At 39.1% G+C, this 69,154-nt stretch overlaps 4 protein-coding genes across 13 annotated transcripts in view; 2 read left to right on the forward strand and 2 right to left on the reverse strand.

Annotated features, from left to right (window-relative positions):
* Window positions 1-800, forward strand: part of LOC121337941 (bcl-2-binding component 3, isoforms 3/4-like) — a 1,379-nt gene extending 579 nt beyond the window's left edge. Inside the window, exon 2 of the mRNA XM_041408404.1 lies at window positions 12-800. Coding sequence (XP_041264338.1) covers window positions 12-800 — 789 coding nt within the window. The remainder of the gene's footprint in view (window positions 1-11) is intronic.
* Window positions 1-812, reverse strand: part of CUL2 (cullin 2) — a 40,848-nt gene extending 40,036 nt beyond the window's left edge. Inside the window, exon 1 of one of the 4 annotated variants that reach the window (XM_041408651.1) lies at window positions 605-812. The gene's annotated coding sequence lies outside the window, so the exon portion shown is untranslated. The other 3 variants (XM_041408653.1, XM_041408654.1, XM_041408652.1) reach the window with 3 other exon arrangements.
* A 9,290-nt stretch (window positions 813-10,102) lies between these two features.
* Window positions 10,103-10,912, reverse strand: LOC121337942 (atherin-like; the record flags this gene model as incomplete). The annotated part of the gene is made up of 1 exon (XM_041408405.1): window positions 10,103-10,912. A coding segment is annotated over one exon (810 nt), but the record flags the coding sequence as incomplete, so codon positions are not given.
* On the forward strand, window positions 10,141-46,156 carry CREM (cAMP responsive element modulator). Of its 7 annotated transcripts, none has more exons than XM_041408754.1 (8): window positions 10,149-10,312; window positions 15,844-15,961; window positions 23,327-23,473; window positions 28,429-28,520; window positions 28,663-28,808; window positions 35,058-35,201; window positions 43,069-43,225; window positions 45,307-46,156. In XM_041408754.1, the coding sequence occupies exons 2-8, from the start codon at window positions 15,848-15,850 to the stop codon at window positions 45,449-45,451; spliced, it is 945 nt and encodes a 314-aa protein (XP_041264688.1). In that variant the 5' UTR covers window positions 10,149-10,312; window positions 15,844-15,847; the 3' UTR covers window positions 45,452-46,156. The 7 variants fall into 7 exon arrangements, with proteins under 7 accessions (XP_041264690.1, XP_041264691.1, XP_041264688.1 ...); XM_041408753.1 differs by having other exon boundaries at window positions 10,152-10,312; window positions 44,906-46,156; XM_041408755.1 differs by having other exon boundaries at window positions 10,157-10,312; window positions 28,663-28,751; window positions 44,906-46,156.
* Window positions 46,157-69,154: the final 22,998 nt, after the last annotated feature.

Here is a 69,154-nt window from a genome sequence, read left to right on the forward strand (position 1 = left end):
CCTCCCCTCAGCGCGGCGGCCGGACCGGGCCGGGCGGGCCGGGCCGGACGAGGGCGTTACCTGGCGGCCCGGGGCCCGAGTCAGCGACCCCCGCCCGGCCTCCCTCGCTCCTGCCCTCGGCCGCGGTCGCTGCCCCGTTCCGTCCTCACAGCGCTGCCATTACCCAAAGCCGCTCGCGCCCCGCCCTCCGCAGGCGCTGCCACTGCCGGGGTCGGGGCGCGGCCCCGCGGCTCTGCTCGGTGCTGTTGCCGCCGCGCGGCCGCCTCACCCGCGGCGCGGCCGCCCCCGGGTTCTCCCCGCTGGGCTCTCCCCGCGGGCCGCAGGATGAGCCGGGGCCGACGGGTCCCGGCGCTCCGTCACTTTTCGATCGCACCCTCCCCCGCCGGAGCAGCGAGGTTTGGTACAGCCCGCACTGTACGGCGAGCGCGGGCGGCCGCACTTCCAAGCGGCGGGGCGGTCGCCGCGCACGCGTCACCCCGCCTCCATGGCGGGAGCGGTCTCGTCCCGCGCCTTCCCGACATGGAGTCGTGGGGCACGGGAGCTGGAACGGCCCTCTCCCGCGGGCGCGGCGTTCCCGGGCTTCGTGTGAGGAGGTCGCCGTTACCTCAGAAGGTGGAAGTGTCCCCGTCCCGCCGCCGGCTCCAGCAGGGAATTTCCCCAGCTTCCAGCACCCTGCTCCGGCGCGGGACTCCCCGGGCAGCGCCCCGGCCCCGGCTGCCTCGGGAGAGGGCCCGCCGTGCCCGTGGGGGCCTCGGCGGAAAGGGGCAACACAAAGTTGTTGGGTGGAAGTAACAAAGTAGAGTCGCTGTGGAGACCAAGTAGCCGGGCGGGCTCACGTGCCCCGGGCGCACGTGCGCGCTGTGGGAGCCCCCGGGACACCGGCCCGGGCCCGGCGCTCGCGGCTGAGCAGAGTGCTCGGTTTAAAAAAACAAAAAATTAAAAAAGGGATTCACTTAGAGCACATAGTGCAGCTCTCCGTAAGAGATAATAGTCTTCTGGAAAAACAGGCATTTATTCCTGAAAATTCTCTATTGTTCAAACTACTCAAAACTCGCGTCAAAATAATTGCTTTCCCTGTTTTCAAATCAAGCCCTGGCCCATTTCATTTCCAGTGCTTGCAGCTTTATCATTAAGCCTTAATGCTTTCCTTTGTGTTCTCTTTTAAAATTATTTTTATTAGCTCCTTCTAGACATTTTAAACAGCACATCAACTTCCTCTGTTTTCACCCTAAAGCCCTTTATTTTTCTATTCTGCTAGTTTAAAGCTTTTCTATTTGCAGGGGGAAGGGGGAGGTAGGTGGTAACTTTAAGCTTTTGAGTGCTTGTTATTTTCTGTAAGTGTTGGATTGTATCTGTGGTGCTTTCTCCTTTTTTAAGGACTGAAGGCTCTTTTTTAATGGTAGCGTTAGCCACAGTCTTGTGAGTTAAACTCTTAGAAGTTCAAATATATGCTGGCACAATTTAATAATGCTATTTAACCGTGCTGTGTGAATGTATGAATTGTACAAGATCAGATATCACAAGTTAGACAGCCATTAATGAAAAACATCCTTATCTATACACTACCCAAACATTACACACTACATATTTTCTACATTTCTGTTATATAAGGAAGTTTAGTCCTAAGTTAACTGTTATAAACTGGAAACATAGATACAGGAAAGGAGGTATTTTCAAAACTAATAATTTGGGTTGTTCTGTGTGGAAGAATAATGTAGTAATTTTCTGAAATTATTAATATTCACAATAAGCACAGACTTCAATTAGGCACCAAATCCACAACTATTCTGCACACTCTGTTCTACAAGGCTGCAGTTGAGGAAGCACAATTAGGGAGTCACAATTCAGAGAAAGAACATGAATATTTGTTCTGCTTTTATGTAAGGTATTTAAAAGCTGTTCTTGGATTTATATATATTTAGAAAATAACAATTTAAATGTGTTTAGGAAATAAGAATTCCAGAGAATTGCCACCTGAAAACACAGAACAGGGTACTGCAGGAGTCAGATGAGCAAGCTGGGCGCGTTACTGTGTGTGTTGCTGAGGTCATCTTGCCACTCCCACAGTGCTGCCTGTGCTTCCAATAGAACAAATGTTCTCATACAGTCCATTAAGAAACAATTATAATGTATCTGCCAAGAGCAAAACTTGTGCATGTGCACCAATGCTTTATGTGAGTGGATATGTGATTTACAAATCAGTGAGTTCAGTTCAGTGCTAGCTCTGTGGTGGGGCTGCTCCTACCTGCTGAAGCCCAGATGTTGATCCTCTGAATTAACCTGCTGCTCAGACATGCCCACACCAGCCAGCAATGAAAGCTGCCCTTTGGCAAAGCATGACCAGTTAGGGTGTCCCCAGCTACCTCAGTCACGTCTTGATGCATTTCTTGATGACAGCAGATGTGCAGACCTACATTAAATCCTGTTTGACCAAGGCTTGGTGTTGTCTCTCAGCAGTTTTAGATAGAGAAGGCATCAATGGGGAACAGATGGAAATTCTGGAAGTTTTTGCAGGATAGTCCTATGGAGAAGTCAACTTCTTCCCAGTAAATTCTTACCAGTTCTTTATATATTGTTGATTATATAGTGAGCGACACAGTTTATTTCCTACTACATGCATGTGCCACCTTAAGACTTTGCCACCACATATACAAATTTATATTTCTTTGATTACATCTGCTATCAAGTCTGCTCACTGTCCTAACCAGTATTGTAGTATTTCCTGAGTTATTTATGTGTATTTGTTTTCTCTTATCTGATACTTCTGTTTCTCTGTCTGTTTGCATTAACTTGTTTTCTTTTATCTTATGTAATTAATACTTTTGGAAGGAGCTGTCTATTTGGTTTATGTTGATGCTACATCTGACACTATTATTCTGGTACAGAACTAGGAATCCCACAGCCCTATGGTAATACAAACACTGTATTAAATTTGCAACTATACCACCCACCGTTTTATTTAAAGCTGGTTTAGACTGCAGTCTGAACTGATACTGAGTATCCACATTCCCCACCACCACCATGCCATTTGCAAATGCCTTTCATGTTACTATCTGCTCTTCTTGTCTTTGACTTAAAATCCTATTTTTAGATTAACATATTGATTAGCCTTTTTGATGGAGAAAATGAGAATATTGACTGGATTATTTATATTATATTCAATTTTTACTAGATTTAGTCTAGATTTACTAGAGTTAGTCTGCATTATTGATGCAGATAAAAATACAAATTTTTTTATATAATATTTTTCTTCTGAAAAGAAGATAAATGAAAGCAAGACTTGACCTTTATTTCATTAAAGCTATTTTAATCTAGACTTTTATTTTGGGTATTTGTCTTTCATGTGGTAACGTGCAAAATATATGTATAAACTGAACAAATATTTTGTGATTGCAAAAAATGCGCAGTAATTAGGTATTATTCTTGTAGATTTCTTTAAGTTTATGAAGAATTTTAAATGTGTGATTATTTAATCTGCTTTAACCCCTTTAATTTTCTTTAAGAAGCAGACGCTCGCTGCACTCCTGGCCACAAGATGGCAGCACGGAACTGAGGTGCTGGAGCTGTGGAGAAGGGGAATGAAGCTGTGAAGAATACAGAAAATAAACCATAGGAGAATGCAGCAGGGGCAGCTGGAGTATTTGGCTTTGAGGAGTCTCAGGGCAGAACTTATTTCTCTCTATAACTCCTTTAAAGGAGATTGTAGCCATGTGGGGGTCAACCTCTTTTCCCAGGCAACCAGACAGGATGAGAGGAAGTGACCTCAAGCTGCGACTGGAGATGTTCAGGCTGGACATCTGGAAGAATTTCTTCACTCAGAGGGTTGTCAGCCATTGGAATGGGCTGGCCAGGGAGGTGGTGCACTCACCATCCTGAGAGGTGTTCAAGAAACAACTGGATGTGGCACTTAGTGCTATGGTTTATTTGAAAAGGTGGTGTTCAGCCAGAGGTTAGACCTCCATGACCTTGGAGGTCTTTTCCAACATCAATGATTTTATAATCCTATGATTTTATGAGCAGACAATGTGAGAGGAAGGCAGCTGCTGCTTTTTGTTTGCTAGGCACAATGTTTTGGGGAAAACAGTCATGTAAATCTTGAGTGGTTCCACCACTCTACCAAAAATGGTAGATACAGCTCTATGGCATCTGTGTATGCAGTATGTATAAATATATACACAGATGGAAGAAAAACACCCAAAACTGGTGACTGCAAAACCCCTAGTGATGATGACTCTTAGGCAACATAACTTAATGTTGAGACAAGGTTGAATTTGCAGAGCTGTTATTTCCAGAAAAAAAAAAAAAAAGGAATAAGAGCAAATAGTATCTGTCTCTACTAAAATACGATAAATGGGACATGTCTAGTGTCCATTTCTAACATGTCATTGTCCAAATTAAACTTGGCATCATTCCATTTCCTTGGGTTTTCTTGAAAAATTACTTTATAAAAGTATATATATTTGTCTCTCAAATGATCCAGTAAAACGCATATTTCATACTTAATGGAGATGGAAACCTGCTGTAGTGTGCAAAAGTGCTAGACAAATAGAATGACAAAAACCAGCTCATAAATAAACCAGGTGGCAAAATAGCATCATCAAAGAGATAAATTAGTTGAGCTAGCATTTGATGAAAGATATATCCTTTTCAGAAAAATATGTTTCTTTAGCCATTTATCTGTATCACTGGTAGATTAAGAACTAACAATTCTTGACATGAAAGAAATACAGAAGCTCTCTCACATAAACACATTGCAAATAGCCTGACAATCTTCTGTTACACAGAATACTCTTCCATTTAGTTATTTTTCACTTGTACCTCTTCCCTTTATAGATCCCAGACACCTTTACCTTGGTCCACTTATTCAGCAGCTTTTGCTTTTCATTTTATTTTCTTCATTCTTGCTCTTCACTATAATTTACAACCATTTACCACCAACAAAACAATCTGCTCCCCCATCAAAAACAACCTACAATTGCTAGAAAATCTAGTCTACAGCCATTGTGTAAACCAAATGCAAATTCTTTTTTGTGTATATTTTTCATTGAATATTTTTAATAAATATGAACACTTTGTATGTGTATGGCTTTTACTGCATCATCTGAATGCTTGATGTCATTCACCTTTGTGTGAGGTAGATCCTCAATGTCCTGTTAGTGCTGGCCACATTCCTGCACTGGCTTACTGTGCCTTACAGGATACCTCTTTTTCAAGGCACAGTTGTATGCCAACTGATTGGCATATCCATATTCCTGTGGCATAGTGTATTCACATTCAACTACAAACTGTTTTCTGTGTGCTTCTTTTAACACAGCCTATTCAGAAAACTTTTAATAGTAAAATTTTAAATACATTTAAATACATTTTACGTATTCAAATTTTAAATACAATTCAAGCAGTTATTTGGAAATTTAATGTTCATGCTATAAGTACAAAATAATGCTTTATACAAACCCGGTACTTTTCACCTGAGAAGTTCAATGATCTCTACAAACAGCAATAAATTGTAAATGGCTATGAACAGTGTGAAGTACATGTTACATTCATGTTATGAGGAAGGTATTATATAAGTAAAGTTCATTGTTCAGCACAGGAAATGAAAATTTCATGTAGTAGATCTAAGTTACCTCTTTTTTTTCTGCTGTAACAGAAATATCATTACTTACATGTCTTGAAGTCACCAGTCAATTCTTTTAACATTTCAGATGCCTTACATTTTTCCTTAGTCAGAATATTATTTTCCCATTATAATAATTTCTCTCATTAAATGAATACGCAACAAATGAGTATGCAGAAATTTATACACTACCAAGTTATTTGTCAGACTACAAGTTTCTCCATTGTTTTGTTAGTTCTGGCTCCAGCATGTGGGGAGGCAACAGTGCTGGAGACCTGACCTAGGACCAGTAGATTAGGAGACAAAGAGTCTGAATCCTGTCAATTCTCCTTGTGACTTACAAACACCATTCCAGGTATCTAACTACCCATTCACAAATCATTTTAGCCATTTGGGTTGTTGTTCAAGCAGTGATTAATAAAGTGATCACAGTCTAGCTGCTAGCGTACTCTCGTACTCTGATTTGCTTTGCTATATTTTGGTGCATCAGTAAATACTTCATGCCAGACAGTAGCATATGACTTGGGATACCTGTTTTGTACTTAGAAATTTAAATTTCTTATTACAAATCCTAAAAAAAAAAAAAAAAAAAAAAAAAGCAAACAAGATGAACAAAAACGAACCACATTATAACATTGTATTCATCTTTGGAGTGTAAAATATTGTAACATTACTGCAACTTATTATTCAAAATCAAATCATTACAAACCCAAAAAATCAAAGTAATAATAATTTTAAAAACTGACCTAGAATAGTACTTGATAGCCCCTTCACCAATAATAGCGTCCAACCCTACCAAATAAAGAAAGCCTATTGTTACATGGCACAAGGCAAAGTAGAGCTAGCTGAGGTACTGCAAAGCCTCACAGCTGTTAGGCCAGGCTTCTCACTAAGCCAGACCTGGGACTCCTCAAGGCTATTCCTTCCTGTGCTTCTGGCTTATGCAACCCACAAAAGTCAAGGTGGTGCCTTAACACAGCACTACTTTAGGCAGTATTGATTTTCAGAGGTTCCAGTGATAGACAGAAGCAAATAAGAATAAAAGGATCATCAATTTGTTCTTGTACTACTCATACTCAGTTTTATTTCCAATTTGACACAGTTTGGAGAAGGAGAGATTACAAAATATTTACATTTCTACAGATGTGTAACTATTAAAAAAAACTATATACATTAAAAAATATTTACAAAGCTTTTACCTCTTACAATATTCTTCAATGTTTGCCTTTCTATGGGTGTGCAATATCTGGGTCTATTTGTGAGCTAATTGAAATCCATATTTGTCTTGCATTGCTAGGAATTTATAAAAGAATAGGTAAAATAAATTATTAGTCTTATATTTTATATTAATTAAAGTGTACCTCTTGCCTAATCTGTTCTCTGTACCAGACTGATTAGGATTCTGTTGCAGCATTCAGATATTGTCTACTTCTGACTTTCATCACATTCACAAAATGAATTGTGAAAACAGTGGCTGTGTGTTGACTGCACTTTCCTGTGACCATGCTGCAAGTTCTGCACTTGTCCCTCTGTTTCCTTGCAGGCAATGAAAGAGCAGATGTAGGGTTATTCAATGATTGGCTGAAATTGGAGTGGCCCATGAGGAGATCTGTGGGGAAATTATGAACCACTAAGTGTCACTATTATTTCCAATAGCATACCAGTCTATTTTTCTGACAGTTTTACCTGTATTACCTCCAGATGTTTGGATTCTAATTAAAGAGAAATTGACAACTAAGCTAGGTAGCATAACCATTTTGCTGTCATTGTTTATGCCAAGACAATCCATGAACTTTTTCACAAAAAATCTAAACAGGTGTTTCATAAGACTAGAACTAAAATTCACAAAATTCTTTCAATCCCCTTAACAAATCTATTTAAAAGATAGCTGTGAGATCCATATGTAGAATCAGTTGTCTGAAAATTACACAGATAGCACTCCTACTGATGTAATGTGCACTGGTGAAATATTTATCTTCTCTGCAAAGAGCACCATGTTTCTTTTTGGTGCCAAATGAACTCCCTGTTCATCTATCACCCCCCCTGGTTAAGGTCATACTTCTCTGTGTGTGAGGGTGCAGTGGATCTGACTTAAGAATTGATCCAGGTTGAAAGAAACTTAATGACTCTGACCACCAAAGTTAAAAAACAAAACAAAACAAACAAAAAACAATGGACATTTCAAGATAGAGAGAAAAGAAAACTCAGGCAGTCATTCTGACGGCAGCAAAGAGCCTGGATTTCAAGTTTGTGTTCTTTCATAAATGATGAAAATCACAACAAATCCTGACTTCTGTGACCTTCTTATGGATTGCTTTTGGTCTCAGCATTTGAAATTAAACGGATTCACATCAGGCATTGATCCCAATTCAAAGAGAACTGTTTCTAGTCTAAGTGAGCACTTTTGTGGCACAGGTTGGTCTGGCCTGAGGTAACAAACATGGTACTGCAGCCCTGCTGCAGTAAGAACACAACACAAGGCCCTTTTCATTCCCTTCCTCTTCCAGCCCACCAACTTCAGAGAGCTGCATCAAGAGCCAAATCTGGTTAGTGATCTTTGTATCACCAAGGTCTAAGGCACTCTGGCAGTTCACTTATACCTCTGATACACTTCATTACGAGAGAAGTGGTATAAATAGTAATAAATTCTTAGTTAAACATTTCAAAGTATTTATGGGTTACTTGAAAACTAATAAAAAAATAACTGTTTGTCCAAATCCAGGCCCTAAGAGTTCATGGAAATTCTCAGTTTGTTTAGAGGTAACTCACTCTTACTTGGAAACTAATAAAAATATAACTTTGTCCAAATCCAGGCCCTAAGAGTTCATGGAAATTCTCAGTTTGTTTAGAGGTAACTCACTCCAGTGGTTTCCATTATTTAACACTCTCATTTGAAATTTCTTCCTGTCCGTACTAAGACTTCTAACTTCAAAAATATTTTTGAGGTGCTGCTCAGGTAACTCACTCCAGTGAGTTAACACTCCAGTGTTAAATAATCATTCCATTATTTAACACTCTCATTTGAAATTTCTTCCTGTTTGTACTAAGACTTCTAACTTCAAAAATATTTTTGAGGTGCTGCTAATATCCTAAGAGCCATTTTTGGCTTTTTGAGTATACAAGGCAAAACTAGAATTTTTTTCCAAAGGTTTCAGCAGAGTAATTCTCAGTAGTTTAACACTTGCCTGTTCATTTGATTATCTTACCATTCTAACAAATATTTTTAATTGACAAGAGAAAACATATCTTTTAATGAATGAGCAAAACGATAATGTATGTAATGGGTGAGATCTTAAAGCAGAATTCATTACAGGAAGAGAAAGTCCTATTTAAAAACCCAGAACAGACACATAGTATATATGCAACAAGCAAAGGAAGGGAAACAGAACTCAAAACAGGAAGGGGGTATTCGATATTTCAACAAAGGAAATGTAGGATGAAAACTGAAAACTTGCACAAGCAATAATGATAATTGAAGATTCTGTATTTTTTCCACTAGATTGCAATTTAGATAGCTGCGTTAAGCAAGTCCTGTGAAGCAAATGAAAGAACTAAATGCTTAAAGGCAAAACCTTTGCAAATAAATATGATTCATCCCTTGTGAAGTCAGAGATAAGAGTTATTTGTTTTTTTTTTAAAAAACACAGGAAATCAATACGCAGGTTTTCTCCATGCCATGAATAAGACTGAGTGTTTGACCTGTGTGGACCTATCACCAATCCTGACACACACATCCTCCAATTCTTCAATCACAATGAGTTATGTGAAATTAACTTGGGTTTTTCATGTTTATTTAGCACACTGAGTAGATTCTCACAGTAAAAAAAAAAACAACAAAAAACCTAAACGATAAAAATGGGTAAATACACGACGTAACCTCAGAATACATGTGCAGTGATGTATACACATCCAATTTAAAAGTTACTGCAGTATAATCCCTTCTAACACTACTTTGTAAAATACTGATCAGCAATAAGACATACGATGTGCAAACACCCATAGTAACAGTTTATGGCTTACGCGTTTATTGCATTTTAACGTTATTAACCCTGAGCCGGCGGGCCCTGCGCTCACACCTACAGCACAAACCCGACATGACTCAGGACATTTGGACGTACTGCCGTGGCAGCGAGCGGGGCAACACGCACGTCGCTCCCGCTTGTTGCCTCTCGGCAATTTCTGATTTACTCAGCCAAACAAATGTAAAATACTATGTCATACCATGAATGACTGATGTAAGGAACGTGCTTTTACTAAGCAGAATTACAAAACAACCTGCGGGCAGCACCTCGGCGGGGCGGCCTCTGGGCAGGTTTCCGTGTCCCTCAGGGCTCCGGCACCGCCCAGGGGACAACCGGGGGTTGTGCCGCGTCCCTTCCCTAGGTCAGCGCGGGGACGGCCGGGGCTGGACCGTGCGGGGGCGCCCAGCCAACCGCCCTTATCGGCGGGGCCCGGCCGGCGCGGCGAGCGGCCGGCACCGCCCCGCTATCGCACGCCCAGAGCGCGGCTCGGGGACCGCGCGCGGCTCCGCCTCCCGCCGCGGCCGCTGGCGCTGGGAGGCCCCACAGACGCCATTTCCTCGGCGCCCCCGCGGCGGCGCGGCTGCATCAGCGCTGACGTGAGACCGACGTGCGGCTCCGCCCGGCCCGGTCCCCCCCACCCCCTGTGACGGGGGCAGCACGTACAGGGCGGCGGGTGAGTGCGGGAGGGGGCGGGGACACGTGTGCGCGCAGCCCGACCCCCCGCGGGCCGGGAGCGGGGCAGCGCGGAGGGCAGCGGGCGGCGCGGCGGGCAGGGCCGGCAAGGGCAGGGCAGGGGAGGCGGCGGGGGCGCGTCCCCGTCGGCAGCCGAGAGCGCGCTGCGCTCAGGGCGGGAGCGCGCGGGAGGCGGCGGGGGCGCGTCCCCGTCGGCAGCCGAGAGCGCGCTGCGCTCAGGGACGGCCGCGCAGAGCCCGCACGGCGCTGTGAGGCGGCCCCGAGGCGGCTGCGCGTCCCGGGAATTCCGGAAGGGTTGCTCGGAGCGCCGGCTCCGCTGCCGCCCGGGAGCCACGGCGTTCGCCGGGCTCCAGCAGGCGGTGGCTCCAGCGCTTGCTCGGGGCACCGGCTCGGCTCGCCCGGCGATGCGGCTCGGAGCGGGGGTAGCGCCTGCCCGCTGCGGGCAGAGCGCCCCGGACGGCCCGTCCTGCGGTCTCCGCGGGGATGCCCCGGCCGAGGGGAGCGGGGGTGCCCGGTGGCGTTTGCCCCTCAGTCCGTTACTCCCGGTTATAGCCTTGCCCACAGGGCTTTCGGAGCTGGGTCAGAACAAGTGGGGAGGGATCGCAGTGGGCTTCGTGAGTCCGAAGTCTTGCGTGAAACTTTTGTCTGCATCCCCCGCTGCTGTGATAGCATCATTTTTGGTGCTGAGTGCAACCGCGTGTTGAGTGATGCCGCGGGGACTGATGGTGATTGATCCTCTGGCCTGCCCAGGGGCTGGTCGGGTCCCTCTGAAGGGGCTGTGTGCAGTGTCTGCATTGTTGGGGTGGCAGGTGCCGGGTGGCCAGGTAGCATTGCCTGTGCTCAGAGTAGTGGCACGCTGGGGTTTTAGGAGTTTGGGGTTTAGGGTTTAGCTGAGGTGTTCAGAGAAGAAAATAAGGAAATAAGAGTGTAGGAGACACAAGAATCTTAGTGATGGTGGTACTGAAAACGGAAAGTGTATAAGAATCGGGTCTGTTGTGCATTTTACTTGACTGAATTCTATGATCCCCTTATCAGCTGGTGTCCTTCATGCCACCAGGGTGGTAACACAGTTATTACAGAGCTGATAGAAAACACAATGTCTGAAAGAAGTGTATTCTGAGAGTTTCCACACTCACTGTGGGGTCATCAATAAATGCAAAACAGGTGTTTGTAAATTCACATTCTCACTTTCTAGTAACTCCCGTGTGAATAAAAACCTTCAAAGAGATTTGGAGCAAGGGCTGAAACATATTTTTTAGCCCCTAATGATTGATTTCCTTTATATCAAACTACATTTGTAAGTGGTCCCTGATGTATAAAGGATGGTTGAAATAAAAAAGTTGTTTTTAAAAATGTCTCTGGGTATTTATTTAGGCAGTCACACACTTCCAGTTATGCAAAATACTATAGCAGTCTGGTTTTGCAGTGTAATTTCATCAATAGACATTAAATATTATGTTGATATGCAGTGATGTAAAACAAACAGCAGTACTGGGAGGAGTGTAAGGATTTCTTGTGTTCTTTATTGCAAAAGAACATGTCTTGTTAGGGATGCTATCCTTCGTCTCTTACCTATGGGCAAAAATATAAAGAATTAACACCTTTAGCTGTAAATTGCTTTGAATTTTCTAGGAAAGATTTTCTGTTTTCCTCTAGCTGATTCCATCTGTCAGATTTCTCCTGTCAGGGGTGGTTCATCTGATCGCAGTTGAAGAAGCTTTTGATGTGCGCTCTATGCATAATCTTAATCAGTGATTATCTGCTACTGATCACTGACCTGCTGTCCATTAGTCTCAGTGACTACAGTAAACGTGTGCTTATACTGGAATGTTGCAAGTATGAAACAGTTAAACTTCCTGCCAGATCCTGAACATCTCTTTGCAATGTTGTAGGACGAAGCAGGTATCTTTGCTTCATTACGGATAACCGTTCTTGTCCCCTTTTTGTGTGTGTGCAGAGGTGTAACTTGTTTATTAATTTAAAAATACAGACTAGTATTTAAAATTATTGTTCAGTCTTTGTAAGTAACTAAGATAAAAATATAAGAAAAATATGTATTAATAATGAGTATAAGACTAAAACTTGTATGTAATTAGTAATACAATGAAGAAAAAACATCATGTAATTTTAAACAGGACCCAAGGCCACTTACTTTAAACTATTTGTTTAGTATTCCTTTCAAAATAGAAGGAAGGTTATGTAAACTTTTAAGTGTGATGTGTACTGCTACTGGTAGGCTTTTATAAAGGATTTTAAGGGTTTGGTGGAAAATTCTGTTTTTCTTTCTTGGAAACTTAATAGCAATGAATATGTTACAATTTGCTTGCAATGCAGACTGTTTGAGTGTGATATGTGTGGAAACTGTTTTCTGAATTGGATTAGTAACAGTTTCATTCCACAGTCTGTATTGCTGATGTTTTACAAAAAGCATAGATACAGTATTGCTCAGTATTTTTTCTTTTTATGTATTAAAAACTTTGATGTATTCATGTTGATGTGATGTGTAGTGCAGGAAATAAAACCCCTGTACAATTCAGGTTATAAAAGCGCTCTGAAGACAGTGACAACCTAGCCTGAAATTCAGGAGTTCCTTGGCGTGCCCGGTTTGCGCTGTGCACAAGCCACATGAACTGGCACAGCTCGGTGTGACTGTGCCACCGCTGACCCTGTGGGCTCAAATGACTTCAGCTGACCTGCTCCTGCCAGCTCCGTGATCCCATGGTTGTGTCTATCAGTCCTAATCTTGTAACCTGTCTGCATTGTGATACTAATGTGCTAGTTTGTCTTAAGTCATCGTTCCCACTGAAGTTTTATGCCAAGGTAGCTCATGTATCTTTTAAAATTACTCATATACTTCATATATTTTATTTTTTTTTTAGGCTGTGATTGGATTTTTATATTTGGATGTTGTTTTAAGTCAAGTCACTATTTGATCACAGAGGTTGTCAAAAAGAAGCAGGTTTGAGCTTATCTAGGAAAAGTATTTTGTTATGTTTCAGAGTAGTGACTGCATTTTATGGCAGTCAAATTTTCAGACTTTACTTCACCCTGCTAAATATTTTAATTAAGCAATCATTTGTATTGAGAGTCAGAATATGCACAATTATAGATGGAAAATCTATATAAATTCTGGAGTTTTCCAAGTATATCATAAATCTCAATTATGTTTGTCGCTCCACTGACATGTATCGTTCTTGCTGTTGTTTTTCTAATTAAAGATCAATCATCAAAAATACACCCCTTTCTCTGTGCTGCATTTTGCAAAATATGAGAAATAACTTTGATAGATTTTCTGCTGCACTGATGCTCTTTTTGTAGCTTTTTGCTAATTTAGTGCAGCACTACAAATGAAAGGTCTTGGGGAGAAAAATCCTGATAAAGTAGAAGTAAATGCATTTTCATACTGTTCTGCAATCAGTGAGAAATTAAGCTAAAAATCAGGAACTAAATTTTTTTCCAAGATTAAAAATTACACTTTCTGGGTAAAATTTCTGTGAAATGCATTCAGTGGGAATAAAAGTACTTGGGTTTTTTGTTGTTTGTTTTTGGTTTTTTGTGTTTTTTTTCAACAGTAGGTTTTCTGTGACAGATGGCTCTGGATACAAAAATACTTCAGGGCCTTCATAAAGTGAATTGATTCTGACTGCATTCCCATCTTTAGGAAGAGATTACAATGAATGTGTTGCCAGTACCTAGGCATTATTTCTTCTTCCTTGGTGTGTGAGCTGTTCTGAAGCCTATTCTTACAAGAACCACATAGACCTTTCATATTTGAGACTTTATGGGTGGCTCTAGTTTACAAAGGAATAACTTCTTTTCGCTCCTTCTTTATTATATTGCACATGTATAAAACCAGAATATTTTAATTAGGTAACATCTTCTTATAGAAAATTATGGTGAAAAGCTTGGTGAAAACATTTTCCCCAGAGCTGTTACACTTTGGTGAATTTCAGTGGATATTTAATTAATTTGTATCTAAACAAAAAGGTAATTAGTGGTAACTACAAGAGAAAAACGTAAAAAGATTTTAGGTGTAAAATAGCTCCCTAGGATTGTAATCTGAATTGATACTGGCATAGGGCATGTAACTTCTCTGAGCAGAAATATTCATGTCAACCTATAAAATGTTGAATTGTTTTGCAGCTTTGCTGCAATTAGCTATAGTACTGTTAAGTCTGGTCAGTAGAGTACCAAGGCATATAAGCTAGAAATATGCTTTGACTGGTATCTTTCCATATTTTCATGCCTTTACTTTGGGCAAAATTTTGTTAAAAAAAAAACCCTAATAAAAATTATTCTCTTCAAAGATTGTGGAATGTTCTGTAAAATACTGCCACAAAAGGAGTTTGGTTTACATATAATTTGATTTAATGTAGTTAACTTATAAGAGGGTCTTAATTCCAAAGCCTCAGAGTCAGGTGGGTAGCAGTCCTTGCCTGCCTCTTGCATCTCTCAGTGTAAGTCCTGAGAAGAAGCCAAAGTAACTCTTAGCCAGTTGAAATAATTGAACTTTGGCCTCAGTCAGGCTTGTCATCCCCTAGTGACAGAAACTGAACTTGGGGAACCGAGATTTGCTGCCTCTTACATCTCTCAACTAATATCATGTCTTCTTTTTGAGGCTGTCAGTGGTTGTGTAAGTAGGGTGTAGGTGGGAGCGTGCCTGCAGGGCGCCCTGCCTGCCTCTACCTGACCCTATCCTGTCTCTGTTCTGTTTGTAAACTGACCTGTTGCCATGGCAATGTTTGACATCACCTGTTCAATGTTGCACCTTCAGTGCAGGGTTTGGTAGGAGAGAAAGGGAGCCGAAGAGATCCAAGCTCTTGTTTTAAAACTCACACCTTCCGTTATGACTAAGTGTGCCAAGAAATATCGAAAAGGAGCTGTCAGGTAATTGCATTTTTATATAGCAGATATGTAGCAGATTGGGAGGTTTTCTATATGAAGTTTAAACTCTTAGTTTAAATTGAGGGTCAGCAAGTTCTTAGTTTTCAATGAAATCTATCCTACTTTTAAACCTGTAAAGTGAGAAGAATTGTTGTGGCTCTTGAGCCATGAGTAGTTTACAGACAATTCAAGTGTAATGCCAGCAGGGAACAGGCATCTTGGAAGGTTCAACGGGGCTGTAGCAGCCCATGAGGCTGAAGGGACCTTCTGTGGGCAGCATTGCCAGCATTGCATGGGACCCTGGGACTCTGCTTGTCCCTCCCTGACAACCATCTCCAGAACTGCCCCTCCCTGCAGTTTTCCAAAATACTTGTTTTAGATTCTGCTTGTCCCTCCCTGACAACCTCCCTGCCCCTCCCTGCAGTTTTCCAAAATACTTGTTTTAGAGCTCCTGGCTATATGAGCAAATATTTTAGTACAGGGGAATGAAGAAAGAACTTAATTTTGACAGAAACATATTTATTTTCTGTCTGTTCCAAATAGAAAATAGTTTGGAATTACTCTCCCTAGCTGCCTGATACACCTCCCTGTACAGAGTTATTTAAATATGTATGTACTTACTTTTAGACTGATGACCATGGAAATGGTTGAACAGGATGACAATGCAGTGGATTCTCTGACAGAGAGAAGTGCTGGTCACCTTCAGAATCAGCCAGGCCAGAATCAGATTTCCTCAGGATCTCAGGTAAGTTAGAATGTGGAAAGATGAAAAGAATGAATGAAGTGATATTCAGAGCTGCTATGATTTTTAAACTATCAATTTTTATGGTATTCTCATATTTTATAAGTCTTGGTATTAAATAGGAAAAATATAGCATAGGTATACTGGAAAATATGCCTTCAGTAGTTAACAAAGGACTAATATAACGTCAGGTCTGTTAAAAGGTAACATTTTTAGGAGCCCTTTCAGACAAGAGTGATCAGTAGACAAAGGGGTTTTTTCCTTTCACTCTCACAAGGTGATTGTTATAGAGATGGGATACAGTCTTAAAGAATTCAGGTGGCTACAAGATCAAACATATCTAAACCATTTGTGTATCTTGAAGATGTGTTGTATTAAAAAAAATGGAAACATCAATAAAAGTAGCCATGGTTGTCTCCTAGTTCCAGTTTTTGTATTTTATTTAATTGCAAGTACATTTTTAATGTGTGCTTGTTTTGTTTCATCCCTGTGTATCCAATGACAGTGTCTGGACTTCTAAATGCATACTTCACATGTTTTCTGTGGATTATTGTTTGGTTGTTAATGGATAGAAGATTATATAGCTACCATTCTCAAACATTAAAAATATGTACTGTTATATTCAGCATTTGAGAGAAATAGTGTTCCTGACAGTACTAAGATTTATAGCTTCAGAAAAGTGTATGGACCACTAAAAAGGATCTTCAAAAGCTCTTTGTTAAATAACAAAACTGATTTTAAAAAAGTCTTACCAAATTTTTTCATCATTGGAGATTTGAAGTTATTTGCTAAGATTTGATGCCATGTTTTTGTTATGTTAGAGACTTGATTCACATTATAGATACATTTTAAAAACTGAAAGCAGCTGCTCTTGTCAGATCTTCAGACACAAAGTAGACCACAAGATATTTATCAACCTTTTTTTGGTGGTTTTGATGCATACAGCACTGGGAATATTGCTTGTTCAGTTTTTTCTTTTTTTCTTTAAGAATTTTATTTCGTTTGCTCTGTTGATGTCATGCCCTCATTTCTTCTTTTGTAGTTCTGTTCAAATTTTCATAGGATGATTGATGTGTAAAATATATTGGCTTGTGCAGTAGTCTCTGGAGAAGACATCTGTCTTGAATTGAATTCTGTCACTTGGGATTTTTGATGTTGATTCAGAGACAAAGGTGTCCCTAACACTGTAGGAGAGTTTTAGCACTCCTATATTGTGCCATGTATAACACTTTTTGTGTTTGTCTGCATTTAATGCTTGAGTACTGTGTGTGGATGTTCAGCTGTATGGGGTATGGGTCCCATACCTTCCAGTTAAAATGAGTAACTCTGAAGTATTGATGAATCTCCCGCAATTAACACCGAACCAAAACTTGTACTTCAATTTGAGGGCTGCGTGTAACAGTCTGGAGTGGAGTCCCTGGTTTTGGTCCGATGGCCCAGAGAGCTGTCCTGGAGCTGTTGGAGCTGCTGTCCCTCTCCTGGGCTCCCTGACAAGCAGGGTTGGAGCTGCTGTCCCTCTCCTGGGCTCCCTGACAAGCAGGGTTGGAGCTGCTGTCCCTCTCCTGGGCTCCCTGACAAGCAGGGTTGGAGCTGCTGTCCCTCTCCTGGGCTCCCTGACAAGCAGGGTTGGAGCTGCTGTCCCTCTCCTGGGCTCCCAGACAAGCAGGGTTGGTGCTGCCATCCCTCTCCTGGGCTCCCAGACAAGCGGGGCTGGTGCTGATGTCCCTCTCCTGGGCTCCCAGACAAGCAGGGTTGGTGCTGCTGTCCCTCTCCTGGGCTCCGGGCCTGTGCCCATCTCCTCAGCCGCTGGCTCCTGGGGCCTGCAGCCCTCGCACGCCCTCAGTGCCTTCAGGCTGCTCTGCCACAGCATTTGTTGTGGTGGAACTGCCCAGGCAGAGCACTTCCTGCTGACAGGCCTTTTGAGACGCTCCTTTGGCTTAAGATGAGTAGGATTTTCTTAGCCTGTGTGCCTACGTGGCTGGCTTGGAAGGTGAGGCGCTTTGTCACGGAGAGTTGGGCCTGGGTGTTGAGGGGTTAAAGCTCTCTGGAGGCCCCTGTATGGGACATCTGACTGGTTTGTGGTGGTCCAGATGGGAAGTTCGTGTGTTTCTGAGGAATTCGTGGCTGTGCCTGTGTATTTTGACTATTGCAGAGAATCACAGATCCCTTCTTTCACTTTGGCCTGTGGAGGAGTGCAGTTAAGACAGGTCAACTACTACAAGTGACTGAAGCGTTTTGTGCCAACTTCCACTCCTCCCTCCTAATAATTTTGTTGCAAATATGCAGAAATAGTAGCAAAGAATGACTTGATTCTTACTGGGAGCGAAAATGCCTGGTCACTGAAACTGAGGGCTCCTTTTCAAATATCTCCAAGGGAGTGGGGAGATGGAAGCTTTGTTTGTGTTTTTTCTAACAAAATATTTGTTCAGCCTTGGTTTTGGTCCGTCAGAACGAAAACATTTTAATACACTGTCTTTTAATTTGTGGTTTTCTGTGTATTATCAAATAATTGTAGAAGGGTCAAGCTTGGGAGGAACCTTTTAAGATTGTCTAGTCTGACCTGCCTGTGCAAGCAGTGTCAGGAGAACTGTGTCTGCCTGGGATGTAAATATCTCCAAGGATGGAGTCTCTAGAACCTCTCTGGGCATCTGTACCAACAGGAGACTGCCCTTCCAGTAAAACAGGTGGAGTTTTTATGTCCAGATGGATTGTAATGGTTTTCAATGTGTTTGATATTTAATTGAATTATATGGCCAGGGAGTGACTAGAAAAATGCTGAGGGATACAGCTACATAGGAGGTGTGCACTTTTTTTTTACTTCTTCTTTGGAGGGCAGCTGACTTATTTTCCTCTCCTCTATAGGCTTTTTAAAGAAATACCTGCCATTTAGTTTTAAAAGGATGGACCAGGTGCTTCACAGGGCAGGGATTGTTTTGTGCTGAAGCATTTTTAATGTCTCCCCTGTTGGGAGAGAGAGGAGACATAAAGAATGTATGGGCTGGAGCACTATGGTGTGATGGGACAACCTCCAATGCTAAGAAGGACCTATTATACATTATTTGTAGAGGACAAAATAGTGTTTGCATTTTTTTCTTAGCTTGTATCATAGATAGTGTTGTATTCTCCTGCAATTTTTTGCTGCTGAAAGTAAAATTACTTTTTCTACTAAAGCAAAAATGAGTAAATTTGAAACCAGCAAGGGACAAACCATTTTGTCCATTAAATGGTTATTTTTTTTAAATAAAATGTCCTACTATAGAATCAGTTTATAGTTGCATTTCTTGCATCTGTCACTGTTAGCCAGTTGATTAATTGACATGGTAATGTTTTTGTGATCCAGATGCCAAAATAAATAGGTAAGAAAGTAAAATAATTGGTAGATGTCTTTAGAAGCTGTTGGAGATGTGCCGAACACCTGTACAAAAGCTTGATGTCTTTGAGGGAAGAGCAGAGGTGTGAGATGGAAAATTTCTCAACCTGTTTTGAGATGAGCTCCATGGGGTGTCTGACACGCACAGATCATCTGTTGCTATGTAGAGAGCTGTACTTTTAAAGTAGTTAACTTGTATTGGAATATTCTGATAGTGTTGATGGTAGCCAAACTTACATCTTGGAAGTTTTAAATCTGCAATAGTATTCAAAGAGAAATTAGATGTTCCTTAGCAAGATTTCTAGAAGCCGTACTGCATTCTGTGTTGCTCTGTGCTCAGCTATACTAAATATAACTGTAACAATGTAAGATCAATGTACTTTAGCCCTTCTCAGGTTTGATAAAAACTTTCAGTTGTGTTTTCTTTTTTTCTTTAATCCTACATCTTGATGGGTTCCTCTTGGATTCACTTTTTGTTAACCTTGTCATGCTGTCTATCAGTAGGGCTGGCTGCTGACCTTGTCTGAGATACCATCTGCTGACCTCTTGCTGCTGGCCCTGAATTAGACGTATGTCAGGATTTGCAATGTGAGAACTGCTGTCAGAGAGCACAGGGAGGCTTTCAGGGAGATTTTCAGAGCCTGGAGTGCATAGCTGTTGCAAGCTGGGACTGTTCAAGTTTAGCACTTTGGGGGGGTTGTCCTTGTGGGCTCTTGATATCAAACTGTTAAATCTTACTCCCTAGAGATTGAGAGCTATGGGACTTTGCTAGGCTATTTTAAGTAAAGGCTCCAAAACCAGCCTGCCAAATGCAAATGCTGGCCATTTAGCAAAGTTGATGTTAGAGGATTATAAACGTGCAGCTGTGTCACCATTTTGTGCTTCCTTGAAGGGTATGGTGGCACCAAATGTCTGGAGTCAGCCTAACCTTATTTTCCTTAAAAGTAGATGCTGCTATTTTGGCAGTGGCTTTGAAATTGATCAAAACATCTGTTTCCAGCTTTTTCTCATAGAGGCTACTTGGTGTCCAAGTGGGACAGGTCCTTTGATCCTTTTTTAGGTGAATCCAGTGTGCATTTGCCTTGACTTTTCCTTTTCTAGAATTGCTTTTCACTTTACTTCTAGAATCCTTGTGGTATTTAGAGTCTAAGCAGGGGCAGAAATCAGATGGGCCTGTGTCCTGAATTCTCTATTTGGCAATGTTGAAGGTATGAGGGGATGAATGTGAAGGTAACCTCTCTAGTACTTAGCAGGGAAAGGATATCTGACATTCTCAGGACATCCAGGATAACTGTTCAGATGGACCATGTATCTTGGAGTTAGATAAATAATGGGCAGCCTCTTGCTCTGCGTGTGCCTCAGTAGGAAGATCATTCTTTCTGGCTACCTTTCCCTCCCCACGTAGAAGAGAGAGCACTTGCAGTTCCAAATACCTGAAATATGGGACCATACTGCTATTATGGGTTGCATGGTTGATATTTATTGAAGCTATTGGACGTGACTATTGCATGGCTAGGAGCATAGAACCCATAGAACGTGTTAAGCTTCCCCTCAGCCTCTGTGTTGCTGACTTGCCTCTGTAGATTGTTTTCAGTTGCTGTGCCAGACAGTCCTTGAAGTAAGGATGTTAAAGGTAGCATTGCTCATCACTGATGTCAGAAAGAAATTTCTTTGCCAAGTCTGTTTCAGTCAGGATTTACACAAGATAGCATGAAAATGTTCTATTATTTCAGTTGACACAGGAATATTCAGCTTCAAAACTGTAAAGGGAAAATCTGAATCAAAATTCTAATAATAATTTCCAATATCTATAAAAGAGATGCAGAATATGAACCTTGAAAATTTTATAGTAGTATCATCTCCTTCCCTTAGCACTTAAGCCCTTTCATTTAATTTCATATCTGAATTAATGGGAACAAAACAATTTCTCCTTTAAACTTTAGTCCAGAAAGAGTATTAGCTGAATGAAGTTTTCTTTTTTTTTTTTTTTTTTTTTTTTCCCCGTGGGGTTATACTGAATAAGGAGCTTTAAAATGAATGTAGTTTCTTAATCTCTAGTACTGGGTTATTTCCTGATTACGTGTGACAGACCCATTGTGCACCAAAAAGAAACTTGTAAACTGTTCACCTTTTACTGTTTTATGGCTGTACTCAGAAAGTTCTTCCTGACCCACTGAGTATTGTGTCAAATGACAATTCTCACAAAGATAGCAGTAAATGGAAAGGTTTGGTAAAATTGCCTTTATAATGTTTTGAAAAGTTAGCATGCTTTGTAAACATTTAGACTGCTCTGTGATTGCTGCTTGAAGCTTGGGTTCAGGATGTAAGCTTTGCCACAAAATAGATCATACTCTTCAGCTCTTTGAGACTTTCTGGAGCTTAATCTCAAATATCTATTTCTGACAAATTTATTGTAATATTAATATTTGTTGAATAGGTTGGTAAGACGGTTTGTATGTCCTGTTTCCCTGTTACTCTTTCATGCCATTTAAAGAATGATTTAAGGAACTCATTTCAGGGTTAAAAATGCCCTCAATTGTTCTGTTTTCTGAAAAGTGGTTCAGTTTCCTACAACATTGAACAATTGCATAGTGAATGTTGACACTGTCTTTGTTTCCTAGAAACATTATTTCTTCAAGGTAATTTGAACCAACATCAGGACTTTCTGATAGCAGTGCATCTTAATAGCAGGCAAAATTTTTCACTTCCGTCAAGAATGGGATTATTTCCTAGACAAGCAATATCTTATGGATCAGGAATGAAAACTGCTTTTATATTTGGATTAAAAAAAACACCTCAATGTAAATATGTAAAAATTACAAAGGTTTCTTTAACTGTTTTTTTTTTTAATATTCAGCATTCTCCATGTTTTTCTTCTTACTCTCATCTCATTTTATGTTTACTGCTCATACCAGATACCTTTGAAGCTGTGGACAAAGCTAGGAAGGGAATAATGACAGAATTTTATATTTGGGTCTGATTTTATTGTTGAATTGCAGAATATAGAAATAAGACTTTTCAGTGCAGTTTAATTGAAAAACGTGGCATTTCTTTTTATGATATGGTTTGTGTTTGTCATTGTCTTCCTTTTCTGAGTTGAGAGATGTTTCATCGCGTAAATTGAGACCAATCAGAGTGTTTTCCCTTTGCGTCACTGCTTGTTTCTGTTAATAGATTTGACAGTGACAGCAGAAATATTGAACTATTTCTTAGCCTATAGGTGTTTCTCAACCCATTCGTCCTCAGCACTGAGGGCTGAGAGCCACAGGATGGGGAAAGCTGTTCTGTGGTTGTGCTAGGCTTAGAGAAGATTCAGCTGTTCTTTATTTTTGTTATTGTTTGAAGCACTGATACACTCCAGCTCTCTTTTTCTTGATATATAAAGTTATATATATAACAAGAGTCCGTTAAACTAAATCAGTTTACAAATCCTTGTATGGCTTTATTTAATAGGGTGATTTTTCTCTATCTGAAGAATTCTCATATCTCTTGTGACATCCATCTTAAAAGCATAACTTCTTACCTAATAAGCAAAGCAAAACTAAAGCAGTTCTAAATTTTTTTCTTCCTAAGAACATTCTGCCCTTTATGTTGTTGCAGTGACATTGCACTCCAGTGAATATACATGGATTTTGTTACATTTCTGGAGGTTCTTCCTAAACTTCATGCTGGCAACAACAGATCTGGTGTGCGATGGCTGAGGGTTGGGTTTTTCTTTTTTGATTGAAAAGAAAATACGAAGTCTCTGGAGGGAAAAAAACCCAAATAATTGCAGTTTGTTAGAGTACAGTTTTAAACTTTCCAGACCATTTGGAAAGGTACATGCCTTTGGTAGTTTTACCAGTAAAATAATTTATTTGTGTGTGTGTGATAATTATGTACATCTAAGCTATTTTAGATGTGGCAACAAAATCAGTCTGTTTTGGCTATCACTTCTAAAAGCATTTGCTGAAGTCTTAAGGCATCTTACTTACACATGATGATTGTAATTTTTGCAGGTTTCTGTAGCTGCTTCCAGTGCTGGAAGAGGATCTCCAGCTGTAACTCTAGTGCAGTTGCCTTCTGGTCAAACTGTTCATGTCCAGGGTGTCATTCAAGCCACACAGCCCTCAGTCATTCAGTCACCACACATGCAAGCTGTTCAGGTTAGCTTTTTTATTGTTACATTTTCATGAATATTTGGTACCTCATAATTCTTTTCCCAAGCCGTCTTCAGTTTCTCTTCATTCTAACCACTGCTGCAAGATTTACTCACATGGCACAGGAAACAGCAGGGGGAAGGGTGGCAAACATCCAACCAGGAGCAGCTCTACAAGCATTGTGTAGCAATTCCTTAATGCTTCCTGTTTATCTTGTAAGAAATTGTCTTGGAACTTGTGTCTGAACTTACGCAATAGCAAATTTGTGTCACAACATGGCCTTACTTCAGTGTATCCTGCAGGTTTAAATTTTTGTTAAATTCTATGAACATAGTGTTTCTAATGAGACTGTGAATTCATAAATTTTGAAGTATCTCCTATTTTATTATTGAAAAGGATCTGGGCATAGTAAAAGTAAGTGTATTGTATCAAGTGGTTCCTTGTTTGTAGTCCCTATCAGACCCTGTTAGAGCATCTTGTATTGCTTTTTGGGCTGTGGATATGTAGATACCAAAAATATGGGCAGCCTCAAAACACATATTTGTGTGGCAAATGTTCATGTGTTTGAAGTTACTGGAACTAGAAAACAGGGATTGGTACAAAACATGTAAGACTTTTCAGTTTTTAAAAAGTAGAAAAGGCAAGAGAGAATGAATTTGCAGTGTTTTGAAAATTGCTTGGTCTCCCATTGGTGTTTTTCTTGTAGCTAGGAAGGCCTCTGCTCTAGTTTTATTAAAATCTCTTTGGGAAATGTCAGCTGAATTCCTTTTTGCAGATACAGTTGATATTTCTGGTAAGAGAGGTGATACACCTCTCCCTGTTAGGAGGGAAGGGTTTTACCTGTGGCCATTGCAACCTGTTGAGGAAAAAACATGTGTTCCTGGTCTTGAAAAGCCATCTTTAATGTTAGAGGATTCTTAGTAACTTTCCAGTATAATAAACAAAAAGACATATATAAGTAGGATTTATATTTGAGAAAAATAATAAAACCATATTTTATTGTTGAACAGTTGGTGTAGATGATGGGACCTCAAGGTTTTGAAATCCTAGTTCACTATGGAAAGAGGTGTGGTAGGTGCCAATGTTTGATCCAACTTGAAGTCAGAACAGAGTATTTAAAGTAAATACTTTTTTCCATTGGAATTCTTTCTAACTGTAATTTTGCTGAGTAACCTGTATTCAGTAAGCACATTGGTAGTTCCCAGTTTCTGTTCATTTAGTCAGTGTAGTCGGGACATACATGCAAAGACAGCGGACTTTTTTCAAAGCTCAGAAGGAGAAATTTCTCAGCAATCTCTTGCCAGCTGCTGCTGTGTCATCTTAGGGGAGTGGAAGTCAACTATTTGTTGTGTTGAGTGAACTCTGGCTGTCCACCCTTTCCCAAAGGAGTAGAAACAGGAAAGTTTTGTCCCAATTAATACTGACTAGTTAGTTCCAGGATTTTGCTTTGGTTTCATCTGGGTAAGAAAGGGCTTGAAGATGCTGTAGAAGAATCCATTACAGAGGGTGTTCAGCCCTTCTGTGATCCTTTTCAGTACATTATCCTGCCACCTGGAGTTTCTTCCAGATCATTTGGCTTTAACTTGCTACCTTGTCTCTGCCAGACAGTGGGGAACTTGGGAAATTATATCAGTTTAAAAAAGAAATAAAGAAGTATGCTGAAGGTTGGTGTTGAAGCTTGCATGACCTCTCCCTCAAACATCTGTCATTTTCAACTGGAAAGTGCTCAGAAGTTTTTCTCATAATGCTCTTGTTTTTTAGATGAAAAAATATGTTTATAGCATTCCTTATTGTTTTGTTAAATGTTGTTTTATTTGTAGGAAGATTTAAATTGTTATTTGACTTATTACTTGCTCCCCCCTGTAGTGCATCAGGTCTTGGAAAGACTTAACACGAGTTTGAAGTTAAATTTGTTCAAATGCAGATGAAGCTGGAATAGGTAAAGTCAAAATCTGAATGATGTTCAGGAAAAAATTACAAAGGTTTGTTTGTTAACAGTATGGACATGGTTGTTTGCCATTAGAGTGATCTGAAGTGTTCATTTCTCTTTGTCATGATGAAAATTAAAGCTTTTGAAATTTCTTGCAGAAAATGTCCTCTTCCACATTGTGGTGGTTTGACACTGGCCAAATTCCAGGCCCCTGTGAAAGTTGTTCACTAACCCTCCCCTGCTACAGCTGGGCAGAGGAGAGAAAATTTAACAAAGGGTTTAATGAGTTAAGGACCAGGAGAAAACACTCTGACGGCAAAACAGGCTCAACTTAAAGATATAAAGTGAATTTATAACTAACAGAATCAGAGCAGGATAATGCGAAGTAAAATAAGCCCTTGAAGACACCTTTTTTCCTCCAGCCTCTCCCTCCTTCCCACTGACAGTGCAGGGAGACAAAGTGTGGGGGTTTTGGTCAGTTTGTCACCCAAGGCTTTCCTCTACTGCATAGGGAGAGAAGTTGTTCCCCAGTGAGACTCTGGGGTCCCTCCCATGGGAGACAGTTCTCAGTTAACTTCTCCAGCATGGCTCCAATCTCTTGAGCAGCAGTCCTCCCAAAACTGCTGCATGTGAGTTCCTCCTACGGGCAAACCATGCTCCCAAAAGTGCTGTGGCATGGGTCACTCTTCCACGGGGTGCAGTCCTCACGGGCAAACCCTGCTCCCAAAAAAAGTGCTGTGGCATGGGTCACTCTTCCACGGGGTGCAGTCCTCCAAGGACAGCCTGTTTCAACTTGGGAGCAAGACCTGTCTCTCCATGGGTTTACTGCTGGACCACAGCCTCCTCCAGGCATCCACCTGCTCTGGAATGGGCACCTGCCCCACGGGCTGTGGGGGGATCTCTGCATCCACCATGGATCCCCAGGATCCATGCACAGCTACTTCACCGTGGTCTCACCACGGCCTGCAGAGGAATCTCAGCTCCAGCATCTAGAGCACCTCTTCCTCCACTGACCTTGGTGTCTCCATGTTGTTTCTCTCACCTTCTCACCTCCTCCTCTTTTCTGGCTAGAATTGAAACTGTTTTGATTTCTTCCTAAATGTGTTAACACAGAGGCATTGCCACCATCTCTAATTGGCCCGGGCTTGGCCAGTGGTACATCCATCTGCAGAGCCATCAGGGATTGGCTCAACTGGACATCAAGGAAGCTTCTAGCAGCTTCTCACAGAAGCCACCTCTGCATCCCCTCTGCTACCAAAAAGTATGCTGTGCAAAACCAATACACACATTAACATGCTTAAATCATCTTGTAATTTCCTTACCTTCTTCCTAAAGTATGACTGCTCCCAACTTCTTCAGCCATCTTCACAAACTAGGGGGTCTCTTTGTGGCTGTTAGGATAATGTGACAATTTAAAGACAATTGAGGTCTTGTTTTCAAGCTATTTTTCCTGGGACAAATAGATTATTTATTAATCCCCAGGCCCCAGTAGAATGAAAATTCTCTTTTGAGTCAGCATGCCCAGGCTCTTTCTTGGCTGGCCGTACAATCTTACTTCTGAAGGATTATGCCAGAGGCTTGAAGGTTTATCCATGAGGAGATTGCTGAAGGCACATTGGGATGGAAATGTCTTTCAGGATTTCTTTCTGCTGCTCAGCATTGGTCTCTCCTGCAAAAGGAGGAATACAAATTTCTTGAAGCACCTGTATCTCTGCAGTCAGCTCTGATGTCTGGTTTGGAGCTGTGCAGCTGTACACGTGCAGAAGTAACTCTCACCCCCTAGGCAGCAGACGTAGAGTTCTAATGATGTTTGTTGCGTATTACCCAGCCAAATGAGGCTACATTAAATATTTTTACACAGAAGTGTAATGTAATAAAATTAACAAGTGAAGAGATAATTTTGTTCTGCAATAACCTGCAGTTCCTTCAAGGTGGTGTTCTAAAGGTTTGAGTTGAGCTGACCCATGCCTAGAAATTTCCAGAACCTCCCAGAGAGTCATTTTCTGTTGAGGTCAGGCAGATTTTGTTTCTAGTACCAAACACTGAGGAGTGGCAGATGCATTAATTCCAGAGCTCTTCCTTGTATTCCCTGAGCTTCCACTGCGCTGGTTCAAACACTTGAAGTCTTCTAATCTTTTACATCATGTTTGTTCAGTGTTAGTTTAACAAAGTGCTTAATCTGAAACTGCAGTCTGGTCTGTCTTCATGTGAAAAGATTTTCACACTATTTCAATTTGGAAATCTCAGCACAGCAGTAGTTTTGAGTAGTTAAAAGAATCGAAGAAAATAATGCCTTTTCCTTGTTCAATAATGACTTTCAGTTCTGTGTAGTAAGATAGGTCAAGAGTGTGATTCAGCCCTAGACCTTAATATTGTCTGGAGTAATTTTAAGAGAAGAAGCATATATGAAAATATTAAAGGTCTGAGAAAATTATATACTGTGGATTTCTAAGGCACTTCTAAAACTTGTACAACATTGCTAAACAACATTATATGGATTTCTAAGGCACTTCTAAAACTTGTACAACATTGCTAAACAATGCCTTTGCATTTATGAATGTATTAGTAAGTCTAATAAATGTGTATATTTAAAGAGAGTTATTTTTTAAATAGCTCTAGTGTGGTATGAAGAAACTTTTATATTGTATACTATCATTTAAGGCACATTAGTGCAGTATACTGTATTTTAGATGTTTGACTTCACTTTAAGAGTTAATTAAATTGTATAATATTTTTATATTTAAAGAAGTCTGTTTCCAGTACTTCTTCTAATTGTCATTTACAAAAAGGTAATGTGGATTTTATTGACTTTTTCCTTTTTCAAATGGTAGATGTTATCTGAGTGGCTGTGTCTGGGTAACTTCAGAATTTGCAATTTGTATTGGAGAAAGTAGTCCAAAATCACATGATTAGTGATAAATAACTTGACAAACTTCCCATATGTAAACATGGAAGGAATCTTAAAAAAAAATTAACTCTGCAGCTATTTTTTTAAATGAAGTTATGAATTTCAGAAACTTTGCTATTACAGGTAGCATCGATTGCAGATGAAGCTGCACAATCAGAAGTGATAATTGATTCTCAAAAACGTAGGGAAATACTTTCAAGAAGACCTTCATACCGGTAAGGACTTTTCATTTTGGTTTTGCTGGTTTTAAAGGCAGCTTAGTTATTACAGCAAAACTGTCTGATAAAAGTCAGCTCTTTGATTTTCTTATGGGTATGGATCTTTAAGTACATAAAATTACTTGCATTCTCTTTTTAGAAAAATTTTGAATGAGCTCTCATCAGATGCACCTGCAGTAGCGAAGATTGAAGAAGAAGAGAAGTCAGAAGATGAAGGAACGCCTTCTGGTATTTCTGCAATGGCCATGCCAACCAGCCTGTACCATACTAACACAGGGCAATACCGTATGTTTGCAAATGTACTATGTGATGATGCAGAACGTGCATAGCATAGCTTTGTTTCTAGTAGTTACATAATGCAGTAGGGATGTTTGATTTTGATGAAGAAGAATTCTGTATTTCTAAGTAATTATTATTAATTTTTTCTAACATGGGGATTATAGACTTTTAATCTTGTAGTATTTGTTGGCCGCTAAATTTAGTTGTTCTACAGCTGCTATGCATTAAGATGTGGAGGTGAGGCTCAGCTGAAAGGAAAAATGTTGATACTTTTATGTGGATGTTTAATGATACAAATCATTGCAGTTTCAAATTCTTGTGATTTACTATGTATTAGTGCTACTCATTATATGAAATGGCAAGTAGAGTTTTTTGAAATGTAAGGTTGAAGTATGAAATTCCTCGTTAAGTTCCAATTTTCTTTCTTAAAAGAACTATGTCTTTTTGTCTCCAGTTTTTAAGTATCTACACTTTCACCACAGAGTTAACCTAAATCATGGTTTCCAACATTTGATACATCATCCAAATACAAGTTAAAAGTTACATTCACAGTTCTGTTCTATAGATTTACTTTTGGATATTTTTATTCCTGTATTTATAGTAAAGTGTTGTGTAACTTGCACTCTGTGGCTTCTTTGGACATAATCAGATAATCAGTTAGGATAACTTTGTAACAACAACTCTTTTTAAAATTATGTATTTTACAAGGCTTCACTCCTACAGTTTGTAGGGTTTTTTCCTGTCTTTTCATAAGTAGACACACTAAAGTGCACGTGTTTTTCCTTTGATATAATGACAGGAAGATTGCATAAGAAATGTTGTGGAGTTTTTTTCCTGAAATGAGAAAACAGAGGAAGTCTATTAAAACACTGCAGTGGCATATAAAAGAGGATAAAATGGCTCTAGTTGTATTCTACTCACCCTGAGAATTCTTCAGTTATTTTTAGTTTATGCAACTAAACTAATTATTAATGGTGAGAAAACAGAATTTGCCTATACTATCTGTTCTTTCAGCATAGAAAATAATTTTGCTTGTGCCCCTAGGCTGCTTTTCTTACCCTTTCTGTAAGCTCTAGACAGAAATAAATGTTTGCTGTGTGATGTCCAGCATCTGAAGTGTTCTTTTCTGTGGAAAAGAATACCATCATCCTAAATTACAACTATTCAGTACAGAATCTGGCATGTATTAATGTATTCTTGTATTCTAAGAAAAATTAAATATTTTTTGTCAATTTTTTGAATTGCATTTTTGATTTTGCTTACATTTAATTAAGAATATATATATTTGCCATTTCAAGGCTTTAAAAGAAATGTTATAATGTCTGCGTATTACCTAGTGAGCCTGTAAACCTATAGGATTTCTAAGAAATTTTAGAGCTTAGGTTTGACTGTGGCTTTCTCTGGGAAGCCAAAGTTGTACTTTGACCATAGTGTCTTGCAGGAGGTGATTCTTAGGGAAATATTTTCATTTGAACACACCTATAAACATTAGTGTTAAAGTGAATAACAAAATTCAAAGGTTTTGGTTTCTTGTTCAATCAGACATTTACTTCTGAAAATTAAGCAACAGAGAGCATCACTGACAATGCGAGAACAGAATCCACAAAAATTTAATTAAATCTCATGTGTCTTAATTTAAACTTGGCTATAAGCCAAGCTTGGGAGATTTCTGTTCTTTGCTGCTTTTTCTTTGAGTAAGTTATAGTTGTAGCATAAAAATTGTGCTGTGTAATTAAGGTTCTCATCATAATGGGGCATTGCTTCAAAATGCAATGTCAGCCTTCATGCACTCTCTTGGTTTTGGCTCAAAAACTTTGTTTTGAGAGCTTTTTCTTTTTGGAAATAGTTTTTCTTGCTGAATTTATGAGTTTATTAATTAGATTTTTTTTTTTAAGTTCACTTTTGTAAGTTAAAATACCTTTTGCCTCAGTAAAGTCTGTGTATTTTAATTCTGGGTAGGCCAGGTCGTAGCAAGGATGGTCATTTCCTTGTAGTAAAGGGTGTCTTAACTTGGAACTTACTGAAGAGAGCTTGACTGTTGACCCCTAGTCTTTACATTTATGAAGCACGGATCTGAAGCATTTCTGAGCCATCCTGTTGGTTGCCTGTAATCCTCAGGTGCTGCTGTTGGCTAAAACCAGGAATGCTGGGTGGGAATGTAACAAATGCAGTGTTGATTTTAGACTGGATATAATGCAGAGGGTCACTCCATGCACCTCCTTCATCTTTACGCCTCCTGTCAGCAGCTCTGTGCTTCTGCCTGTCATTCCTGTGCCTGAGGACTCCTCTGTCCCTGGCCAGCATGGGCTGCACAGGTTCTGGTGTGCAGGCACCCAGTATTTTAGGCACCCAGTGGTTTATTCATTAAGCTTGTGTAGTGTCCTTGGCAATGAAGAGCTGGCCTTGTGGTGTCACTGTGGCCATCTGCACTGTGCCCTGGTTTAAAAGAGGTGTTATTACATTCGCTGGTTCCTTTTCTTCTCTACTGCTCTCCCTATTCTTGCAAAGGAAGGGCAATTTAGTTGAAAAGATAATTTTGACTGTGTGTTTATGTCTGGATGTCTGGGATGACTCTTTTTGGAAGAACTTGATAAGTGAATTTTTCTGGAAAACAAATGTATTTTTGTCTATTAGTAGCATTGATGGCTGTTCTCTACTTAATTTTCACCAGGCAAAAAGGTATGTTGCCATGGTTTCCCAATACCTTTTTCCTTGGAGCTTCTTGTCTTTGGCTTATGGAAGCAGACAGACGGACGTGACCAGATAAAATGTAGTCTTTGCCAGCTACCTCCATCAACATATGTGTGATCTTTCTGCCAGGCAAAGGGGTAGTTTTGCACAAGGTGCTGTCTTGTGTAGGAGCCTTGTGTTCTCATCTGACTACACACCTACTCTGTTGGCTGTAGTCCTGTCATGTTGGTTATTTAATACTGAAAAAAGTTACTTCCTCACCTGTGGTAGTGGTCTAATGTGCAAGAGTTGTTCGTTCAGTTGGAGTGTGTGAATCAGTCTCCCCATCCCCCTGCCTCCTTGTGCATATCATGATGGTCTGCATGAAAAAATGCAGGGGGAATGAAAATTATTAAATCTTTAGCTATCTGTTTGGGTTACTTGCTGTCTTAGAACAGACTTTTAAGAATTGGAGAATTAAGAAATCTTTTGTGAAAGACTAACTTTAGTTAGTCTTTCTATTTCCAGTTTTGGAAGGGAAAAAGACCTGGGTTTTTTTCTGGATTAGAGCTGATGATCATACTCAGAGAGTGGTATTAGTACTGTCCTCACTCCTAGGTGGAAGAGAAGATGCCAGTTGCATCTATCCACCTGCATGACATTCAGCTGCAGGAACTGTCCAGGAAAGTCCTGTGCTCATCATGAAAGCTCAGTTTTCAGTAGAGCTCCAGCACAACAAAGTGTGTGCAGTGGTTGAGATCAGGACAGTGAATGGGGGGCCGGGCAGTATGTTGTTCTGGGAATATGGCAGGAATCAGTCCTGGCAGTTAGTGGAGTTAATTCACTTTTGTTTATAAAGTACTGGATTGGGATCTGAATGAATAATTGCTGGACAGCTGTGACATAATTGTTTACCCAGGTTCACTGTGGAGCCAAGAGCTTTGTGTCAGTCTGTGCTGATGTTTTGCTGCTTAGGAAGCCAAACTGACTGGGTTTTATGTGGTAGGGTTCTGTGATAGTGTAGATATGCTGTTACAGGTTCTAACCCTGAGAGGCAGAATTTGGCTCTTTTTAACTTGTCTGGGAGGTAGAGTTGATAAATCTTGTTGCTCTTGTCCTGGACTTTGTGAAGAGTAGAGGATACAATGCTTTACTTTTGTTGGTTCTCTCTGTTTTGTCTTGCCTTAAAATGGGACTCTTTCTGCTTTGGGGGCCAGACTGAAACATCTTGTACTCTGTGCCCTGCCACACTCTTCCTCTTCTCCTCAATGCCTTACGGAGCCTGTGTGCAGCACCCAACTAATTCCTGTGTTACATACTCCTCATTCCAAGGGCAGGACTGGAGGTCCATGCTGAACCCTGTTTCAGTATAGCAGATAAGGCTCTTAATTCATAATGGGAGGAATTCCATGTTTTCCCCAAAAGAAGCTAATTCAAGTGTTGGGATTTGGCAATCTCAGTGTCTTTCAAATGTTTTTATCTGAAGTTGAACTTTTGAGATAACCTACTGTTGCCAAAACAGAACATTTGAAATCAGCGATCTCTAAAATTCACATAGGTATCTAAAAAATCCTGTATTGAGATAAGCAGATCTGAGCCTTCAAGAATGACATCAAATACTGTAATCTGACAATGAATTCAGAAGAGTTGGCAAGGCTCAATCTTTTTTTTATGTCTGACTTTTATGACATAGTTTAAATGTCTTTTGGGGGAGAAAGGATTTTTTTACTCCTTGGGTGTTGGGTTCTCAGCTGAAAGTTTCAGGATTGTTTTAATTAACATAGGAGATGTGGATTTGGCTGGTGAATCACTTGGTAGATAAGGAATTGGCTCAATGAGCTCCAGTCAATAGCTTGATTTTCAGGTGGTGGCCAGTGATGAGTGGTGTCCTTCAGAGATCTGGGACCAGTATTATTTAGTATATTTGGCTGGAGATGTGGAAGGTGAGGTTGAATGCACCTTCAGAAAGTTTGCAGGTGACACCAGGCTGAATGATGCAGTTGATACCCAAAGCTCAGCAGAGAGAAGGGATCCCATCCGAATGGACTGTTGCAGAATAGAGAGGTGGACCCGTGCAAACTTCATGATAAGGCCAATGTCAATCATCAATACACAGCATCTGTGTATGGGTTGTGGCAATCCTAAATGTGGATGCAGGCTGGGCAGTGAGTGGATTGAGTGGACCTGGAAGTGCTGATAGCTGAAACACTGACTATGAGCTGGCACTGTGTGTTTGCAGCCTAGAAAGCCAACCAGATCTTAGGCTGCATCCAAAGCAGCATGGGCAGCAGACTGAGGGATGCAATTCTGCCCCTCTGCTCTGGTGAGAGCCCACCTGGAGTGCTGCATCCAGCTCTGAGTTTCCAGCACGAGACAGACATGGAGTTGCTTGAACAGAACAGAGGAGGGCCATGGAGATTGTCAGGGGCTGGAGGCCTTCCCTATAAAGACAGGTTGACAGGTTTGGGGTTGATTAGCCTGGAGAAAATAAGGCTCTAGGGAGACATTGCAGTAGCCTTCCAGTACTTGAAGCGGGCCTACAGAAAAGATAAGGAGGGACTCTGCATCAGGGAGTGTAGTGATAGGATGAGGGGCAATGGCTTTAAACAGAGAGGATAGACTTAATTTAGACATTAGAATGAAATCTTCACTTGGACGGTGGCGAGGCACTGGAACAAATTGCCCAGAGAAGTGGTGGATGTCCCATTTCAGGAAGCATTAAAGGCCAGGTTGGATGGGGAAGCTCTGAGCAACCTGATGTAGTGGAAGATTTCTCTGCCCATGGCAGGGGAGTTAGAGCTAGTGATTTTGAAGGTCCTTTCCAGCTCAAGCCATTCTATGATTCAATCATATTTCTGTGTTTAACAAAGGCAATGCTAATTTCAAAAGGAATATACAGTTAATGATGCCTCTAGGGAATTGCATTTTTATAAATACTTGATTATGGCAAGAAAGCAGAATGAATTTTATTAATGGGGAAAGTATATTTGTTTTTTTCATATTGTTATTACATTGAGGGAAGAACCCCACCTTGTTCTGTTTCTCTTTTTACATGAGTATTGGGCTCTGTACACCTGTGTACAACCTGGTTAAATGTTGTGCTAAACTTTTTCTTACACTAAGGAAAGGATTGTTAGTGTTAGGCATCTTTCTCTTCCTTTGTCTTGGTGTCCTGGTTTTTGTTTTCTGAGAGTCAATAAACTTTTTCTAAGAAGAAGCTTTTTTTAAGAATTTTTTAAAAAATAACTTCTATGTTATAATATAAAACATTGCTTTTATATGGCTAGGGGCTACTATTTTCTCCCCCATATTTAAACTACTTTAATAGAGATAATATTTCTGGAAACATAGAGATGAAATGTGTTGAACACCACTTTTTATCTGTTATATGTATGGCATATAGTACACAAGAGACTTTCTATTTGTGGAAATCAATATTAATATTACTTAAGTTTTATCATACAATTGATCCTTAAGCAAGGAGAGGACCAGGAGTCCTGTAAGACAATGTTTATTTCATGTTTTTTAGCATGTGTTACGTCTTTCTGTTGCCTAACTTATCTTCTTTTTTTTTTTTCTGTTTAGTTACCATATCTCAAGGTGGTACAATTCAGACTGTGACAAATTCGGGAGCTCCTCAGCCAGGCGCTACCATTGTGCAATATGCAGCACAGTCATCTGATGGCACACAGCAGTTTTTTGTTCCTGGAAGCCAAGTTGTTGTTCAAGGTATATTTTAGTATTCTACTCAGTTTTCTTTTTTTCATATGAAACATTTTTTCTTAAAAGGTTTCTTATTTTGTGTTGACATTCTTGCACTATTAAGGAAAATACTCATAGCAAGATGAAAGAGCTTTAGGAAGGGATTCAGGTTCTCTGCTTAGTAAGACAGGCTACTATGTTTGGTTAAAAAGAATGAAATAGCAATATAACATCACTATCTGCTTTGGATTGTCTTGTCCAGATTTTGAGACATGTTTCATTGGAATAAAGGTACTCTTACAGATTGAAGTGAGATGCTGAAGGTGCACATCATTTAATATATGAAACTAGTTTGTGTTTTTCAGCAGTTAATGTTAATTCTGAACATTTTGGGATATGTTTAGAGCAGGATTTCCTTTCAACTTATGGCTCTTGCAGTTACTAGAAAGCAGATCCTTTACTGAACTAGTTTTCTCACAGAGGAACACTTTGAAGGTCCTGTAAAGTACACACATGATGTGATGAAAACGTTTGAAAATAGGAGATAGATTTCTCTATGGAGAAATTAATAGCTATGGAGGATATACAGACTTAAAAAGAAAAAAAATTATTGACAGAGAGAAGTAGGGAGGGAGGGCTGTATGAATACTTTCTTAAGCCAAAACAGCTATCTGAAATAAACCATGAGAAGAGCTAGGAAGGATTTAGATATGTATGCATGGAGTGGATGAGGGTCATCAAATGAATGCTGAAATACATTGTTGTCCCAAGACTTTTCCAGAAGCATTTCAAGTGCTTTAAGACTGTAAGATGAAAACACCTTAGCCAAATGTTAAGTTTTTATTGTTCAGAGAGTATTGTTACAACTTTTCTAAATGCTATTATGAATACATTCTCAACAAAGCCTTAAGACCCAAATTTGGCTATCTCCCAAACCAATTTCCCACTCTAGTACTGCATGTTTTTCTGAGTATGAGTCTAATATGTTTTCTGTGTGTGTGCCTACACATCCCTTAAATCAGAGGCTGCTTCCATCTCTCCAGGTTGATTGTAGTATTTTATAGGTACTGCTTTGATTCTTCAGAGCTTTGGCGTCAGAGGCAGAAAGAATAACTCCTCAGCTTCTTCCTAAAACTTCCCAAGTCTGTGAAGAAGCACAGCATTTGAGGATTTTATCTGGCAGCATTTCAGTCCTTGGGAATTCCATTTGACTGATTTTCCTTTTCAGACTCTCCATTACAGAGCTGTTCTCTGACAGGGCTACTCAGTCTCAGCAATGGGCTCCACGAGACAGAATTGCCCTTTAAGTGTTTTGCCTGTGATGGAAACTTTCAAAATGGATTCAGAGACAGTAACTGAATACCTTCTACATCATGTTTCTGGAGGCATCTAGATACTTCTAACTAAATTGATTTGTTCTCTGTCCATGCTCAGAGAAGTTTATTTTCTGGAATTCTCTATTCCTTTGGTTCAAAGTCCAGGGCTTTACTGAGTCTCATAGCTGCTAACACAGACAAAAAATGTGACATAACATACAGGGAAAAGTACAAAGCAAACAGTAAATGAGCATGAACTTGGAGATGATGAGAAGATAAAAGGCTTCAATTATTCTACATACTAATGATATTAGAAAATCTTTAGAAAAAATAAAACATCTATAGTAAAAAAAGAGATTTACAAAAATAGTGAAAGCGCTTGAAAATGTTTATAGTAATATAATTGTATGAAGGCAGCAAACCTGAGTTAATTACAATGGAGTGAGACTATGGAATAAGTTGAATATACAAGTGTCTGAAATGTCCTTATTACAGGTCATCTTGCCTATGCTAGAAAGTCTGTTGGAATACAGGTTATGGACATTTGTCATTTATGTACACTTTGTAGTTGACTGATCACCTAATATTGTGATAGCATAGATTATAATAGAAAAATTGTTCTGCTTAGTAATCTTACCACTTACATATGTATTTTTATAATGATTTTGGGTAGGCAGCATATAATGTATTTTCTTTGTCACAGAAGAAGAAAAGAATATAGCAAATACCTGGAGACAGAAAAGATCTGTTTCAGGTTGTGTTTCAGAATCTTTCAGATAGCATATGTATTGATTTTTTTTTTCTAAGTATTTCTTAATGAAACTCATGTAATAATGGATAAGATCACATAAACCCTGTGTTTGGTATTTTCTGATAACCTGTGGTGTGGAAAAATACTAGAAAAAAAAGTGCCAAATACATTGATCCAATTGAGTGACATTGTATTTACTGCAAGTTTACATTTGGAGGCAAAGTAAAAGGCAGTTCTAGTGTCTGGGCAGTTTTCTAACTCATTAAGTGTTAAGGATTTTTTTGCTAGCTGAAGAAGTGTTTTGATTATTAGTGAAAATGAGTGTAGAAAAGTTATATTAAAATAATTCTTTTGGGATTTTTGTGTATTTTCGTTACATTGTTAGTGATATTTGAAATCTGTGGCTTAAACTTCATGTGCTTTAGTTATGATCTTCTGTACATATGATCCTGAAGTGGTTCTGTAAACACAGGATGCAAAAAACAGAACATCAATGCAAACATTGATGCTTCCACTGCTGCCATCCAGTACAGTTTCACCGCTGATAAATTACCAGTCTGAATTTGTTTAGTACAAAGACCTTAAAAGTTTGCTGTGCCCTACATACAAACCAGTATTTGGACTCTTGGTCTGAAATTAATTTCATTTGCATTGATGTAAATAAGGACTAACTCTCTTAGAGCTGAATTGTTTTTTAATATATATTTTAAAACAGAGTCAAACAGAGCTCTTGGACATATTTTGAAAAAGGAGGGAGGGGGGAAGAGGTAGCCTTTACACAGAATTACTCTTTCTGCTTGTTACAGCATCTGAAACCACTGGCTTTAGGTTGACTTAGTTTGTTGGAGTGTTCCTTAATAATTTCTGAAGCTTTTAACTGAAATTAAATGAGTGGGTTGTGGGTTTTCCTGCAAAGCGAGGAGCTCTAGCCTTTCATTTACCTATTTGTTACAGCTTATTAAGCTTTCCTGTCTTGCATGTCTGTCCAACAGAGTTCTCTGCCTTTTAGTGGAACTGTTCCAATGAAAACAACTGCATGTCTGTTTTAAATTTCCTTATTTTCTATCCAATCATGACTTTATCTTTTGGATTCATTCATGAATGCTCGAACCATGTTTTCATTTCTGTCAGTCAGTGCTGTGAATTTTCAGGTCTTTCTTAACAGCCTGCTTTGTGGCGAGTGCTTTCTGTAGCTTTATGAATAATTCAGGAGAAAAGAACAAAGCTAGGATTATAGCAATATGGAAGAGGGGAAAAAAAAGACAGGTTTACTGGAAAAGGAATTCTTTGGGCTGCAGTTTTAGTGAGCTGTTCCAGTGATGGAGCATGTTAATGACAGCAGTAAGCAAGTGAGGTCATTGTGATGTCAGTGCTCTTGCTTGTAATCCTGCACATGCTTGGTTGTTTGGAACAGTTCATGCTGAGCTCTGGTAGAGGAGCAGCAGAATCGTGTGTGCAGAAGTTGATCATGGCTGTAACAGGAGATGAAACAGGTAAAAATTTTTGTTAGCCTTTGACATGGTATTTTTGTATGTCTGTGCAGTGTTTAGTTACTATTTGTGGCATTTTCTTTTGAACCTGTTGCTGTAATTCTTTTCATCTCTCTAAAGTCATACAAATGGCTTCTAATTCTGTCTACTTAGTGTAGGATTCCAGGGCAATTTTAACAGTTTTGTTTGGGGGAAAAAACTAAAAATCACTGTTAGTGCATGAATCAAACTCACAGATTGATTCAGTAACTGTTCTTTAGTATCCGATGCAGGATTTTGCTGAAAACAATCCACCACTCTACTTTTGCATTTTTCTTTATTGTGGTGATAGTTATATATATGTTGCTGTATTTATAATTGCTTTTTGTTTCGTAAAAATGACAACTGCCTTTTTTATTGAGCAATAGATGCTACAAATTTGATAGCCGTGGGCTTCAATCTAGCTTTATAGAAATTGTTTCGGCAGTGTAAATCAACCCTATGCTTCCAGTATTAAGAAAACACTGAATGGAAACAAACTTGAGGGCAATAATTGAAGTATTGTAACGCCTGCTTGTTTTGTCCTCCGCTGTTAAAATGGTCTGTTCCTCAGCTAATTGAGTTCAAAAGGCTGACGTCATTAGATTTCCTGGAATCGTGTTGCAGTAGGGAACTGGAAAAGTTAAACTCCAAACAAGATACACATTGACGTCAGCTCCAAGTCATGCTGCGATTTAGTCAGTTCCTTTCTGCCTCGTCAATTGCCTCCGGCAGCTCGGTAACATTAACTACTTCCCTGCCGGCTCCTACGTGCTGCTGCTCAGTGCTGGTGCACGTTGTTTCATTAATCCAAAGATAAATATCTTCTGCAGGTCGATGTATTTAATGCTCAAAGGGATAATGATTCATGCCTTGTGTAGCCAGTTTAGTGGTGAAGTTAAAAACCCCTTGATAATCAAGTCCCACCATTATGACTCACAGAGAGGGAGAATAGGCATCCAAATACATTGGGCATTTTTTCTCCTGGGTAGTCACTGAAAGACCTGAGTGCAGGGATGCTCTCTAGTGTTCAGCAAGTTACTTTTTCCAAGAGGTGGTTGCTTTCTTATTTATTTTTTTTAATGCATGTTTGGGGTTTTTTTTACTAGTTGTCTTTTGGCTTTCCTAATTTTCTTTTTGTAAGTCTCAGCTAAAAGCTTCAGGTTTTCAGTGACTTTTTACTCCCTTGCATTTTAAGGGGTAAAAAAAAAAAATAATTACCAGGGTAATGTGTTAGGGAAATGCACCAACTCCAGGTTTGCTGCTTTGTTAACACTCTCAGTTCTGTTTCTGGTACCTTAGGAATTACATTAAACCTTGATGAAGTGTCATTAGAAACAGCCACAGAAGTTTGGCAGTCTGGATGAAGTGTGTGGGACATTTATCTCAGATGCAGAAATGGAAGGTATTCTTCACTGTAATATAGATACGTAACTAGCCTTAAAATAACTTTGAAAAAAAATAAGTTTATCCCACTGTGTTTAGAGCCTGTTTCATCTTTCCAAAGGTCTTTTTCTGGGGAAGTCAGTTACACTGTAGTTTATTGAGCTAATATCAAAACATTTTTCAATCTTCAAAATATATTTTTGCAATGATACGTCGTAAAACATATATTACTGCACAGCTAAAAGACACTTTGTCAATGCCATGCTATGCTTTTTTCTTGTTTCTAAACAGTGGTGTTTGGTTGGCAAGGCCGTTACCACCAGAATAGTTATTTATCTGTGTTCCTGTGCTGACAGGTTTATAAGTGAGACAACTGTCAGGCAGAGACTGCCACTGCTGGGACCTGCTCAGACTAGAAGCCTTACCAGTGGTGTTTGCTGATCCCAGCTGAGATAGGGACTTGCTTTTGTTAAGTCTTGCTGGAGGTACATGATCACACTGAGTCCTCTGCACAAAAGCTGCAGTAAGTCCTGTTTGCTGCCATCTGAGCTTAAGTCAGACACAGACAACAAATTAGTTGGACTTGCCAGGCTGAGGTGATCTGGGTTGTGGAGCTTTCCCCCATGACTTCATCTACAAAATGGTTTGCTTGGATTTCTAATTCATTGTAGCTAAGGCAAATTAAGGTAACATCTCTTTAATACCTAGTGATGAGATAGAAAAAGGTACTTCTTACCATAAGGTCTGTAAGATATATGTAATGTAGCCAGCATAAAGGTGAGCCTGAAGAGTTGCTAAAATTCCATTTTTATAGTTAGTGAGCTGAGGTACCATTCTGTTGACGTGACTGGGACTGCTAAGAAATGTGAAGGACTTAAAGGGTTAAGCAATTCCCCTGCAGATGTACAAGATGACCAAGCCCTGTGCTCGTGGCAGCTGCCTGTCATTGCTCACTGGGCTGTTCTGGGCTGATTTCTCCCTCCCTCCCACATCCCCGGGGGATTATCCAGGTCAGTTCACTGGTCCAGTTCATCTTGTAATTCCACAAACACTTTTACCCGCAAGACTGAGGAGAGGGGGAGGTGCACGGGGTTTAAGCTGATAATGATTTCAGGACATGGCTGTGGAATTGTAGTCTAAACACAACTTGATTCTATTTTTTTTTTTGTTTTGTTTTGAACCAGTGAAGCACTTGCATTAAAATAGTAAGAATAATAGTATATTTTTAATAGGTTTAATTTTTCCCCTGTATAGTTCACTGGTGTTTCTTAACTGCTCAACCTATCAGCCTCCCCAGGATGTTTTGGTCTACCTTTTATTTTTCCAAGTTGACCTAGTGTCAGCTGGGATGGAGTTAATTTTCTTCCTATTAGCTGGTACAGTGCTGTTTTTTGGTTTTAGGATGAGAGTGATGTTGATAGCTCACTCACGGTTTGGTTGTTGCTCAGCAGTAGTTGCCCTAAGTCAAGGACTTTCCAGCTTCTCATACTCTGCCAGTGAGTAGGATGGGGGTGCACTCAAAGCTGTGAGGGATCACAGCCAGAGCAGCTGACCCCAGATAGCCAAAGGGATATTCCATACTGTAAGGCATCATGCTCAGTTTATAAGCTGTAGGGAATGCTGGCCTGGGGCCTGCTGCTCAGCATCAGGCTGGGCATCAGTTGGTGGGTGGTAAACAATTGCTTTTAGTTTGCATTAATTATTTTTCTTGGGTTTATTTCTCTCTCTTTTTGTTATTTTCCTTTTCATTACATTTCTTGTTTTATTTTATTTCCATCAAACTGTTCCCATCTCAACCTATGGGTTTTCTCTACCTCATCCAGCTGGGGAGCTGTGTGGGTGGACTGAACAAGTGACTGTGGTGCTTAGTTGCAGGCTGGGGTTAAGCTGTGAGACATGTTTTTCCATTATTTGAATAATGCTTTAAAGAATTAAAGTATAAACTAAGTAAAACAATAGCCTCTGAAACATCAGCTATATAAAGTTGCTTTTATGACAAAATTTGAATTTTTGTTCTATCGTAATATAAAATATGTATGGAAAGAAATAGGTAAATACTTGCTTAGAATGTAAAGAGGAATGTATTTTTTGTTTGGTTTTGTTTTCTGTTGGACAAGGCACAGGTACTTAGGACTTCCCCAGTGTTTTTAAGTTGAGGTACATCATGTAGGGACAAGTACATCTGAAACAAAGAAATGACATGAGACTGTAAGAAAGATGTTGGTTTCAAGTCACATCAGATCAGCATTTGGCTTGGGGAGAGCACAAAACTGCTAAGCTTAGGAGCTGAATCTGAACTTTTGCCCTCTGATTTACTGTGCAGCTACACTCCTTTCTGTGCAACTGCCCCTGCCTCCTGTTGCTTGCTAATGCTGCAGCATTCCATGTGTGGTCCTCTTGCCCAGGGAACAAATGCCTGTATGTCCTGAGCACTTGTCTGTTCCTTTCATTGTAGCAACAGCAGCTCTCACTTGTTGTCCAAGGGCTGCCAAGCTGTACAGCTGGTACTGTTGCTATCACAAGGAAGGAGGAGAAGGTTATCTTCTGAAGCAAATTGAGTTCTGTACAGGGAGAACAGGGTAGCATATAAACCTCAGTGGCTGCAACAGCAGGACCTTCTTTTTGTGGGATTGTGCAAACAGGAAGTAAGTGTCACTGCTTGAGCTTTTTCTCAAACTGCTTTCCCCATGTTGTCTGAAGAGAGCCATGTGGAAGCTTTCAGTCCGGCTGGCTGCTGGGGCCACATGCTAGAGCAATTCAGACACTTGACAGTGTGGAAAGAAACACTATTAAGATAAAAAATATAGTTGTGTCATTACAGACCTGTGAAATAATTTATGTGGGATCCTGGATAAATCATTGCAAGAAATCTGTTATTTTCAGATATACCTCTTTTTTTGCCATACATTTTAAAATATGTTTATTTTGTACAGCTGCCACTGGAGACATGCCAGCTTACCAGATTCGAACTCCCACTACTACCTTACCTCAGGGAGTGGTTATGGCAGCCTCGCCAGGGACCTTGCACAGCCCTCAGCAAATGGCAGAGGAGGCAACACGCAAGAGAGAGCTGAGACTTTTGAAAAATAGGTAAGACTATATAATAATTCATAGTCAGTGTTGCAAACCACTTCCCCTCCCCCACAAACATTATAACAAAGTTTTCTTCTTAAGGTCATGAGCACTGCCTGTAATTGATGAAGGGAAGGCAGGAAATTCTTTGTCAGTCATCCCCTGTCCTTCTAGCATAAAGTATTGGTTGTTAACTCTGGAAGATTAGAGTTGACCTTATACCCATGGATTTTTAGTTTGAAAATATTAGGTGATTCAGAAATCAGTATCAGATAATTTTTGTGATAATCCAGAGTTACACTTTGTGTTGAATTTTACTTCCTGTCCTCTGCCACTACTGACAGTAAAATGACCAATAGGACCTTTTTCATTTTAAGCATCCCAACAAAGAATTGTTTAGGAAAATAGCTGAGGATCTCATTAGCAGCTGTCCATTAATGATGCTTTGAAGAGGACTTATTCAAAGATGGAATGATAATTATAGACTTTGCTAAATACTTGGCTGCTGGGATGAGATACTTTGCCCCTGTCATTTTGTGAGGCATATTGTGTGAAGTTGCTGTATATTTTTTAATTAGTTTTCATGGACTTGACTGAATGTTGTAAATGTCAGTCTTTCTCTCTGCATTCTTCTTGTTATTCCTAGGGGAGTCTGTCTTTTTAAAATGTGTAGCCACCTCTGTCACTGACAGATTAATAGTAGAAATAGTCTGCTCTGCAGATCTCTAATACACTGCTTAGCCACTTGTCTTATAATTGAATTAATGGTATTGCTTTGCTCTCATGCCTGTCCTTTAAATTACTTATGAGGATCACTGCATTGTTGTGCCTCCTTTTTGTTTCTTCTCTCTTGAGTTTTAAAACTAGTGCCTGTGCTATAGCTCATAACTTGCTGGAATGTTAGCCTCTCACAATTTGATAGTTTACTGTGTTCCAAGATGCTAAAGGAGGATTCCCAGCACGTCTAATATTTCTTCTGGAATTGAATGCTTGTTTAGTCACATGCTTCTGAACACACTAGCCAAAGCGTTTAGCTCAAATACTAGAGACTTTTGAGCAGAACTACAAAAAAGGCTTCAGGCTATCATTTGCCAGCAACAAAAACCACAGACTCATGTGGCTGAAATGTGCTCAGGCAGCCAGTTCTGAAATGCTAATAAATTGTATTTGTTTGGACTTAAATTGTACTGTAATGGTTACAACATTGTGTAAGTTTTATCTTCATATAAGCTTGGCATCTAGTTTTTTATCTGAAGAGAGTAGTGTTATGTTTGTGTTTTTCTGAAAGTATATTCTCTGGGTTTGGTTTTAAGATTTTGATGGCAGAAGACAATGCTCCCGATAAACACACAAAGTAGAATGTGACTGGAAGAAGAAATGCTGCTTTCCATCCTAATGTTTAGTACAACTCAAGTCAATACATCATCATTTACTCCCTGTTTTTCTCAATTCTTCTGTGTATTGGTTCCATCTTTGTATTTGGTGATGCTGGATGCGTTTCAAGTTCTAGATGGTTTGGATTATATTTTAACTATGTTGCTGCTTTTGGCTGTTATCCGATGTTCTGTTGTGCAATCCAGCAGTTTTTGGTGATGGTGTTGTTATTGTGGAACCACAGGGATTGCAGGTAATTGCATTTATCCAGTCTTTGCCATATTGTGGCTGTTCCTGTAGTCATTTGCCTTGTATTGGTTCCAGGGAAGCTGCCAGAGAATGTCGCAGAAAGAAGAAAGAATATGTCAAATGTCTTGAAAATCGTGTGGCTGTGCTTGAAAACCAAAACAAGACTCTCATTGAGGAACTCAAGGCCCTCAAAGATCTTTATTGTCATAAAGCAGAATAACTGTCTTTCATTTGGACCTCCTTTATTATGAACTTTAATCAAGGCATGAGAGGAAGCAATTCTACAGATTGCCATATGAACTTGAGAAAGAGACACTTGAGGCCCTTGTGGAACCCAGTTTTGCTTAGTGTTTTCAGACTGATTTGGGAGATATTCCAAAATTTGGAATTCTGTCATAGTCTCCATACTCTGCTGAGCTTTCTAATGGCATGCAAATGGCTTTTTTGTTTGCACTTTTTACTTCTGCTTTTTGCAGGGAAGCTGCTAAAGAATGTCGACGTCGGAAGAAAGAATACATAAAATGTCTGGAGAGTCGTGTTGCAGTGCTAGAAGTTCAGAACAAGAAACTTATACAGGAGCTTGAAACCCTAAAAGACATTTGCTCTTCCAAAACAGATTAGTAAAAATATTTATTATACTGTGAACTAAGATATGTCCAGTTGCTTTGTAAGACAATACATAGCCAACATGACTTACGGCTTTCTCTTTGTGTCATTTATAATATATTCCAACTCCTAACATTCCTGAATGCTTTCCTGCTTTTTGTCAATTCATAGCTCTAAATTTTAGGTTTTTCATGCACCATCCTTCTGTCTCCCAAGGAGCCAAATGTTAAAAAATATAACAAAGTTAAAAAGTGCATAATTTCTAAGAGCTGTTTTTTGCCATATATTTACAAATTACTTTTTACATGTTACTGAGTGTCCTGCACATTCAAAATATTTTGCAATTGTTTTAGATTAATTATAAAGATAATGCATCCAGTAATACCAGAAAATCAAACAACCCAAGGTATCTCAGGAAAGAGTTTATAAAAGAATGTTATGATTATATGTATGTACTAGCATACTAGTCTACAGATGATTTTATGGCATATTTTTATATTAGTTGCTTTGTGGAAAAAAGTATTGTATTGCTGTCACTGAGTGCCATGGTTAAAGATAGTTTTTAATAGAACCATGTTGTTTAACCTGTGTAGTGTCTGATTTCCTTTAAAAACCTGGTTGAGATGCTTTAAAAATCCATGAGTATCTGAAAGAAGACAAAGGGAAAAAAGCACACCTAAGCTTATGACATGATGCTAAATATACTGTAAATACTTGTAAGAAGCTCTCTGTTATATGGCTGCTGTTTACTTAAATTTTCTGTAATCTGCAGAATATTTGATTCACTGGAGGTCTATATATCAAAATTTAAATGTTCATCCTGAATACTTTACATTCTAGATCCTGTACACCTGTAGACAGTTGCCTGTAGTGAAGATTGATGGCGCAGTTCTTTTCACAATTTCAGCAAACTACTGAATGGTGGTCAAGGTGTCCTAAGGAAGGAAACTTTCCAATAAGTAACTCTTTGCTGATTTTCTGAGTTCTGCAGTAGCCTAGAGATGAGAGCTGAAGATTTTAAAAATAAACCCATGTTTAAACCAGATTGCAGCTCTCGTAAATGCAGTATGTGCCAACTTTCCATTGTGCTTTGAAAAAACTAGTGTATATGCAAAGTTGCTTCTGGGTACTTTTTAAATTCAGGAGTGATCTAATTGTTTGGCCAGTACAGTCTATGGGGTAGAGTATTTGGGAGCTTTGCTGGAGCTAATGGCCTTACTGATGTGGTAGGAAGAGAGGCCTGTTTCCTACTTAATTGGCTTTACTGAGGGTGTGTGTGTGTATGAGAGAGTGTGAGTGTATGCAAGAGGAGGAGGGATGGAAGCATACTGAAGTCATTGAGATTTCCTAATTTAATTTAAACTCAATTTGCATTTAACCCTCTTCACTGTGACCCTGTTGGGGTGGGTTGGTTTATATATATGATTTTTTTTATTCTTTCCTAAATTACTTGAAATACACAGGATAATTTTCTTGAATATTTTGAAAATCCCACTAGGTACCTAAGTGACACCATTTGTAAGAAGAGGCATTCTCTCTCACTTCCTGCAGCCACATAATTTGATTTAAGGAGGTAACAAGATACGTCTGGCCTCTAAGGCTCTGATGAAGGTTTGAAACAAAAGTAAAGTAAACTTGGAAATATCTTCTTCACTGTGAAAATACATCTGAACTGCTGAGGTCAGCAGAAGTCACAGGTTCTGTTCAGGTTGGACAGGATGAATGCTATCTGCAGGTCCATGTTGCAGCCTCTATAGTGCAACAAGTAAGTTGTTTGTTGTGGCTTTGTCATTAGTCTGTTTTCTGTTACAGGTAGGCATTGCTTCTAACTCACAAGGGATTTGGAAACTTAAATAGAGATAAACTTGTGTGTGTGTGTGGCAGATATGTCTCCAGTAAAAAGTCCCCTTTATCTTCACAATAGTGTCTGGTACTAACTACAGTTAGAAATTTGGTGGGAGGAAGAATCGTTGTCTATTCCGCATATGTGTAGTTTATACTCATTTCTTTACTAGGAGAGTCATAGAATGGTTTGGGTTGGAAGGAACCTTAAAGATCATCTCGTTCTAAACCCCCATGTCATGGGCAGGGATGACACACGACTAAATCATGTTGCTTAGAGCTCCATCCTGTGTGGCCTTGAAACTTCCAGAGATGGGGCAACCACATCTTCACTGAGATACTTGTTGAATGCTAATCTCTGAGCAAAGAATTCATTCCTAATATCTAATGTGAATCTCTCCTCTTTTCTTTGTAACCATTGCCCCTTGTCCTGTCATTGTCTACCTGTGTAAAAAGTTCTCTCCTTCTTTCCTGTAAGCCTCCTGCAAATACTGAAAGACTCAGTGAGGTCTCCCTGGATCTTTCTTTTCTCCAGGATGAAATAGCCCAGCCATCTCAGGCAGTTTTCATTGGAGAGGCACTCCTACCCTGTGATGATGTTTGTGGCACTCCACCAAACATGCTGTAACAGCTCCATGGCTTTCCTGTGCTGGGGTCCCCAGAGCTGGGTGCAGCACTGCAGGTGGGGTCCTGCCAGAGCAGAGTGAAGAGGCAGAATCCTCTCCCTCACCTGCTGCCCACCCTGCTTTGGATGCAGCCCAGGATGGGCTCAGCCTTTGGGGCAGCAGGCACACACTGAAGCACTGATGGATGTGGTTGGTGCAGGAAAAAGGCCTTTTCAATGCAATAGTGTTCTTTATATAGAAACATCAAGTGAATCTGAGTTGGTTTATTACTAGAGAATTTGAGCGCTGCCCAAGCTTTGACTTGGCAGAGCCAAGAATTTTGTTTTTCCATTATCAGGAAAAGGCCAAAAAAAAAGTAGTTTTTTCCTTCCTGTTAGAAAATTGCATTTCTATGATATGAAACTCCTTTCTTGCTGAAACCACACGACTGCAAATTTCTTTAAGAGAGACAGCTGGAGGATTGGCTTTTGAGAGAAAGTGTGTGTACACAGGCCTGCGTGGATTTTAATTTTTTTTTTTCAAAACAGATTTTCATGTAGCTCAGGTAAAATAGTCTCTTGTAAAATGTCTTCAGCTTCCTAGACTTGTGGGTGATGAGGAATGTAATAGTCAGCTTCCTCTTAAGGTGCAGCTTTGAGTCATAGCTGTTTCCCTCTTTAGGGAGATGTGCAAAGAGAAATCTCTATAGACTCTCCAGATAGATCTCTCTTGACTCTCTAAAACAGCCTCAGCTGTTTCGGCCAGTGAAGAAAGGGATTAAAATAAGTATATTGTGTGAGTAGGTGTGGATTTAGTTTCTTTGACAGGACTTTTTGATTGTTATTCCCACAGATTTTGCAGTTTGCAAGAATAATTGCAAATTTTTTTTTTTTTTTTGGCTGCACTGATACAGTCCTGAGGAGTGCAAGTTGTCTCCTGCTTGGTTTTCCTTCTGTTCTTTTCACACATAATTGCTGATCTGTACTGGTACTCTGGAGACATCAGTGTAATAGCTAAATTCAGTGTGATCTTTTTCTGAATTAAATATCACTTCAAAGAAAACTAAGGGGTCTGCTCAGCTTCTGGTTTGGATTGACTCATTTTGCCCACAGTTTTTTCCTGTTTCCCTTGGTATTTAGTGTGTGGGTGTGTACAAGGCAAGACTGTATCGAGTGCTGAGCTGTTTAGCAGCTGACAGAAGTAACTGCCTTTTGGTTGTCAGCCTTTCTGTAGAAAATATTGTCATATGGGGGGGTATATTTTTTTTGAGATTTTTTTAAGGCACTATGAGGCCCTTGTGGATGAGACTAACAGTGATCTCATTATTTCAGCAAACGTGTTCTAGTATTTGCTTGATTTAATAACTGAGGAAAATAATTTAGGTAAATTCTAGAGCAATTTGATATTCTGTCATGGCAGCTGGAAATGGGGAGGGGGGGGAGGTAGCAAAAATCAATTAGTTTATTCTTCTGTGTCTCATGAATTTTTAGTCTACTTTCTCAGGTTTCTATTTTTTTCTTAATTCTGAGTTAGAACTTCCTTCTTACAACAGGCTTGCTCAATACAGTATGAAGCAAAAGCTGTGTATATGCACAAAGTCTGAGAGAGAGTAGTGTGTGAGTTGAGTGCTGCATGTAGACTATGGAAAAAATACTTCATTGTATTCTGTGTGACTTGAATGGAAAAAACAGTGAAGGAAGTGTCTTTGTTATGGTAACTGCTGAGCTTTTTCCTCTCTTTTAATAGCCTTTGTCAGTGAAATCAGGTGTGATTAATACATCTTGTGAATGGAGTTATGGCTATAAAAATGTCACAATTCAGAAATCTGATTATCTAGCCAAGTCATTGTTTTGTGGCTTCAAAAAATATGATTTCTAAACAACCTTGAATGAGGCTCTTAATACTCTCATTTTCATGATTCCCCCCTCCACCCCTTCCCAATGGGGTTGTACTCACACCAGGTAAAAGCTGCTGCAGAGTTGTTTAACAAGCTTGGTCTGGACCAAGTTCGGTCTGTTTTTTCTAAGATAGTTCTGTTAAGGATTTTTTTTCCCCCCTAAGGAAAGTATTTATCACATTTCTAGCTTCCATTAATTCTTACAGAATTGAGAGAACTGCAAACACATTTTTAAGTTTATTGCATACTGAGATGTTTTGCTTGATGAAGTTGATTCTGAAGAACTAGATTCTCCAAGATCCTGGTTGCGTGAACTAAAAGCTTTCTGAAGTTTGTCAGTTGGCATACAGACAAAAAAATGCTGAAATCCCTGACACCCCTGCATTTTTACCAGTGAAGTTATCAGTTACTTCAAAGATCCAGACATGGGCCTGGAGCTGCAGCTTTCGTGACAAGTGAGCGGCCCAAATCTGTTGAGATCTTCAAAGCAGACGTTGTTCTTTTTCTCTCATTTGAGGCCTGATCTAATTAGCTTTTCTGAAGTGTTTCTATTGGAAATGGTCCAAATGAAAATACATTGAAATGAAATACAGCCACAGAAAAACAGGAAAAGTTACGATAGATTGAACAAAGTGTTTGGAAACAGTGCTGTTACAAAGTGTAACACAAGCAGGTATGGTAAGTTTGGATATGGGACTGTTTCTTTTTTAATTTCTGTGTTTTTTGTGCAAAAGCCCCATTGGTCTATGTAGGGATTAAAGCTCTGCAGTATTGAGCACAGGATGAAAAGTGTTAACATTTCAAAATCCATTCCACTTTCTTTTGTTGTATCTTGTGTAAATTTTTACCTACAGCTCCCTCCCTCCCACTATCAGACCTGTTCCATACATTCTTTGTTTTTTTTCATTGATGATTTTCATTTTCCTGAAATACTAATATTGTTTCCTGTGAAATGACAGTTGCTCATGTCTGTATTGCATTTCTTCCAGTATGTTTTGAACCTGGTGGTCAACAGCAATTAAAATTCATAGATGTGTCAAAGATCTCTCAAAAGTTCATGAAAATAGGTAGTTAGCAATGAAGGCATGGACTTAGTACAGGAGAAGTTGGAATGTAACTTTTTTTAGATTCAAGAAAACTTTCTGGGAATTCTCTCCTATTAAATTCCAGAGACTTAATTCACTGATTGCCCGTGAGCCATAGAAAGTGAGCTTTTGTTGCTGACAACTGTTTGTATTTTTTGGAGGATATTTGAATGTCTGTAGATTATAATATATTTGTTTTAAAGGACAACTTGTTTATAGACAAAATGTATTTTATTAAAAAGCTTGAATACCTTGCAGACCTAAGCTTTGGGTCTGACGTTGTTTTCTGTGTCTTCAACGAGCCAGTGGTAGTTGAATAAAGGACAATGCAATGTATCCTGATAAAATACTTGCTGGATGCTCCCCCAAATTGAAACAGTTACTGACACACTTTCTTTTTTTTTTTTTTTTTTTTCCCACACTTCAGCTAGGCAAATATGTTAAAAATAGACTGGTTTTGAAATACACTATTTGCAAGAAAAAATACCCACTGCCTATACTGTTACATTGCAGTAGCTCTGAGTAGAATCTGATAATTCAGTCTTAAATTTGAAATGCTGGTAATTTCTGACCTTCTGGCTAAAGTTCAAAGTAAGAAAGACACGATTTTTCTCCGGCTGTTTTAGAGTGACACCTTGTGGAGTATAAATGACTGCACTTTATTTTCAAACTGATAAAGCAGCCAAAGGATGTTCCAAAATAGGGAATTTCTTGTATCCTATGGGGGAGATTTGGGGGGTGTTCTGTGGCTGTTGAGGACAGAAACTAATTTTTCTTGCTGTTCCTTTGTTAATATGTATTTAGAAATAAGTGATTTTGAATTTGATAGCCTTTCAAGAAGGAAAAAAAATTATATTTACAGTTTTTCAATTTATAGTCTTTCTGACCAATAGTCCCATTTAATGAAAGACAAAATGGGAATTATTTCATTTTGATTTATAATAATAATAGGATTTATCTAAATGCTATTACAAATACTGCTATTGAAGCACAGTAATTATTAGTTCTAGATCACAGAAATGAAATACAATAAAAAACTTAAGTGTCATTTGAGATGTAATGATGTGAAGGGAAAATTAAATAATGTGGTTTTAATCCTGGCATGTGGAAATATCATTCTGGAAATGGAAGAGGGAAGTAAAAAAGGGGAGTGTAGAACACAGGAAAAGGTGAAGACAAAATCATGAAGAAAATAATTCTTCAGGATAGATTCTACTTTTCTAATAAATTGCACAGTTCTCTATAACAGCCATGACTATACAGCGTTCTGTCCCCACAGATGTGTCTGCAAGTGACCATGTGGATAGCTCCTATATGAGTTTTTCCACAGCACCTGTGAAGTGGGTGAACTGAGCACCTAAACAGAATTTTTTTTGACTCTTTCAAGAGAATTAGCCAAATGCATGAGATGTGATGTCAAGATCTAGAGCAACAAATGCATTTGCATATGGTAAGTTTATAGGCCTGTTCTATGAAAAATGAAAATATATGTGGTTTGGGAACTGTTGTTATTAAGAGATTAAATTAAAATATTTACATATTTATAAATATACAATTATTAGTTACTAATACCATGCAATTTTTTTTTCCCAGTCCAAAATGTTGACTTGGTAACAGTTAAATTTTTGCTATAACAGAGACAGTCTGAAGAGGAGAGTGGCCACTTTCACTGTAGTATATGACTGCCAAGCTTATAAAACTGATTTGCAGTCCCAGCTATTTTCAGTGTAGTTGTTTTGGCCAGTGTTAGATGTGGTTGTGTGTGTCTTCCCCAGACTAGAGCATTCCTGAGGTGACAAACATTATGCTCAAACAACATCTAATATTAGCTCATGCTATTTGAGTAGATCAGTTGGTTTCAAAAAGTCCTTCTGTTTCCAGTTTCCACCCTCACACCACCCCACTTTTAAGAATGAAATAAATAAATGTTGCATTTCTTTAGCCCTGGAAATCCTTAGGTGCTCCGTTTGGTCTCCCACTTTGCCATTAGCTCCCTAAGGATCAGAAATGGATTTGCTCTCATAACTCAGCTGCACACTTGTATGAACAGCAGAGGTCTCATTGTGCAGCTTGGAAGGTATGAATGGAGAACAGAAACAACTCATGCAAGTATGCTCAGCAGCAAATATGCACTTGTGCAAATATGCATACCTGCAGGCCTCAGGTCAAGAGGCATCTCTAGAGATGCATTTCTGCCAGATCTCCTTTGTAAATGACTGACAACAGAACCTCTGCTTTCTACTGCTCATTTGCCCAAAACCACATGTAAGAGAACTTGCTCAAGTTATTAGTATTTCTGGAAGTATCACTTTTTATTGGCTCCTTTTAGTTTGTTTGTCAAAGTTTTTTCTTGTTTTTTTTTCTCAGAGTGATGACTCTTCTAGCAGAGCCTAGGTGCCTCTAGGTAACAAACTTCAAATTTTCTCTAGCAAGATGGTCAGCTTCCACTTGTAGCAAGGGAACTTGTTGTTCTTTTTAATGCACACTTAACACTAAGGGAACAGCTATAGAAATGTCCAAGAGCTTTTTCAAGTGTACCAAGGAAAAATAAAGGCATATGCTAAAACTTGAAGGAAGGAAATGCTTCCTTCAAGCAAGAAGAGGGCGCTCCCATAATAAAATTATCAAAGCTCTACGCTGAAGTTTCATAACAAACTTTATATCTGGCCAAAGCATTTCCTCACATGCTCCTCTGTCCCCTGAAAAGGTTTTGAAAATACAAAATATAGCTGTCCAGCCAGTCTAAAGAATGTGAAAGAATCAGTTTACAGCAGATTATGTAACAAATCTGATTCTGATGCATGCCTCTGCTGAGATTGTAAGTAAATAAACCTAATGCTTTCATGGCTTCATTATGCACTGCAGAAAGACTATATTTAGGACAAAGGAAAGCATGATTAACAATGTCCACATAAACTTAAATTTTGGTTAGGATATGGGATAGTCTTGTCTGTCTGAATTACTCTTGGAAAATCTTCATAAATAAAAAAAAATTACTAAAGTACAAGGATTTATGCAATTGCATGAGAGAAATTGTGTATAGATCAAACAGAAAATATGAGTCAATTAGTGTCACTTATGAACGGGACAATGGTTAAGTATGTAGGTCACTTTTTAGAGATTAGTTATCTGGGATCTTGGACAGATGCCCAGCAAAATGAAACACACTAAATGGAATTCCTGATATAAAATAATCCTATTAAAATACAACATTAACTTTGCAATAATGTAGAGAAGTGGTGTCAGGACAGCAGCTTTGTTTTAAAATACATACTTGATAAGGAAATAAGCTTGTCAAATGAATAGAATCGTAAGGACAGTGGCTAAATAGATTTTAAATGTGGTTAAAGATTTTATTCCTAAGGAATTAATCTGCTTTGATTCTTCAGCAACATAAATTAGGATGAAAGATATTAAAAAATACAGGGAGTGTAGCTGATATGCCATCGGGTATGAACTTAAGGCCAGATCAGCAGGTTTTGTTTGCTCAAGTCAGTCAATAATTGTAGCAGAAAGCATAGCTAGACCTTGTAGCATATAAGCTACAAAAAAAAAAAAAAAAACCAAAAAAAAAAAAAAAAAACAAAAAAAAAAAAAAAAAACCAAAAAAACAAACCCCAAAAAAACCCAATCAAAAACCAAAACCCAAAAAAAGCCAAAAAAAAAACCCCACCAGAAAACCCCGCCCCAAAACCAACCAAACAACAACAACAAAAAAAAACCAAACCAAACCAACAACAACAAAAAATCTAATCCAGCAGAAAACAGGCAAAATTAAGGAATATGCTGCAACAAGGGGGCTGGAAAAAATAGTTGTGCCTACTGTCTTAGCTCAGTACTCAGTAGCAGTGGTACAAAATTAGTCTGGAGTGCTACAGCTGGTTCTCTTCCATGTTTGTGAAGCTGAGTATATGCAGGGATGAGAGGAGCAGACCTGCCTGAAGAGCAGAGTTGGTGCACAGCCAGAAATTGGCCTGCACATTTACTTGTGCCTCATCACTGCAGAAGTGCTAGAGGGTGAAAACCTTGAAGAGCATCCCACACTGATGGTGCCCAGGAAAACTCCAATGGCATTTGTGAACCTGCTATGGGAAATAGCCCTATGTTAAGGATCTGATACTGAATGGTCCAGTAAATTGTTGCATGTCTAAACTTTAGATATCTGGTCCCAAATCTGGTAATTGGATCTCTCAGTGTGTACAAGTTCTCTACACAATACATGACTGCTTACGTTAAAGGGAGAAGTTCATAGAAGTAGGTATATAAAGTCCATCTCTGTTCTCCTGATTCCTGGATAAGTTAACTCTTAATTGCTTGAAGTGATAGTTATCTTGCCTAACAGTGGTAATCTAAACTCTAGGTACTTTTCTGTGGACTAGTTCTGTATTTCAGTGGGATGGCAGGCAGCATTTCCGTAGTGCAGTCCATAACTCTGAGGGTGGAGTTATTTGCTCTGAATTCCCTTTCCTTCCACTAAACTAACAAACAGTTCAGAAGGGAGCTAGGAACAGAGGGCTGGTTTTTTTGATTGCAGTTAAGCAAGATACACCCAGGCCCAATGTTACAAATTCCTGATCCTTCCCAAGACGGATTAACTTTTATCTTGGAGAAAAAGTCCTCAGAGAAGCAACTGTGGTAAGGAAGGAGAGATGGTATTATCAGAATAATGGTGTACAGACAGCAAACCCTGACCAGCATGGTAGCTGAAGACTTCCCAGGACAGGTGAGATTGAAAGTTCTTTTGCAGAGAAGGAATTGGATGCATCCTACACATCTGGGACAGTGATCCTGATTCTGTGCCATAGAAGATGTGCCATGAATGCATGCCACATCCCAGACATGGATTATGTTATTTTAAAGGGTAGTAATAGTTTTGTTGGCTTCATATGCCAAGCTTGATCTGAAAGTATGAAGTAGGTTTTGCAACTTTGAAGCTAACTGAAAACCCTGATGGTATCCGGTTGTGTTAGGCATTCAGGTTAGGTTAAGGGTAAGCAGCAGCTCTGTGAACACTGAAAAAATTGTTCACAGGAGCAAAACTGTAGCCATATCAGGAGCTCTTAAGACTGAGATATCCAAGTTCATTCACATCCCATTTTAAACAGCAAAACCTTGACTTTGGCAAAATCTGGCCTTGTTGCAGTATGCTTAGTCAAATATCATGTTCTCCTTAATATATCTATTTTGGTGAATTTGGATATAATTAAGCTTGAAGTACAGAGATATCCATGACCATTAAATACTAGATAAGGATTATTTTGTTTCTCTTTACTCTTCCTTATCAGATAGTATATTTTAACTTATTTAGCATTAAGTAAAAAGTTATTTCTGAGTAGTTCCTAACCTTTTGAATGTATTGTAGAAATATTTTATGGATATTTACAGAGCTGAACAATTACATAAGACTACAAGAAGGGCTTAAGCTAATGTGTGCCTCTGCAACTCTTGGTAATGAGTCAGCTATTCATTTGGAATTGAAATACACAATCCCAGGAGGATATTATAAAGTGTTGTGGAGCTATTTTGTTAAAATTTGTTGGATTTTTGTCAATAGTTAATTTTTAGCATTGTTATGTAAATGAGAATTCATTGTTACCTGTGAATCAGTCTCAGATTCAAAATTCTTCACAAGATTTGTTTTTTCTTTTTCTTTGTTATGGAGGTTTAAATTTGAACACTGTACAAATTGTGTATTGCAATAAAGTTCCCCGACCCAAATTTCTAGTCTAACCTAGATAGTTATTTAGTTTATGTGGGTTCCTGATGTCAACTTCAAAAGTTATGTTATTCAGATGAACAACATAAATTAATTATCAGTGCATATCTGAAAATGTTTGAAGATATTTTTGTCTTCATTTGCAGTACCATGTGCCACTGATGCTGACAGCTTCTAGGACATGTGTGATTAGTTCTCTGTGCTAACAGAAACCTATTTTTTGTCCTGTATTTAGCCTTTCAGTCTTACTAGTACCTCCCCAAAAATCCTGATTTACAGAGCTGTTATGGATTTTGCTTCTCCAGTTCTCTATACCTGACCCATTCCATCCCATCTGGAAACCAGTGGTTGCCCTAAGCTCTTGCAGTTTCTGTGCACCTCACCATTTTCTTTATGTAAATTGATTTGCATTAGGAGGTAGGATAGCAAAGGCTTTTAACTTTAATTCAACAGACCAGCTTGTTGAAATAGGACTGTTAAAATAGTTATCCCTAAAAATGTGTGGGTTTTTTGGTCCATTTAGTTAAATTGCATATGTAATAGGGTTCCAACACATATGTGCACTAACTATAGACTTCAGGATACTCAGATCAATGGTGAAAATAACAGTGCCATAAAGCGTTGCAAAACTGAGATCCTTATTTGCCAAAAAAGAGATGGAGATGTATATTCCTTTCTCAGAAAATCCCACAGATACTGAGTTAGTCTCTTCTGGCAACCCATCAGTACCTCAATACTTTCTTTAGCAGTGTTTTCCCCTTTATTATGTAAAGGAAATTGATTAGTGATGAAGACATTTGCCTCCTGCTATGGCTGGCTAAAAATACTTGGTTTGCACTGGAGTAATGTCTCGTCTCTTTTCTTATAGTAAAAAAAAAACCCCTAAACTCAAATCAAACATAAAACATCAGTGAAGGCTTCTTTCTTGACAGCCCAGGAGCGTGAAACCCCAGAAGGATTAGAACAACATTAAAGATCCCTGTGATATGTTCTACTGGTCTCTTCTGATCTGAAAAGACCAGTGGGTGTGATGAAAATACCATCTGTTTATGGCTTTTCATAAAATGGATTCTGGAAAGTTTGAAATGAGGTGAGCAGGGTACCCTTTTGTTGGAAGCTGTTCTGATACCACAAATGCCATTTAACTTTTATCCATGATGCCCGCTACACAAGAAGAGAAGGTGGTTAGAGTGCCTGCTCCTATATGGTAATTCCTTTACTCCCCGTGGATATGTGATGAAGGAACAGGACTAAGAAATTAAAATGCATTTCAAAATAAGAGAATGAGTATCTCACATGCAATTCTCTGTGCAACATACATTAAATGCTTGGAGTAAATGTGTGTTTGGTAATGCTTAGTTAATGGCATAATGCATCTCTCATTGTGATGTTTACTTCTGTGACTTCAGAATCTGAAATCTTTGAACCTGTAACCTAATTCCTATTTCTACTATAGCCAACAAGGAATAAGGATAAGTAAGGAGGTCTAACTACTACAACAGTAGTAAAATCTTGATACTTCAGTCTGTTGCCTAAGCTTCCTGTCCAGTGCTTGGGGATGATAGTCTTGCAAAGGAAATTGTGTAAATCACATTGGAGCTCTGCTGAGTTGGGTGGTTAGTGAAGATAGCACAGCTTTATTGTGCAGACGCTTGAGCTGAGAACAGCATTAGTTCCAGCTCTTGTGTAGCGATACAATCTGAAAAAATGGAATCCCAGTTGTGCAACATTTCTGTTTCAAGCCTCATTAGAGAAGTGGGTTTTGTGTTTATTCAGGCTTAGTGTTTTAATCCACTTGTTCTACAGTCAGATAATGTCTTGTACCACTGGGGTCTGAGGGTTTGCATTCTATTTGTTATTTGTAAAAAATGCATTTTTACTTTGTAGGAGTGACTTAATCTTGCTCTCTTTGACTTTGTGGTGGTTTTGGCTAGGGTAGAGTTAATTTTCTTCACAGTAACTGGTACGTGGCTGTGCCTCAGACTTGTGCTGAGAGCAGTGCTGATAACACAGAGATGTTTCAGCTATTGCTGAGCAGTGCTGATACAGCATTGAGGCCTTTTCTGCTTCTTGTGAGGAGGCTGGGGTGGCACAAGAAGCATTTCCACATGCTGACACCATGACTCCACAGGGTGCCATTCTCTGCATATAGAGCTGGGGGAAGAAGGAAGAGGTGGATGTTCAGAGCAATGATGTTTGTTTTTCTGACCCCAGCTGACTGAAGGTGTTTCCACATGCTGATACTATGACTCCACAGGGTGCCATTCTCTGCTTATAAAGCTGGGGGAAGAAGGAAGAGATGGATGTTCAGAGCAATGATGTTTGTTTTTCCAAGTCACCATCGTGTGTGATGGAGCCCTGCTGTCCTGGGCATGGCTGAAAAGCTGCCTCCCCATGGGAAGTGATGAATTAATTCCTTGTCTGCTTTGCTTGCATGCACAGCTTTGGCTTTACCTGTTAAACTGTATTTACCTCAACCCATAAGTTTTTTTCTCTTTTTTTTACTCTTACTTTTACTCTTACAATTTGTCCTGTATCCCAACATGAGGAGAGTGAGGCTGTGTGGAGCTGAGCTGCTGGTTGGGCTGAAACCATGACAGACTTGTTAGCTAAGTACAGAAATGAGGCAAATTCACTTCAAGTGTGTATTCCCCAGAGATCTGCCCTAAAAACAGGATGAAGACTGGAGATGGTGGACTCCCATGCATACAGGAAAGGATTGGGATATGCCTGAGTTGGGATTTATGTCCCAGGGCTGTTGGCAAACCTATGCCTTATGCAGATTCCAAGTTCTGCAGCAAAAGCTTGACAGTGGAGGTAGGAATTGTTTCTCTATTAAGTTACATTTATAGACATTCCAAAATTACACTTAAAAATGGATAATTTTTTTCTTGAGTATACAGGGTACAATAACCATGACAGCACTACTCATCACTGTATGTATTGCAGGTGAGAGAAGCTTCAAAGATATAAATGATGCTCAAATGCATAAACAGAGGTACTAAAAAGGGCCTGTGTCCCTCCTTTGACAATAAAGAGTCCCTGGAATGCCTCGACAGAGAAAAGAAAGTAGGAATTCCCAGATTTCAGGGGCAAGAAAAAGCAAGAATACTTGGTATAGACAGCTGTGAATATACAATGCTGTAAACTTTTCAGGAAATGTGAAAAATCAATGTACATAGAGATGACAGCCAAATGACATGGGCTCATGTCTGGGTCTAGAAATTGTGGACAGAATCTGAAAAACTTCGGCCTCTGCCTACAAAAATATTTCTAGCTGAAGTCCCAGATGTGTACAGTAAAAGATAAAAGAACTATTTCTGTAAATAAAAGTATTAATGAGATATGTGGAACAATACACAAGTACCTTTATCTCAAAAATGCTCAGAACTAAAACTATCCATTCTTAACCTAGACTTCAAGAAATGAAGGAATAATTTTTCTCTTATTTCAGGTAAAATTCAGTAAACTTTGAGAAAGTTGCAAGGAAGCTAAGATTTAATTCTTCCAGGCCATGACTGTTCTCCAAATGTGTGAAAATTAATTTTCTAGGACTCCCATGCCAGTGCTTCACATACAAATAATACTCTATAATCACCAAGGAAGTTAGGAAGAACTGAGAGAGCCTTGCATTTGTACATCCCTCCTCAAAGGGTAAATCACCTCAAATTTATTATAATTTGTTATATCCTGATGTAACATACTTTTGTTGGTTTTGTGAAGTTAACAGCCAGATAAAATCCTTCTAAATCTTCTGTATTAGCTGCTCTTACGTTCAAGTAGATTCCTAGAAGTTAAGATTAGCATGACGTTACAACTTTGGAAGTAGAATAAGGTAGCTTGCAGTTTTCACATATTGTCTAACTAATAGTATGTTGGAGTGGGTGAATGATTGTGCAGTAGCTGTTAATATTTTCTTTTTGAGAAGCAGCATGAAAAGAGATTAAGTTTCACTTGGCTATATAGCTGCTCATTTCCATGAACGTTGTTATTTTGTCAAAAAATATATAACTCCTCCTTTGTTCTTTGTAATTAGAACATTACAATTCTAATTTTCCTTTGGCACAGCAGAAAACTTTGCATCTCTTTCTCAAAAATATATTTCAAGTATTGCACCAGCAGAGATCCAGCAACTGTGCTTGTGAAATGAGGTAATTTGAAATTATTATTTCCAACAAGATAGGTAAATGTTACAGAATAATAAAAAGCCAGTGCTGGTTTCAGCATCTGTATTATATATTTCTGATTCTTGGTCTGTGCTCAGGAATGCTGTCTGATGTTCTAGGTTCTTGAAGTGGAAGCAAATGATATAACCAAAACAAAGAGAACAGCACAGTGGAAGATTTCAGATAAACTGCTGAAGCTACAGTTGTCTGGCACTAATCAAATTCACATGATTAAAAATCCTCTCCTGTTTTTATTTCAGCATCTTAGAAAAAACATTGAAATGTCCTGCAAAAGCAACTGGCAATATAGGAGTAGTGATAGGGAGGATTCATGAGATACATTTGCTCTTGGAGATGATTCCCAAATTTAGGCTGCTGTCTCAGTCACTTAAGCCCCTTGAGTGAGACTGTGACCCAGAAAAACAGTCCTGTCTTTCTCCAGTCACATATTTCCACTGCTTCTCCTGAGCCAGTAATAATGTTAGCACAATTACATGGTAAGCTGGGTTAGAGACTGGCTGAAAACTTTGCCTGATTTAGCTTCAAGCAGAACAGGCTGATTGAGCTTCCTGTATGGCCATACAAATAACAATGTGGGCAGAGGGGAACAGACATGATCCTGCATGTGGGAGATCAGGACAGCTGGTTTTATAACAGAGAACACACGATTCAGAGTGAGTGTCAGTATATCTTGTGTTTTTGAGGAGATGAATATAAAAATTGGGAAACTATCATCGGGGCAGCAAAAGTTCCCAACTCATGTGCATAGAGAAGGAATTGCAGACAAGGATCTTCCTTCCTCTGGTTATGTGCTGGTCCCATGGAAAGGAAAGGGGGGCAGTTTTGAAAGTGTTGGCCATTTTGAAAGACTTTGTGTGCCATTAGTGGGATCTGGAAGATGTTCTGCATATTGGATGCATCTGTAGTAAACTGAGATTTTCAGTGATATAAGTGAAACTTAGGCTGTTGAATCTTGCTTACTTCCACTGGAAAGGAGGCCTTTACCTCCAAAGCTCAGAGTAGCGGCAAGAATCCCTTCTGAAATGATCCCCATATATTTGTTCAAGTGTTGCAGCCACTGGGCCAGAGTGATTTAACTCTCCTTGGGACAGACTCTACTATGCAGTTTCTAGTGATGCACTGTTCTACAGGGGCCCCTGACACATTTACTGCTTTGATGGCACCTGCAAAATTGTACATTAAGTTTAAGCACATCTAAAAGCAGGATATCTTGAAGAGTGAGCATTTGCAGTGAGGCAGTTTACTCAGTGGTTGTATTTTTACTTCTCCCAGTCGATGTTCTGGGAAGTTTAGCTCTGCAAAGCTGGTTTAGGTTTTTTGTTTTGTTTTTGGCACTTTTTAAAACTCTTATCAATGGGATTATGCATGATTAAGGGTATAGATCTAACTCAAAGAGTCTTGGAGCCCTAATGCTCTAGATGAATTATAGAAAATTTATTTTGCATGACATCATGTATAATTTTTTCTCCTTTTGTTTGCTACACTGTGGCCAGCAGCATGATTTATCCTGAACCTCAATACTTTGCCAAGACATATTTGATTAGAAATATTAGCCATTACCAAGACACATGTTTTAGCTATGTAGGCAATCCCATACTGGCTGTGAAATCTTAAAATAACTCTGTCTGAACAACTGGGGAAATTATGAAACCAATTAACAGACTTAGACAAAATACTGTATTATGCTTATGGATAATCCAACCATATTAAAAACAGTGAGATGTATCTTTGGCAACTTTATTTTGCACAAAGACAATTAAGGTTGAGGTTAGAGACTTTGTGATCTTGAATACATAATTAGAGTTCAAAGATTGCATTTCACTGGTCTTCAGACTTTAAGGGGCAGCTGCAAATATCTGACCTGAGTTGCCTAAGCACTCCAAAGAAGAAAGTTTGCTTTGAAATCTTGTACCAAATTTTATAATTCATGTAACTCACCCAGTATTAGAAATTATTTTAACTGAGAGATTACAGAAACAAACAAGTATTTTTTGATGTATTTTTGACATTTATTGGAAAGGTAATTCTGCAATTTTAGGAGTTTTACTACAAATTTTGAAGAAAATGGGCATATGCTTATAGACAGATATTATGTCCTGTGTTACACAAGATATTTTCTGGTTTTCAAAATGAATTTGAGGAGGTCTTTCTTTTCTGTTTGGAGCTAAGCTTATCTAGAGGGCTAAAATTTATAGTCATATCTTGTTATATGCTTTTATGTATTCTTTAGACCTTAATTGTCAAATTATGTGACAGTTCAAAGTTCCTGGAATGCAAAAATCTGGTGTCTCTAAATAATTTCCAGTTAAGTAGCTTTAAAGTAAAGAGACACTCATCCCTGAATTAATTGGTGTTACAGAAGTGTCACATGCATGAGCACAACAGAAGTATGCCACAATAAACCTGGTGATGCAGTGAGCTGGGCCTAAGAAAATACCTGTTTCAATGCACAGATTTTATTTCCTGAAGAAGCACTCCCTAAGGGGCATTTTTTGAGTGACAGCAGAGGACACTTGGGTGAAGTGTTAGCTGAAGAGTTCCAGCAGTGAAAGGTAGCATTAACTTTGAATGAAAAACAGCAAGCTAGTTCCTTACTTGAGATAAAAATGTCTTCATTAATTATATTCTCTTTAATTTGAAGTATAATTCAAATTGACTAGATTCTTCCCAATGTTAGTCAGCAGTTCCCTGCAGAAATGGCTGTACTGAGTTCCCTGTTTAACCACACACTGCCAGATGCAACTGCAGGTCATGGGGCCTGCTGGCTGGTCAGCTGCTGAAATTCCAGAGCTGCCACAAGGACTGCAGGACACTGAAAACATATAATAATTACTTCCTCATTAAGAGTTTAAAAAGTATGTCTCTTTTTGCCTTGTGATTGTTTAGAATACTTGCACAATAGTATAATTGTATTTTTATTGGCTGCACTTGGTGTTATTTTCATAATTGCTAGGACACTTTATTTTTTATTTCACCACAAAATCCTGCTTCTTTAGCTGCTTTAATTCTTGCCACTTTTAACTGTGTGAAATGGATTCCCAGACAGCCAACAGGATGTGTTTTAAGGTCAGCAGCTAATTTTCCCAGGCCCATTTTGCAGACTCTTGTGATTTATACCAACTCTATTTATAGAGGAAAGACTTTTTTAACCTATGAACTTGCTATCCTCACATTGGCATTTTTTTCTATCAGCTGATGTATCTGCTTGTTGAGTGATGGTGACAGCAAAGTTAATAAGGTACACAAGTGGAAAAATGTATTACAACAGACAAGAATTTAATAATTTAATGATGGTCTAGGCACTGCCTGCATCCTGCACTGTTGGTGTGCATGTCAGGAGCACCATGGGAGGACAGCACATCTGTGATTACAGAGTAATCTCTCCATTTTATTTACTTGTCTCCTTTCCTGTAACACATGAACAACTTGCTGTTTTGAAGATTTTAGTCTTAAAAAAACCCCTTTCATATAGTGAGGTTCTATGATGCCCATTCACTGAAAGGGATATGAGATATAGGAGTTCAATGGTTTTCAAAAGCCTTGCACAGTCTGCAATGGAGCAGAAAAATGAATTTGGGTTCCTTAACTGTGGGCAAAACTCTGGGTGGTTATTCTCAAAAATAAAACAGTCATTAGTCCTGTCTCTGTGAAATGTGATAACAAAAACCCATGAGTTTCATCTGATTGAAGGAGAAAACTTTCTTCTTCCCTCCCTTTCCCCAACAGAAACTTAATCTAAGGATTGTGCCAGGTTTTGCTGTATTTGAGGGGAAATTTTTAAATGTTGACATGGAAGCCTCTATTTTATTTCTGTAGGCTTGTTTATGTCCTGGATACTTTTTCATTGCGAGGGAAAGAACTCTGGAATACAAAGAGAAAATGTTTTAATTACTTTTATTGATTTTGTAGCCTTTCTACTCAAAGAACATTGGTATCAATGACCACTGATGGTGGACAGAATTCACAAGAAAATCTTTTGGCCTTTTTTCATGTATAGTTTTCAATCTTGCATTGTTTTTCAAAGGCAAATGTCCTGCCTAATCCCACATAGGACCTGAGGAAGTAGAACAAAATCTGTAAGAAGTACACACTCAAAATTACATATGTTGATCATTTGTTAAGTACCTTAATTAATTTTGGTTCTTTACCTTGAAGATCCATATTTCCATTTTCTGTACTTTCTAGACATATACATGGGACTTTTTTGCCTCTCTGCAGTCCCAATTGAGTTCCTACAGGTATTCACAATTGTAGTACCCTGCTAAAAATCAAAAAGGCTCATGCCTGGACACTTTTCAATAGAAAACTTGGGTGCTTCAATTTAATTTTCATACTGAGAATTTTCTCACTTTTTAATTTCACCTCTTGATTTGAAAATTAACTGATGAAAGTCTATTTTCACTCAAGTTAATACTTAGGGGAACTTAGCTTGAGAATGTGTTTCACAGGAATAATTCTTGAGATTCATCTGTACAGCTCACCATATTTAGCTTGATTCTCTGTCTCTGAAACCTGTAACTTCAGATCTATCCTTCAAACAAAACACTTTTTTTTATTCTACTTTAAAAAGATGGTCTTCTGGGGAGCTGTAAGATAAAGCCATAAACTTCCCTCATATTCTTCTTCATACAGAGAGCTCAGCCTGACACATGATAAACACATGATCTTCTGGTGAGCCATGTTTCAAAAGACTTCAATCACTTGCATATTACCATTTATCAGCTCATATTACAGGACTTGTAAGCTCATACTACACAAAAATGTTTTTAACTGTGAGCTGCCACAACTGATACTCAAAATTACGAGGTATTGACAGTTGATAAAAGTAGGGGATGTTATTTTTTCAAGATGAACCTGGGAGAAGATGGCTTTGTATGAACATGCTGTTCTGAATTGCTGGGCCTGGTTCAGTTCTCATTCTTGGTGGAGAATTAGGCACAGCTTCATTGAAACCAAAGAAGTTGTATTTGCCTAGACTTTTATGAAATAAGAAAAGACTAACACATACCCCTTTATAGAATGGGATCTTTCACAGGCAGGACAGACTAAAACACAGTAGGCTCTTATTCATACTCCATATAGACTCTCTAGCTTGCAAAGTGCTTTGTGGCAGCACTGCCTGGTTTTACACATTTTGTTTTGTTTAGTTAGGCTTTTCTCTACAAGGGGTTTTATTGTTCAAGAGGGGGCACTCCCACCCTTGCTCATAGTCAAGTCATGGAGTAATTACTGCTCTTTACATGCCAAGATCTCAGACCAAGAAAAGGCAGCCAATCCTGATACAGGAAGACACACACTGGCACAAAAAAACGAACTAGGGAGACAATGAAGAGAGGAAAACACAGAGTGAGCCTGTATGGGATTGTGCTCTATCTGCCTGTGACAGTAGCATCAGGGGCAATGTTTTTCCCCAGCAGCTTTCCAATATAGTTACTCCATTCACTGATGAATTGAGAGTATGTGAAACTGTGCCAAAGCTAATCAAATCAAATTCCACCCAGCTGGTTAAATCCAATTGCCTGTGCCTTCCTCCACAATGCAAGGGCATCCATGGTACACTCTGCTGAACTGCCTCCTCCCTCCCAAAGCTCGCTGCACGTCTGTGCAGTGTGGGTGATCTTCCCCCATAAGCGTAATGCGTGGGTCTCTGGCTGCTTCTGAGTGCAGATCTTATCTTGTTCAATCCCTGGAGAAACAATAAAAAAAGAACAGTTACACATATATATATGTGTATGTGTGTGTGTGTGTATATCTAAAATATTCTAGCACAGTTGTTCTTCAAGTGTTTCCCCTAAAACCATGAACAATCTTCTACTTGTGGGGAAACTGCCTCTTTCTGCAGTGATTTCAAGCTGGTGAGAAACATGGCACTAATAAAAAAGATTGTAATATAAGATTATATGCACTTATTTGGGCTTTTATGTTTTGGGCAATACTCCAACACTTGCTCTCTGGTGTATCCTCTTCCTTCTTGAAGCAGTTGTTTCCTCCTGTATAGTAAGTGGCAATAGGCAGAGTCCTCTGGTTGCCACACACTTCAGAGTAGGAGTGTGACTTAGGGCTTTGCATTCTTGCCTAGAACAGTATCCCTTCATGGGCTAGCATGAGACTAATTTCCCAATTTATGCACTAAAGTTGAATACATTAATCAAATAGCCCCATTTTCTGCCTCGATCTTCAAAAGAAATCTTTATTTACTCTTTCCCCATTTCTCACTGGTTCCAGTAAGGCACTTGATTCCTGAGAAATAAGTGTGCCATTCACCAGGGGAATAACTCCACTGACACCATTTGTGTGTTTTTAAACCAGGTCCCATCTCTTACATACTCCTTGTTAGGTCTGGGTGTCTTTCCTGTGAACAGTAGCTGCAGCTATCTGCCATGTACAGAACCTTCCACCTCTCTCTGGTGATGGCTCAGGGTTGGGGCTGGCAGGTAACTTGTGTCAGGGCTGAAAGGATGTCTTCTGGCAGGCACTGGATTTCTGCCTCAAAGAAAGAGATACTGTCTTAGTCCTGGAAGAATCAACATCTTCAGCAAAGGGGAAATCTGCCATAGGAGTAGTTTATGCAAATACTTGTGGGAGGGAATCTAAGACGTAATCCATGAATGCCTTCCCTTGAGCAGCAGCACAGTAAAAGCTTTGCCAGACAGCCTGGGTCAGAATCAAGTGTCATGCATTCTGAACTTGCCTTCAGGAAGGAAGTCTGCTCATACTACTGAATTCACGCTTGTAACAATAAATGCAAATATTAACAATAAGAATTGTCAGAGTGATAATAACATTCCTCAGGTGTGTTCATGACTGGTTTTAACTGATTTGGAATTTACTACTATCATCAAAAAAATTTAGCTATTACAATCAACAAAGTCTAGGGTATGATTCAGTTGACCAGGCTGAACACTTTGTACATGGGAATGTTAATTTTAAGCTTTTGCTTAAACTCCAGACAATGACTAGCTCTGTGAGAAAACTGACACAATGGCATTTTAGAGTGGCTGTACACCCAAACTGCGAGTACAACTCCAACTAAACATCAGATGGCGGTGTGGGGAAGGCATTGTGTGACACGAATTTCTCAGGCTGTATTTGAAAGATGAGCAGAACAAAAAGATCTGGTTATCACCACTCATCTATGTTAAGGTTTTGGGTTTGTTTTTTTTTTAATTTTTTTTAACTGTGCTTCACAAATAATTTGGTTTGTGAGCAGGAAATACTTTTTGATTAAATAATACTTTAAATTTTTATCTGCTCAAAATAGATAGAAAGCTTATATAAGCAAAACACTGACCTATATCTGCTGGTTTGAAACACATTTTTTGACAATGTTCCACGAAGTTTTCAAGCACAAAATTTAATGGGTCACATAATTAATTTTAGCCTATTAAAATCCATTGTCTTTTCTATAGTGGAGTGTCTTCTGTGCAGTGGAGATGCTACAGATTTAAAATATTGTTGTGCAGGAATAGGCACTTTTTAAACAAAGATATGCCAGCACTGACCAATCATGAAAGCCTTGGCCTTAGTTTAGGGAGCTTTGTGGTGTTCCTCAGCTGATGCAGTTGCTCCAGAGGACAAACTCATTAAAATACATAAATTGTAAATCTCAGGAACAGACTAATCTCTAATCAGAGAAGGACATGTATTGATTTCTAAGCATGTCAGTAAGTTACCGTGAGCTGTTCCTGCTTTACTGTATGAATATTTATCAAATAATGCAGTTACATTTGCATCATGCACTTCAGATAGCTGAAATGAAATAATCATAATCAAATCCCAAATATGTTTTCATGGTATATATTTCACCTCTTCTCAGCTCTTACATACCAGTAGGAGACCATTACCCTAGAGCAGCATCCCTCTTCTTTGATTTGAAATATGTATTGTAGCACCTTTGTCATTATAATGTACTTCAGCAAGCTCCTCGAGTGAAAAGAGGAGGAATAAAGGTAAAAATTTAGAATGAAAGACTGCGAGTAAGAAAAAAGGTAGCCATACAGAATAATAGAATTATGGATAGAATACAGAATGGTTTGGGTTGGAAGAGACCTTAAAGAGCATCCATCTAGTGATCACATAGTCACATCTAGTGATTAAATCTAGGGATTACATAGTCACAGCCAATAATCACAAATTTTAAATACATTAAAGCAATTACAATGTTTAGTTTTATAATATTAGCTCTAAATAAAACACAAAGTTTAAATCAATCCTTTCCAATAAAGAAAACGTCTTTTTAAGCTCTACTTACACATTAAGAGAATCAAGCTTCGTAATTAACCCATCTCCATCATTATATGGCCTGTTTTGTTTCAAAGCTTGTGAAAAGTGCAGAATAAGTATAAATTGTATTTACAATTTACTGCATTTACAATTGTTACAAGTT

Source organism: Onychostruthus taczanowskii, unplaced genomic scaffold (genome assembly GCF_017590055.1).
Source record: "Onychostruthus taczanowskii isolate IOZ18803 unplaced genomic scaffold, ASM1759005v1 scaffold3, whole genome shotgun sequence".
Taxonomy (NCBI): Eukaryota; Metazoa; Chordata; class Aves; order Passeriformes; family Passeridae; genus Onychostruthus; species Onychostruthus taczanowskii.

Excerpts from the sequence above, each read along its gene's own strand:
- CREM (XM_041408754.1), top strand. The coding sequence starts at position 15,848 with ATGACCATGGAAATGGTTGAACAGGATGACAATGCAGTGGATTCTCTG. Across the intron at positions 15,962-23,326 it reads AGATTTCCTCAGGATCTCAG|GTTTCTGTAGCTGCTTCCAG; the intron begins GTAAGTTAGAAT and ends TAATTTTTGCAG. Across the intron at positions 43,226-45,306 it reads CTGAGACTTTTGAAAAATAG|GGAAGCTGCTAAAGAATGTC; the intron begins GTAAGACTATAT and ends TGCTTTTTGCAG.